Source organism: Kogia breviceps, chromosome 5 (genome assembly GCF_026419965.1).
Source record: "Kogia breviceps isolate mKogBre1 chromosome 5, mKogBre1 haplotype 1, whole genome shotgun sequence".
Lineage (NCBI taxonomy): Eukaryota > Metazoa > Chordata > Mammalia > Artiodactyla > Physeteridae > Kogia > Kogia breviceps.
The window spans coordinates 706165-778253 of NC_081314.1; positions in this window are offsets into that span (position 1 = coordinate 706165).

A 72089-nucleotide genomic window follows, 5' to 3' on the forward strand; every position below is an offset into this window, starting at 1 on the left:
TTCTGCCAAATATTAATACTTGCTACATTTGCTCTATTTTCATGCTCTCTCTCTCTCTCTGTCTCACTCTTGCTCTCCCTGCCTTTCTGTCGGTGTCTCTCTATATACACACATACATATATATATACACATAATATACATAATGTACATATATACATGTATATATGTATATGTACATTTATACATACACATTATTCTTTTTAAAAAAATCTCTATTGGAGTAAAATTGCTTTACACTGTTGTGCTAGTTGCTGCTGTATAACAAAGTGAATCAGCTACACATATACATCTATCCCCATATCCCCTCCCTCTTGCATCTCCCTCCCTCCCACCCTCCCTATCCCACCCCTCTAGGTGGTCACAAAGCACCCAGCTGATCTCCCTGTGCTGTGCGGCTGCTTCCCACTAGCTAGCTATTTTACATTTGGTAGTGTATACACGTCCATGCCACTCTCTCACTTCGTCCCAGCTTACCCTTCCCCCTCCACGTGTCCTCAAGTCCATTCTCTACGTCTGTGTCTTTATTCCTGTCCTGCCCTTAGGTTCTTCAGAACCATTTTTTTTTTTTAGATTCCATATATATGTGTTAGCATATGGTATTTGTTTTTCTCTTTCTGACTTACTTCACTCTGCAGGACAGACTCTAGGTCCATCCATCTCATTACAAATAAGTCAATTTCGTTTCTTTTAATGGCTGAATAATATTCCATTTACATACCCATTATTCTTTTTCTGAACCATTTAAGAGTAAGTTGAAGAGATAATGTCCCTTTCCCCACAAATATCATTGTGTATTTTCTAAAAAAAAAGCAATTCTCTTACAGAACCACAGTAAAATGATCAAAATCAGGAAGTTATCTTCATACAATAGTATAATTTAATCGGAAAATTATAGGGAGATTCCTTTGGTCAGGTTTTAAAAATTCAAAGATCTGGCTTCTTAACTTTTCTCAACAGTGTTACTGGAATGAAAGTGGCCATTTAAAAAATGAGAGCTACTTATTCAGTATCAGCTGACTGAACCTCATTTTGAATGTTTGATAATTACCCTCAAGCAAGTCCCTGGTGCTACCACCTGGCAATTCTACTATATTTCCCTGATCTATTTAATTCCCACTCTCATAATAGATACGTTTTCCATTTTAGTTCAGTTGCTGTAACTTTCTTGCCTCTCTTCATTCTCAGCCACCGGTCCAACTTCTTATTTCTCTGAGAAGATACAAGCTCCCAGAAGAGCACTTCCACACATTCCTCCCACAAAACCTGTCAAACCACCTTGTACCCACATCCTCTGCCTTCTTCTCCTGCTACTAGAAAGGGGTTATTTTTCCTCCTACCTACAGTTGACTCTCCCTCTTGGCGTTGGGTCTAACTCCCATCTTCAGTTGCCCCCTCCAGGATTTGGGTTCTGCAGTTTTCTCTCCTCACTTTTGCACCAGAGATATTTTCTTCTTCATTAGATCATCCGCATCATCATACAAACCTGACTTCATCTACCCCTACTACGATCACTCCCAGCTACCACCCATACCCCCCAAAACAAACGAAGCTAAAGAGGTGTGTATACTGCCTCCATTCTCTCTTCTCCCGTTTCCCCTTAAGCCCACTCTAATCAGGCTAATCCTCCCCTACAGTTTCACCACAGCTGTTCTTATCAAGATCATCAACAACCTATGCTGCCAAATCCAACGAGCATTTCCCAGTGCTCACCTCATTTGACCTACCAGCAGCATTTGACATAGTCGATCACTCCCTCCTTCTTGAAACACTTTCTCCCCCTGCTTTCTAGGACACTCCTTCCTGTGGTTTGCCTCTCTCATGCATCACTTCTTTTCAGTCTCCTTTGTTGGTGCTTCCTCATCTTTCTGAGCTCTAAATATTGGAGTTCTCCTGGCTCAGTCCTCTGACCTCGTCTCTTCCTATTTCCATTCAGCATATATTCACTCAGTTTCAAGGTTTGAATATCATCTGTATAATGATGTCTGCCAGCAGCAGAGAAGTGTGTTAGAGGCACAACCTCAGGAGCTGCACTACCTGGCTTTGAAACTTGCCTTTCACCACTTACTACCTCTTTAAGTATAGGCAAAATAGTTAACTTCTCTGTGCCTCAATTTCCTCGTCTGTAAAGTGGGGATAATTATAGTACTTACCCACCAATTTTGTGAGAATTTATGAGTCAAATTTAACCTGGAAAACCTAAACCACTTCAAGTATTTACAACAAAGGGAATTTAATGTATTTTTTAGTAACACAGCTAATTAGAAGAGTTGAGAAGCCAACCAAGGGCTGATGAGAAAAATCCAGATATTAGTAACAACAATAAGCTACTACACCACTACCTGGAAGGACAAAGCAAGACTTACTATAAAACTATTACTCAAGACAGTGTGAAACTGCCATGAGAGTACATAATCAGATCAATTCACCAAAACGGAGAATCCAAAAGTAGTCTCTCACATTTATGGTCAATTGAATTTTGAAAAAGGTGCCCACATAATTCAGTGGGGAGAGTAAATTATTTTCAACAAATGGTGCTAGAAAAACTGTATATCCATTTGAAAAAATAAACTGTACATCATATATAAAAACTAACTTGAAAGCTAAAGCTATAAAACTTCTAGAAGAAAACATGGAAGAAAGTTTTGCAACCTTGGAGTAAGCAAGCATCTTTTTGGACATTAAAAAACACAAACCACAGAAGAAATCTGATGAATCAGACTTCAACAAAATTAAAAGTTCTGCTCATCAACGTGCACGGTCCTTCAAAAAAAAGAGCAAACCACAGACTAGAGAAAATATCGCTATGTATGTATCTGACAAAGGAGTAATATTCAGAATATAGTAAGAACTCGTATAACTCAGTAATAAAAAGGCAAACAATACCCAGCAATAAAAGGAAATGAACTACTGATACACACAACATGGATGAAATCACAGAAGTATTGCTCTGGACTGAAAGGAGTCAGTCCAAAAATTATATACTATATGACCACATGCATACGAAACTCTAGAATAGACAAATCTAAACTATATGGATAGAAAGCAGATCAGTGGTTGCCTGCGGCCTATGGTGGCTGGGGAAAGGACTAGGACAAGTTCTGGAAGTGACAGAAAACATTATATATCTTGACTGCAGTGGTAGTTATACAAGTGTATACATTTGCCCAAACTCATCAAACTGAACCCTTTATTTATTTATTTTTATTTTCTTTAATTTCTTTTTTTAAAATTTATTTATTTATTTTTGGTGGCATTGGGTCTTCGTTGCCATGTGTGGGCTTTCTCTAGTTGCAGCGAGCAGGGGCTACTCTTCATTGTAGTGTGCGGGCTTCTCACTGTGGTGGCTTCTCTTGTTGCAGAGCACAGGCTCTAGGCACACGGGCTTCAGTAGTTGTGGCCTGTGGGCTCTAGAGCACAGGCTCAGCAGTTGTGGCACACGGGCTCAGGTGCTACACAGCATGTGGGATCTTCCCGGACCAGGGATCCAACCTGTGTCCCTTGCATTGGCAGGCGGATTCTCAAACACTGAGCCACCAGGGAAGTCCCAAACTGAACACTTTAAATTGGTGCATTTTATTGTGGATTATACCGCAATGAAGTTGATTTTAAAAACTAAAAAGAATTTAACATGTCCAAACATGAATTACTGATTTTTCCTGAAAAACTGCTGCTTTCACAATCTTCCCCATCTCAATACATGACAAATCTATTTCTCCAGCTGCTCAGGCCATAAATATTGGAGTCTTTCTTGATATTTTTTTCTCACATCTCACTTCCAATCCATTAACAAATTCCATCACTTTTACCTTCAAAATACATCCTCTTGGTGGGAATGTAAATTGGTGCAACCACTGTGGAAAAAAGTATAAGGGTTCCAAACGAAAACAATTTGAAAAAGATATATGTATCACCATGTTCCATGTAGCACATTTACAATAGCCTAGATATGGAGACAGCCCAAGTGTTCAACAATGGATGAATGAATGGAAAAGTTGTAAAGAATTCCCAGTCTCCTTGACCTGTGCCTTAACAAAACCTCAACTTAATGGAGTCATATACACAATGGAATATTATTCGGCCCTAAAAAGGAATGGAATCTTGACATTTGTGACAACATAGATGGACCTCAAGCACACTATGCTAAGTAAAATAAGTAAGACAGAGAAAGATACCATAAAATCTCCTTATATGTGGAATCTAAACAAACAAACGAATAAACCCAAACTCAAAGATACAGAGGAGAGATTGATGGTTGAAAGAGGTGGGGGTGGGGAGCAGGAGAAATGGGCAAGCTGAGTTTATTTTTCCAGTTTAAATAAATTGAATAAAATTTTTAAAATTTAAATATTATATGGAGATATGGAAATATGTATGTGTATATACATATATATATATATATATATATATATATATATATATATATATAGTGATATAATCACTTCTCCTCACCTTTGCCACAACTAAACTGGTTCAAGCTACCATCATTTTTGTCTGGATTATCGTAGCAGCCTCCTAAGTGTTCTATTCTTTTCTAGTTTTGTCCCCTTCCCTTCCCTACACAGCCAGGTCGTTCGTGGTACTGTTCCACTCAGAACTCTCTATTGGTAAATTGTTTCACTCAGAATAAGAGACAACTTGTTCAGCATGGCCGACTAGGCTTGGCCCTCATCATCTGCCCCTGTTCTCACCTCATCCCCCTCCACTCTCCTCAGTGGTCCTGACGCCAGCCCCACGGAAATCCCTGCTGTTCCTCAAACAGCAAGGACACTCTGGCATCAGCCTCTTTGCACTTGCTCCTCCCTGAACATCTGCACAGCGCTGCCCCTGACTTCTTTTGGGCCCTCCTCACAGGCCGCCTTCTCAGAAACCCCTTCACCAACCATTTCATATGCAACAGCACTCCCAATCATCTTTGCTCCCTTTCCTTGCTTTATTTTTATTCTCAGCCTTTATAATTCACAGGCATGTATTTATTTGTTTAACTGCTCTTATGTTTGTTTGTTTTTTTCCTCACAAGGAATATAGCAGAGTTGGAAATTTGTTTTGTTTCCTATTACATCTCTAGCACCTGGAAAATACACTCAGTATATATTTATTGTTTCATTATTCATATATAATGCATACTTTACATTATTCTTACATTTATATATTTAATATATTAGTATATTAAATAAAAATATATTTGTATTATATGTAATATATTTTATAATATTATTATTCAATAAACATGCAATAAGCTTTTTAAATGAATGAATAAATGGCTTTACTCTGGAATCACTATACACATACGTACTTTTTATGTCTTCTCCCTTTTTTTTTTTTTTTTTTTTTTTTTGTGGTACGCGGGCCTCTCACTGCCGCGGCCTCTCCCATTGCGGAGCGCAGGCTCCGGACGCACAGGCCCAGCGGCCACGGCCCACGGGCCCAGCTGCTCCGGACGCGCAGGCGCAGCGGCCACGGCTTACGGGCCCAGCCGCCCCGCGGCACGTGGGATCCTCCCAGACCGGGGCACGAACCCGCGTCCCCTGCATCGGCAGGCGGACCCCCAACCACTGCGCCACCAGGGAAGCCCTGTCTTCTCCCTTCTTGATATGGAAGTTTGATCTTTCCTCCATCATGATCCCTGAAACAATCGTCTGTCTTCATTGTTTCTTTGAATGTCTCCGTCTGAGTCAGCGAACACATGGCACAGGCCCTGTCACAGTTCCTCCCTGAGTCCATGGTAAACAAAAATAACCCACCCGGGTTTCCTTCCCAATGAGTCAGCCTACTGTACCGTTCTGCTCAACAGAGAATTCCAGGCAGCCACCTCTAACTGATGAGATCTGGCAGGAGATATGAAACCTGTTTGTTATCCCGGATGTAAATTTAAAGTTTCTTTGGTTGTTGTTTTAGGCTTGAGTTCCAAACTGACCAAGAGACATGGACCCATGGGGTAAAATGGAAATCACATGCTCTTTAAAGTTCTTCCAGCTTTGTTAGGAAGGACCAAAGAGTACGTTAAATAATGACTACTTCGTATTTTATTAAGACCCTAGGGGGTTGGTTTAAAAATAAAACTCTCAGTTCTCCTTCATCTGTGCCTTAACAAAATCTCAACTTAACTGAGTCACATGCCTCCTCAGCCTCCCGAAGCCTCATCAAGCACAGATCTCCAAGGCATGTACAGAAAACCTTACAAATTGTTTGTTTATTTGTTTATAAGGTGACACCTTTATGGACAAAGCTCTGTCCCTCTTCTGAAGTGAGGCGGACTGTATAAAGTCAGGGAAACATCACTTCCAGTCTCTTGCTCCTAAAATCAAATTGATAACTATGGTCCTTATTTCTAAGGAGGTTTTTGGATGTAAAGTAGGATAGTTATCGTTACCAGGAGATCACTGGGACAGGAAAAGCATACCTGGAGGGAAAAATAAATCTCACCGTCAGCCCTTGCCCATTCAGCCATGTGTCTAAGACTCAGGAATTTACAGAGTACATTTCTCTGATGGTTAAGGAACACACTGGCCCCAATCCTTTTTACTTCCTTTTTATGATTTATGGTAACTACACCCCTGGTAGTTGCCAGATAGGTAAAGTGTTCCTATACGAGTTCCTCTCCAAGACAGTTTCTCACAACTTGAATCTTACTGCTGAGAGGAGACATGTTTCTTAGACAAGACTTTGAAGGTCAACTTTTTCCTTGTGTACATTCTAGAAATCGGCAGCCTGATTCTTTAAGGCAGTTGGCCAAGTTTTCTATATCCATTAATTTAGATACCACTCTAATTTTGAATCTGTTGGTACCTTTGGTTTAAGAAATATCTCCCAGTGTTAGTATAATTAATTTCCACATCACCTCAAGTTTATTCTGGCCCAAGGGAATAAAGTTACATGGGATTTTAACATTTTAATTAGCCTTTTCATGATTACTGACCACTGACAGATTAATTTTTAAAGACAGAACAGAGGTATATCTGTTCATTGTGTTCACTATAAACTGAATGCTCTTTTTGAAGTGCCCACAATTGTTTCATGGTTGCATTTTCTTACTAGTTTAATGTGCTATGTCAGCCCTGAAGAATTGGTAGAATGTTTTAATATCAATAGGAAACAATGCTTAACAGAAAAATGTTGTGTTTTAACATTGAATTGCCTCTTATTTTATCCTTAAACTTTAAAAACACAATCTCTTCAATAAATGGTATTGGAGAAACTGGACAGCCATATGCAAAAGAATGAAACTTGACCACTTTCAGTACCATACACAAAAATCAACTCAAAATGGATTAAACACCTAAATGGAAGATCTGAAATCGTAAAACTCCTAGGAAAAAAACATAGGCAGTAGCTCTCTGACATTAGTTGTAGCATTATTTTTTTGGATCTGTCTCCTCAGGCAAGGGAAACAAAAGCAAAAATAAGCAAATGGGACTACATCAAACTAAAAAGCCTTTGCATAACAAAGGAAACCATCAATAAAACAAAAGGCCATCTACTGAATGGTAGATAATATTTGCAAACAATAAGAGGTTAATATCCAAAATTTATTTTTAAAACTCAGTAACAAAAAATGAAGAAGACAAAGAAGGAGAAGGAGAAGAAGGAGAAGAAGAGGAGGAGGAAGAACAAGAAGAAGAAGAACAAGCAAGAAAGAAACAAATTCAATTAAAAAATGTACAAGGGCTTCCCTGGCAGTCCGGTGGTTAAGACTCTGTGCTTCCAATGCAGGTGGCATGGGTTCAATTCCTGGTCGGGGAACTAAGATCCCAGCGCCGTGGGACCAAACAAACAATGTACAGAGGCCCCTGAATAGAAGGTTTTCCACTGAGGATGTACAGATGGCCACAGACACATGACAAGATGCTCAACATACCTAATCATCAGGAAAATGCAAATCAGAACCACTACAAGTTATGACCTCCTACATGTCAGAATGGCTATCATCAAAGAGTCAAAAACAAAAAGTGTTGAAGAGGATATGGAGAAAAGGGAACCTCTGTGCACTGCTGGTGGATACATAAATTGGTGTAGCTTCTATGGAAAATGGTATGTATGGAGGTTCCACTCAAAATGAAAAATAGAACTACCGTACGATTCAGCATTCCACTTCTGGGTATTTATCCAAAGACAATGAAAACACTGATTTGAAAAGATATATGCCACCTCAATGTTCATGGCAGCATTATTTACCTATGTTCATGGACAGAAGATGTAGTACACACACACACACACACACACACACACACACACACACACACACACAGAGGAATTATTATTTTTTTGGCTGTGCCATGAGGGAATGGGCAAAATAGCTGAAGGGGATTAAGAGGAACAAGCTTTCAGTTATAAAATAAGTCATGGGGAAGTAATATACAGCATAGAGAATATAGTCACTAATATTGTAATAACTTTGTATGGTAACAGATAGTAACCAGATTTGGGTGATCATTTTGTAATGTATAAAAATATTGAATCACTATGTAATATATCTGAAATCAATATAATAAGTGAATTATACTTCAGTAGAAAAAAACTGTTCAAATAGTCTATATTCTCATCAAACCATGAGTTTTCATTTTATTGGTATTTATACCAATTGGCATTTTAATCTGACCGATTAGAATTCCATTAAAATGAAATTTGTTGTTACATAGCTTCTACCATAGTTCTAAATGGATAAAAATTATTTTTGAAATATATAACTTGCAAACAAGGAAAAGCTTAAAGCAGTACATTTTCCCTTGAAGGAGGGCAATATCATCTCTTCTAATATCAGCAACATATTACGGGATTTCAGTGTATTTGCTTTTTTCACACTCACAGTAGTTTATCAAAAGACTGTAATGACGCAATGATATCTAAAATCATTTAACTGAAGCCTGACTTTGATCCTGAACTTTTGAGACAGTCACAATTTGTTTAGAATAATTGTTCCTTCCATTTCCAACATATGGGACTTTGAGAAAGTTATTTCACTGCTCTGACTCTCAGTTTCCTCTTCTATAAAGTGTGGATAGCCTTCTTCCAAGGGTGTGATGAGATGTGAAGGTGGAAACATGGAAAGCAGGTAGTGAGTATCCGGCACTATGTGGTCTTCCTCGCTGATGATGTGCCAGCCACACTCACCGCCTTTCTTCCCCAGTTCCTATCTTCACACTGCTCTGGCTGTCCTCTCCACCCCCAGATCCTACACGACTGGCTCCTTTTCAACATTCAGGTCTCACCTCATCAGAGAGGAACCACCCACTCTAACCCCACCCCTAATTAGTTACAATATACCATATCATCCAATTTTATGGTCCTTTTAGTCCTTATTGCTAGACACCATTACCTTGTTTTTCTGGTTACTTGATTATTTTCTGTCCTTATCGCTAGACACTATTACCTTGTTTATCTGGTTACTTGATTATTTTCTGTCTCTTCTTTATAGAATTAAAGATCTTGGAAAGTAAGGGCATTGCCTGTGTTTCTTTTCATTGAATCACCTGAGCCTAGAATAGGGCCTGACACATAATAAGCAATGAATGAATAAGTGGTGGTCATCACCCCTTTCCTGTAGCTGAGTCCACTGGCATTCCAAAAGAAAAGCAGAACCATCTCTCTAGTGTGGCATTTACCCATGCATAAATAGATAGCTAGAAATTAGTAAATAGATAACTTAAAACAAGGCAAAACAATCAAACTTTTATTTGATTGTGCTGATGAAAAGTGAAAATATACTGGAGGTGGAAGATTTCATTCATTCATTCATTCAATAAACCTACTTGATCAACAATTATGTGCTAAGGATTGAGCTAGTTACTGAGGTTAAGATGTAGAAGAAAGAATTCATATATTTAAAAAGCACCTAATCTAATCAACACAGTAAGCCTCTTATGCATTTAATCTGTTGCCTTTAAGCCATCTATGTCTTCAATGCTGTCAAAATGCTATATGAAAGCAATGCCAAGGGATTCTGTGCAAGGAAGCCGAAGGCAAAGAAACCTCTACAGAGGTGATGTTTGAGCTGGATCTTAAAGACTGAGTGGAGTTTTCAGGGTAGAGAAGGAAGAAAGGGCATTAAGGAAAATAACTGGCATGAGCAAAGGCCCAGGAGGGTCCTGGGTAATTTGTGTTTGTCTGGGACAGGGGAGGTAGTGGGGAAGAATCAGCCAATAGTCTTCAAGTCTGAATAGCACAGGAAGACATGGCAGGACTGGAAGGGTAAACTGGAACCATGAAGAACCATAAATACCTCACCCAGAGCTTTAGACTCTAAAATGTAGGCAGCGAGGAGTATAAACTTGATCAAATCTGCATTTTAGAAAGGTCTGGATGACTGCGTGGAAGAGGGAAGTGTTGTGCAGAAGAAAGGAGAGAGACAGGAGACAATAAAAGGTTAGAGCTGGAATCCTGTTTAGTAGTCCAAGCAATAAATCAAGAAGCCCTGAATCTGGGTTGGTCCGTAGTAAGATTTAAAGAGAAAAATGGATTTGAGGGAATTTAAAGAGAAAAATGGATTTGAGGGAAATTCGGTAAGGTAGCATTGTTAAACCAAAGATGATTCTGGAAAGGGCTCAGTATACTGTCAAATATTAGAAATGCAAAGAGAAGAACTAGACTTCAATGTCTGGAATGTTGGGAGGTATCTGCAAGATACCTAGACTTATAGATCTACTGAGGAGTTTAATATTTGAATGAGTGTTTATTAAAGTTAGAATTACTGAGTGGTCAGACGGACAGAATAAAGTCGTGAGTCTGTGGTAAACTCCTGTTTAGAGATACAAAGGAAGAAAGAGGTAGGAAACATCAACATGCCCCCGGGCATATGTCTTTCTACATCTTTATCAAGAATCATACCAAATACTTAGATAACTAGATTAGGCTTATTTTTCTTACAGGGAAGCAGGAGTCTGATTCTGTCTTTGACTTAAGCACAGTGATGATAAAAAGCAATTTGCTACTCAAATAAGAATCATTTATTAATTGCTTGCTATGTCCAGGCACTGAGAGAAACTCTTTCCATGAATTAACTCCTATAATCCTCATTTCGTGACGTAGTTACTATGATTGTTCTCTCCATTTTACAGAAGAGGAAGCAAAGGCACAGAGAAGCTAAGGAATTTGCCCAAGTCACACAGCCAATCACTTGCGGAAGTGGGGTGTAACCCCGGCACCCTGGACCACATTTTGCCTCTCAGACACATCCTATAGCGGCAGTTCCCAGTCCCCAGGCCACGGACAGGTTAGGAGCCGGGCCGCACAGCAGGAGGTGAGCAGCGCGCTAGCTAGTGACGCTTCACCTGCGGCCCCCCAGCACTCCCCATCTGTCGCATTACCGCCTGAACCTTCCCCCTGTGCACCCCACCCCCTCCCCACCCATGGAAAAACTGTCTTCCACGAAACCGGTCCCCCTGGCGCCAAAAAGGTTGGGGATCACTGTCCTACAGCAATTAGACCCTGTGGCGTCAGGCATGCTCCCATACCCCTGCGTGTAGTATACTTTGGGTAACATTTTTTTTTAACATCTTTATTGGAGTATAATTGCATCACAATGGTGTGTGAGTTTCTGCTGTGTAACAAAGCGAATCAGCTACACGTATACATATATCCCCATATCCCTTCCCTCTTGCGTCTCCCTCCCACCCTCCCTATCCCACCCCTCTAGGTGGTCACAAAGCACCGAGCTGATCTCGCTGTGCTATGCGGCTGCTTCCCACTAGCTCTCTATTTTACGTTTGGTAGTGTATATAGGGTAACATGTTCTTAACCCCTTCATTTCTTTTAACTACTCAAGTCGTCGACACGTGGGCTGCAAGGACCTCCAAGAACAGATACTAAGCTTTTTTTTTTTTTTTTTTGCGGTACGCGGGCCTCTCACCGTTGTGGCCTCTCCCGTTGCGGAGCACAGGCTCCGGACGCGCAGGCGCAGCGGCCACGGCTCACGGGCCCAGCCGCTCCGCGGCACGTGGGATCCTCCCGGACCGGGGCACGAACCCGCGTCCCCCGCATCGGCAGGCGGACTCTCGACCGCTGCGCCACCAGGGAGGCCCTGGTACTAAGCTTTTAAGGACAAAATCAAATATACACTCCCAAACTCTAAGCATTCAAATCCTTGCGGCAGCAGTTTTCCCAGAGACCAGCACGGGGCAAGCATACAGTAGACCAAATCAGTGTAGGTGCTGCTGGGATGTCCATGGCTGCACTGGCCAGATGGGAAGAATCTGTACTTGGTCTTCACATAGGTTTTTCTTTGGAATTGCCACTGTCTCTAAGGTTTGCAAAAACCTGATACCTGATTTCTGCTAATCTCTACAAAAATCTGACATCACCTGGTATCTACCTTGTCTGTACTTTGGCTTACACATCTCCCCCTTTACACCTGGGGCCAGATTTCAGGAGAACAAATCAGGAGCCGGTCACAGTCTATCTCTGGCCATCGTGCAGCAGCACAGTCAGCAGAGCAGACACTTTGTCAATATGTTCCCGTTTTATTTGTCTTCTCCACTGGCGGGCATGTGGCCACTGTGGCTGAGCTGCACACCCGGCTGCTATATTGCCTCTCAGAGCCAGAAGCAGAGACATGAATGTCACAGACGTTCTGCTCCATTTTTCCAGGAAACTGCATCCTTCATCGTCTGCTCCTCAGGCCATACCTAACAAGCCCAATCTTTTATTCTTCCAGAAGCCTCCAACTATTTGGAGACAGATTTTCTATTCAGTGGGTCTAGTTTCTTTAGGTTAAGAAATCCTAGCTTTTCAGCTGCTTGTCACGTGGCATGGTTTTCAGTGGCTTCATAGCTCTCTCTATGTTTCCAAAGATATTTGCTACAATTCCCCTCTACTTCTATATAGGTAGGACTACTTTTATTTATCATTAAATACAATATTCTATTATGGTTTCTATACATACCAATATGCATCTTTATAGGAAATTTATCCTCCCTGTTTCTATGTTACACTCAGATTCCTATATTCCTTAACCCAAATCACCAAATCAGGGCAATATCAGCGCACAAAGTATCAACAAAATAGTCACATGTTAATAATATCAATTCCAACAGAAAAAAGTGAAATAGTATTAATATGTAAGACTGAGACTGAATGACATTAATATTGCCCTTTCTTTACAACTTTATTTGTTCTTTCCTCAGGCTACCAGACTTACTATTTTTGTGCAAACAACATGAATCATCAGATATACCAAATTAAGCATGGGCAGGGAATATTTAGAACAGCATAAACTGAAATGCTAAGAGCATAGGATATATCAGTGTAGAGAAGATTTCAAAGCTCCAAGTAAATTTCAACAGTTACTAATAATTTTAAAAAATGGAACTGAACTACGCAAAGCCAAGAGCCTGGGTAGTATAAACTCCTCCAAATGCATGCACTATACATCCTTGTATATATACTTGTCACAAATCCCTCAGGGCAGGCACAAATTCCTGTTGCATAAGCAATCCCACTCCTCAGCTTCCAGCCGTGACAATCAAAACCCTTATTTGTACGCAGCGAGGCAGCCAACACCATTGTTCTCAGCACTAGAAACCCCACTGCTTTGATTCCCACCGCATTCCACAGAGCTCTAACTCATGTTTTCTGAGTAGTTTCCAAGAGTGTCTTTGTGTTCTTATCTTGGTGTCCTCTGAGGTTGTAAATGCCCTGCGAAGCACCCTTACTCCCTCAGATAAACTGCCGAACTGTCTTTGGAGCAGTTTTCCTTTCTTGGCCCTCTCCGTTCTTGCTGCATCGGACCACCTCAACTCCAGGCTCAGTTGTGCATTTCCCTGAAGACCCATGTGCTCCTTTTCTTTGCCTTAGAGCCGTTCTCTTTCCTGACCTTCAGAACTTGAAAGCTGGCTGCTGAGAGAGGGATTCTCTACAGACCACTCTCTGTGATTCTGACCTTTTCTACCAGCAGGCTTCCGTGAACATCTTTCAGAAGTTGCCCGGTATAACGCACTTTGTGGCAGTAGTTTCATTCTCCTGTTATCATTTTTAATCTGAAGTGTTTTTTTCCAAAACAAAATCTTATTGAGAAACTCAAAATATTAAAGATATAAAATTAAGGGGCAGATTTGGCTGTTGGGGGCTGAAGTCCTAGTTGCCTTCTCTCCTGACCAATGATGCTCCATGGAAGGGACCTTGGAAACACTCTTTGAAGAGGAACGTCTTAGACAGCAGCACCCCGTTAAGCCAACATAAAGTCACTTTCCTTTCCTTTCTTCTTTCCTCCCTCCTCTCCTCCCTCTTTTCTTTCTTTCTTTTGTCCATAAAGCTCCACTTTTCCTTCATAGTCCTAAAACTTCCCCTCCAGGTTACTCTGAAAATATTTTCTTGTCTTTCTCTTCTTTGTTAACAGATCCTTTAACTTTGCTTTTGACATCCCACAAAACCACTGATTTTACTGAATTCAGAATATTTCCCTGTACTATTTTTATTTTTTCAGTAAGTGTTTACTGAATACTTATTACGTTCCTGGCGCTAGAAAAACAGACCATGCCCTCATGGTACTCACATTCCACTTGGGATAAAATAGATGATAGGCACAATAAACAAGTAAATTATTGATTAGAAATTCATAAATAGTAGAGATAAGGGAATTAGGGAGGTGAATATGGACTTGGGGGGAGAATTGTTTCAGTTTTAAATTATGCACTGCAAAGGATGTGAGCAGCAGCAAAATCTAGGGTAGCAGCATTCCAGGTAGGGAGGTGCTGCCCCAGAGGGCAACATATTTGTCAAGTTGGAGGAACAGCAAAGAAGGCAGAGTGGATGGAGGGGTGCGAGCAGAGCTGAACGTAGGAGATGAGTTCAAAGAGACAGAGAGGCCAATCTTGCGGAGGAGCCTGATAAACTGTTACAAGGACCTTGGCTTTTGCTCACAGTAAGAATGGGAGTCACTGAAGAGTTCTGATTCCATGCTCTGGTTTATACTTTTCAAGGATCACTTGGCTGCTGGATGTGAAGAGACTGCAGTAGGGCAACAGGGGAAGCAGGGAGGCTATTACTTTAGAAAATCCTTGACTCTTTCATTTATTTCAGCTAACACATTTTTGGCCTCTTACTGTTTTCCAGGCACTGGGTCATTGCTAAGGAGAGGATGGTTAGCACGGGCCAGGAATTGTTTTGGATTAGTCTCTTTCCCCCACCAAGTTTCTATTAGTTTACAGACCTGTATACATGTAGCAACTCTAATTAATTTTTTTTTATCTTGTGTCCACTTCTAGGGAAAAATGGATATCAAATTTTCTATTCTGATTTAATTAAGAAATCTTTGAATATAGTCAACGGCTGTAAAAAGTCTGCCCAATTACGCTAAGTGAAATAAGTCAGACCAAGAAAAACAAATACTGTATGATATCACTTATATGTGGAATCTAAAAAATACAACAAACTAGTATATAAAATAAAAGAAGCAGACTCACAGATACAGAAAACAAACTAGTGTTTGCCTGTGGGGAGAGGGCAGAGAGGAGGGCAATAACAGAGGTGGGGGGAAAAAGGGTTATTATGGGATTATATGAAATCATGTGTATGAAACTTCTGAAAATTGTAAAGCATTATAGAATTTAAAGAATCTTTCATCCAATTAAAAAAAAAAAAACGTAAAATAATGAATTATTATTATTTTTTAAAGTCTGCCCATATCTCTTAGGTAACCTAATTTCCTGAAATCTGAGTCTGGTGGTTTAATGAGATTGTTCAAGATTATCTGCTCTAAGCAGAAACTAACACACCATTGTAAAACAGTTATAGTCCAATAAAGATGTTAAAAAAAAAAAAAAAGATTATCTGCTCTAGCCGTTTAGATAACGTCATTCCAGCAAAAAGAAAGAAATCTATGTGCCTAACACATGGTTACAACTTTGATAACCTTATGTAGTTAGCAAAACTTATCAAGTTCCTACTTTGGCACCCATGTAAGGAGATGGAACCACTGCAGGATAGAAGTCATTAAACTGGAGTCTGCGGCTTCATCAATTATTCATTTTATGACTTTGGATTTACCAGGCAAAATCCTTAGTCTCTTTCACCCTTAGCTTCATCCTCTATCAAATGGCCATGGGAATTGCTTAGGTTTTCTCTTCTTGCTAATGATGAGGTTAAATAGGTCCCTGCAGAGGTTGGCCAGCTTGTTCTGGGTAACATCCCAAGCTCTCTAAAAGGCCAGGAAAGGGCTTCCCTGGTGGCGCAGTGGTTGAGAATCCGCCTGCCAATGCAGGGGATACGGGTTCGTGCCCCGGTCCGGGAAGATCCCACATGCTGCGGAGCGGCTGGGCCCGTGGGCCATGGCCGCTGCGCCTGCGCGTCCGGAGCCTGTGCTCCGCAACGGGAGGGGCCACAGCGGTGAGAGGCCCGCGTACCACAAAAAAAAAAAAAAAAAAAAAAAAAAAAAAAAAAAAAAAAAAAAGGCCAGGAAAACCCTAAAACTGTTAACAGATTCTGTAGAGACCCTAAAAACTGCCTTCACAGTCCCAACCTCATAAGCACAGCTTACGCTAATGGGGACAGGGTGTAGGTGACAGGGCTGTGTCAGGAGAGTGACGTTGCCAGCTGTGCATCGACCAACAGGAAGCACGGGAACCAGAGAGCATCATCTTGTCATCCATTACCATCGATTTTAACAGTTGTCACTGTGTGTCATATAGCAAAGAGCTAGTTTGATTCCTAGATCCTCATCCCTGTTTTCATTGGCCTTTAGGTTGCCACAAGTAAAAACAAAACCAAAAATACCCCAAGCCTAACTAAATTAATCTAACAAGTGTTTACTGGGTACCCTTTGGGAACATATGACATGTAGTACCAGAGGTGACACTAGAATTTCTGTAATGCTGGTTTATGAGTGATTAGCTATTAATAAATTTCCTTGTAGGTATAAGAATGAAGGAAAAAGAAACTAGGAAATTATTGCACTGTACCATTTCATGAAAGAATGAATATGTTCGCTAGAAAGACTCATAAAGTCCTCTAAGCACTGATTCATGTAACTAAAATTACAATGCCTACTAAAAGTCTGTTCAGAGGAAGTTGTATGGTGATTATTAGGTTGAAAATATGTTAGTTTTACAATAATACTAAACAACATATCAATACAAGGAAGACTTAGAATATATGTCCAATGGGCTTAATTGTGCACCCCCCCCAAATTCATATAACCCCAGTACTTCTTCCTGTATCTGGAGATAGAGCCTTTAGAGAGATAATTAAGTTAAGTTAAAATGAGTCTGTTAGGGTGGGCCCTAATCCATTCTGACTAGTATTGAAGCTGAGCAGGACCCTGTGGGGCTCCTGGGCACAAAAACATTTCTGTGTCCCCTTCCCTGAGCTCCAAAGGGCAGGTTCAAACAGTTGTTAATCAGGGAAGAGAGCAGATACAGAGACAAGGGAGGAGCAGTCAAGAAACAATAGTGCAGCCTTGGGGCAGGGTCCTGGTTCCTCCTCAAGGGATACACATAATAATATTTTTGAGCTCTTCTGCAGAACTAAAACCCCTACCATATGCAAGATGTTCCGGAGAGAAGGTCACAGTTCAGTAACATCGAGAACTACAGATCACAAGATCACGTGATGCCAGCAACACCGCCCCCTTGACTATAAAACTCCTCACAAACCCCCCTGGGTTGGGACACACAGTTTTTGAGGGCATGAGCCTGCTGTGTGCCCCTTTGCTTGGCAAGCAATAAGGCTATTCTTTTCTACTTCACCCGGAACTCTGTCTCCGAGATTCAATTCGGCACCAGTATACAGAGGCCAAGTTTCAGCATCAGGATCCTTATAAAAAGAGGAAATTTCGACACACAGACACCACGGATGTGTGTGCACAGATGGATGGCCATGGGAAGAGGCAGCAGGGAAGTGGTGGTCTGCAAGCCAAGAAGAGAAACTTCAAGAGAAACCAAGCCTCCCGGCGACTTGAGCTTGGACTTCCATCCTCCAGAACTGTGAGAAAATAGATTTCTTTTGTTCAAGCCGTCCGCACTGTGGTATTTTGCTATGGCAGCCTTAGTAAACGAATACAAAATATTAAGGAAAAGTAACCACTTGGATGATAGAAAATTAAGAGGACTTTAAGAATATTGAGGATAACACATGGAATAAAATTGAAGGAAAAAAAAATCCCTAGGAAAAAAATACTCTGTACTCATTATACTTCTATTTGTTTCCTTAAAAATTCTCTTTAAATTTCTTATCAATTAAACTATGTTTAGATGAGTTTTTACAACATCTTGGAAACTGTAAGGATGGCTTCAAATTTTTATAGAATATTAATGTGAACTCTTTCAGAGTGACTAATGACATAAATAATACAATATACAAATGTGAATCTTCAGATTTCAAAATGAAACAAACCATCAAACCAAAGCATTTGGAAATTAAGAAAAAAGTATCAGGAGAATTTTTAGCAGAATGGCAGTAGTAAATAAAAGACAAAGGAAACACTGCTTCAAAATCTCATTATTGGGGTGTCCATTTCCAGAATGGCAGTGTAAGATCTGTGGACCCAATGCCCTAGAAAAGCAACCATAACTAGTAACTAGTAATAACTGAACAACACAATCAATATAGGATCTAACTGACATTACGCATTACGCAACACTCCACTCCATCAAAGATACGTACTTGTTCAAGCACGCATTTAAAAAACAAACAAACAAAAAACCCATAACGGCCCCCAACGCACCTAGACATACCTGTGCTTATTCAGATATATCTGTAAATCTATGTCAATACATATATATCTCCAGCACCCAAGAATATATTGTTATGTAAAGAGAAAATGTAATTAAAACAATGTCTTGATTACTAAATTTTTAAGATAGCTACATGAAAGAGTAAAGATTAAGAGTAACCCTCCAATTTCACAAACAAAATTTTCTCAGAAAAGTTAAGCAAATTGCCCAGTGTCACTCAGCAAGCAAATGGCAGAACAAGGGCCAGACTGCATAATCTCCAGACTTCGGGTTTAATGCTGCTTCTCTGCTAGTCTAAACTGCACTGCAGGTTTATTCCAATTAACATGACAGAGGGCACATTCCTATTTACTGTGGAGTTGTATTTAGTTTATGCCTATCATTTGGAATCTTCATTGAAACAACAAAAGAAGCAGTGAACCCTATCAAAGCAGTTTTACTCAGTGTGGGTGACTCTCTGAAGAGCTTTGTCTATTTACACTGTAAGGAAGTGTGACACAAAGGCCAGATGATAGGAATAACTTTCACCTACAGGAATTTGCTTAATTATTCATATTTAGGGACTTTTTTACTTGTTGCAGAAGCAAACACGGCTAAACCCACTCTACTTATACCCTCTGCTTTCCTTCCTTACCAAGCGATGATTGTGAACCTTGTTTGAAACAATTACTTAAATATATGTGTGTGGGGGTGGAGGATTTGTAAATCAAATCACATAGTCAGCTAAATATACCTTTTGTCAGAAGTAATTTGTGAGCAAATAAAAATTAAGAACTAGAATCCAGTGTGGACCATAACATGGAAATAACGTCTACTCTTCCCAGAGAATTTTCAGGCTGTGACCATTGTGCGTCTATCCAGACTGACCCAGTGATGTGTAACTCTTGAAAGGTATCACCAAGTACAGAGAGCAAACGGAGACATCGTTCTACGTTATAATGTGGTTCTTAAAAATGTAAAAACAATATAAACTAATCAAGCTTGAATGACTATGGGGTACAACTTAGAAACAAGAGAGTTTAGTGTTTTGTGAGTGACTCAACCACATTACCTACAAGTAAAAAGGGGCTGGCACTGTCTTTCTGACCAAGGATAACATTACTATGTTACTATCCGTGTGGATGAGTGTACATGAAATATCCAATCGGCATTGCACTTCCTCTTCTACTTAGCATTTCTGGGGAGTGGTGAATCCCATTTTGTAAATCATGTTACTCTTTGCAATCATGCTTTTTTCTTCGGAATCCCAGTATTTTGTCTGAAGTTGAATCTGTTGCTCAACATTTGGAATTTAATTCAAATATCATTTTTCCTCAATTTTATGTGGTGTCTCCGTGCACTTTTACATGCATGAATTAGCAATTTGTGGGATTTTGCTGTCTCTCCATGTGGATATTTGTGTTTAATTTGGCCCTTACTGGTCTTTGTGGACTTTTCAGTGATATCACATATACAAAATATTGGCAGAGAAATATGTAATCAAAATTCTGATAGTCAGTATTTTCTTGTTGGAAAATAAATGTGTTCCGTTTGAGCAGTACAGAGTAACCTAGGCCTCATGTCATACAGGGAACCCTGGGTGGATGTGCAGCAGTGGGAAAGGACAATATTTACCTCCTTCCAGGTAAAGTCAAAGGAAGGAGTCAGTGCCTGGAATCCTTCGGTGAACCGGCTAGGTTCCTCGGAGAATCTGCCTAAGCGGGTGCGGCACTGGTTAAGGTCAGACAAAGAAAAAGGAGTGTGGACTCTGGTAATCCCATGAAGCCCACCTACTACTTCCTGAAGGGGGCAAAGAGGCTCTGGTTGCATTTCTGGCATGGAAGGTTGAAGAGGCTTACAGGGCGGGGGAGAGGCTGAAGATGGTGCAAGAGTGTTGGGGCTTGGGGCTCCTGCTCTTCCGGGGGTGCCACTAGAGAGGGTTTTTGTGTAGCTCAAATGGGTCCCAGCTGGCAAGGTTCCCTAACATAGGACTCGCATAGCTCTGGGGCCATAAAATCCTGTACATAAGGAACTTCTGTCCATTCCCCCATCTTTGCCTTTTGCAAAGATGTCTAACTGTAGTTGAGGTGCTCATTTTCTGGCCAGGCCTCATCGTCCTCAAGTTTATACTGGGGCCAGGCTTCATTACAAAAGAAAATGAGCGTATTTTATTTTAAAGAGTCTAGAGAAAACTTGTCCCGGTGACTCACAATGCACGCGAGGGGTGAGTCCCTGGGGACGGAGGAGGTGTTCCCCCTCGTTCCTTCCGGGAGAGAGTGCTCCTGTGACGGAGGGGAGCACTAGTGTTAGGAGGTCCCCTGGGGGCTCTCGAAGACACGACTGGCTCCAGGCGTTCCCGTCCACCTAGTCGTGTCAACTTTATCCACTGCCACTACTCCCCCGTGTGGCAGCCCCATCGGCCCCGGGCTCCTGGGACCCGTGTCCTGTCCTGGCATCCACGGTACCCAGGATGAGTGAAGGCTCATCGATTGAGAAGCCTCATCAGTAGAGAAGCTGAAGGCTTCTCGATTGAGTCTACGGATTAATCTCTGTGTTCTGGGACAGGGTCCCCTGGAACAAACATCCTCATGGTTCTAGGACCTGTTTAAGTCCCACACACTTTTTCTCTCAAAGGGTGGTAAGTTTCAGCAAACAGGCACTGACCATTAAGGGAGATGGTTTTGTGAAAAAGAAAACAAAGACAAAAGAAACCTCTCTTTCCCCTTCCTTTCCGTGGGCAGCAGCCCTGGAGCCTTGGTGCCATCCTCGCCCTCCGCCCTTCCCGCACGTGCTCTGGCTAGCGGGCAGGGGGGCTGGGTGCAGGGGCGAATACGGCAGCTGACGCAGAGGCACCGTGACTGTAGTTAGGGGAATGGAGGGCCCTGTGACCCTGGAAGGACACTCCCGATCGTGCGACTGTGGGCCGTTGCCCGGGCATGTATGCCCGGGGAGCAGCCATGTGTGCAACGCACCCAGCTTGAGTCGCCTGCCCTGCCCGAACAGGGCAGAGTGGAGGTGGGGTCCCGGCAGACATAGGAGGGGGCCAGCCAAACACCAGAAGGCAGGTGGTGAACGAAGGCCGCACCACCATGAGTCCCGACCACGTGGCGGGACCATCCCCCTCCTAATACCTGGGGGTGCGTTCCCAGACCAGGAACTGTGCGGAAGGGATGGCAGCCGCCGCGATCATGGCACAAACTCGAAGTGAGGCTGCACTTCATATTTTTACACAATTGGACCTGTTAGCAGCTACTTAAATGGTGGATAAGGCAAACCCAGAGGGCAAAGATCCTATGGTTCAGGTCCCTAGCTGCCTGTGAGGATGGCTGGAAACTTTCCCTGACATGTCCTACACATATGTAACAGTAAGAAGTGGAAGACCTAGTGGCAACGTTGGAAAATGCCTGGCAGATTTCTTTTTCCCCATTTCCAGCAGAGTAAGGCACGAGATAAGAGTGGAAATTAAGAGTAAGGTAGGGATGTAGAGTTGAGAAAAGGATGGCTAGGCATAGGCGGACCAATAATAAGCCTATGAGGGTAGCCACGGGGAGAGGGTGGTGTTATTCTTTTAACTGTGTGCCTGAAATTGTGGTGTGGAAATTGCCTTGAGGTGGACAGACAGACCTAGCATCTCGAGATGTAGTCCGTTCCACAACCCACTTATTCTCTCACAGAAGACTCTTCCGTGGCAAGCCCCTGATGGCTTTTAATTGCTTGTCCTGAGCCCACATTTTTGTGGCAATAGGTCCGAAAATGAGACAGACTGTAAGAGAGGGAGAGAGAGAGGGAGAGAGAGAGGGAGAGAGAGAGGGAGACGGCTGGAAGTAGGCCACACCTCTCAAGCCCAAGGGAGGGGAGAGGTTAAAGTCCAAAAAGGTGACAGACAGTAAGAAAGCAAAAGAGAGAGAGAGAGTAGGAGAGAGTGAGAGAGTAATGGTGGGAAATAAGGTAGCGCCTCTCAAGCTCAAGGGAGGTGAGAGGCTGAGGCTTTCCGAATTCTCCTGGCTGGCTTGGCCAATATGTTCCTGGTGCATTTAAGGTGCGTGCCTCGTCGCAAAAGAATTCAGAGACTAAGTGATGGGTAAGAAGTGGATTTATTTAGAGAGAAACACACTCCACAGACAGAGTGTGGGCCATCTCAGAGGTGAGAGAACCTCAAAATATGGCACTGTTCATTTTTATGGGCTGGGTAATTTCATAGGCTAATGAGTGGGAGGCTTATTCTAATTATTTTGGGGAAGGGGCAGAGATTTCCAGGAATTGGGCCATTGCCCACTTTTTGACCTTTTATGGTCAGCCTCAGAACTGTCATGGCGCTGGTGGGTGTGTCATTTAGCATACGCTAATGTATTACAATGATCGTATAATGAGGCTCAAGGTCTCCTGGAAGTCAAATCTTCCGCCATCTGGGACCCAGTTGGTTCTAACCAGTCTTTTTCATGTCCCGTGACTATTTCATTCTTTTAAAGGTTGTGCCCTGCACCCTTCCCTCCTTCTTCTGATGAGTTCACACATACTTGCCTATCTTCTCATTTAATAACATTAACTGTGCAACCAGTAATTACAGTAGACCAATAAATACAGTGTGAACTTTTAAATTCAAATGTGTAAGAGATGCTTCCTGCTTAAATATAGTATTCTAAAACTGCATTATTCCATCAGGAAATATTTATTGAGCCCCCACTATGAAGAAATTGCAGGGTCATATTAAATATGCTTTTGAAACTCTAGAAACAATAAATGCTGGAGAGGGTGTGGAGAAAAGGGAACCCTCTTGCACTGCTGGTGGGAACATAAATTGATACAGCCACTATGGAGAACAGTATGGAGGTTCCTTAAAAAACTACAAATAGAACTACCATATGACCCAGCAATCCCACTACTGGGCATATACCCTGAGAAAACTATAATTCAAAAAGAGTCATGTACCAAAATGTTTATTGCAGCACTATTTACAGTAGCCAGGTCATGGAAGCAACCTAAATGTCCATCAACAGATGAATGGATAAAGAAGATGTGGCACATATATACAATGGAATATTACTCAGCCATAAAAAGAAATGAAACTGAGTTATTTGTAATGAGGTGGATAGACCTGGAGTCTGTCATACAGAGTGAAGTAAGTCAGAAGGAGAAAAACAAATACCGTATGCTAACACATATATATGGAATCTAAGAAAAAAAAATGTCATGAAGAGATTAGTGGTAGGATGGGAATAAAACACAGACCTACTAGAGCATGGACTTGAGGATATGGGGAGGGGGAAGGGTAAGCGGTGACGATGTGAGAGAGTGGCAGGGACACATACACACTACCAAAAGTAAATTAGCTAGCTAGTGGGAAGCTGCCGCATAGCACAGGGAGTTCACCTCTGTGCTTTGTGACCACCTAGAGGGTAGAGATATGGGAACATATGTATATGTATAACTGATTCACTTTGTTGTAAAGGAGAAACTAACACACTATTGTAAAACAGTTATACTCAAATAAAGATGTTAAAAAATATATGCTTTTGAGGTTTCAGATCATGAGTTTATTTATTTATTGGCCATGCTTCACAGCTTGTGGGGTCTTAGTTCTCTGACCAGGTATGGAACCAGGCCCCGGCAGTGAAAGAGCCAAGCCCTAACCACTGGACTGCCTAGGAGTTCCCCAGATCATGAGTTTAAAAGGAAACAAGACATGAAATACACCTTGCTTTATCTTTCTTGACCGTCACCCCCCCGAAACCAACTTCTATCCATAGTTAGTCATGTATCACTCTGAAAGAAATCAAGAGGAGACTAGGGGGAAGAATTTATCCCATAGGAAAAATAAAGCAAAGTAAAACAAACTTAAAAACAGAAAAGAAGGAAAAGCCCTTTTAAATTGTATATTTTGCTTTCATAGAACATGGTGTGCATACCACTTACCCATACCCTCCATGAGCATTAATTAAAAGGAACTTTGGTATTTAATCAGCAGCAGGCTTTGTTCTCTTTGGGTAACTTGGGGAACACTACCATATGCCTTGTGAAGATAATGACATTCTCCCTTTTTAAAAATGCACAAATAAAACTACGATATAGCTGTTGTTTCTTGGCATTCCAACAATGAGAACTCCTGATCAACTCATACATGCACTTATCAATAGTACAAAGATAGTGGAGACATTTAATAGCAACTGTGGAGCTTTGAGAGAGATTGCAGGGCTGTTAGAATCAGAGAAAGTACAAGGTACTTCAAGGTGGGTTTGTCCTCATTTTGTCACATATACATATGGAAAATGCTTATTAACTCTTGGATTAACCAGTGTATCTAGTTTCTACAGAATTCCATATATCAGAGAGTTTATAGTATTTTGCAGTTGTTTCCAAAAGAGATACAGGAGAATCATGTTGAGACGGGAGATGCTCAGAATATGGTGAGACTGTTTCTCCTGGCTGATAAGAGAAAGGACATTGATTGAACTCATAAATTAGCAACAATCAGGTCTTTGTATTATGTCACTAGATTCCATTAGATGTGTATCTTTGTTACTTCCTCACAGGCTCATTCCTCATTGCTGGCAAATTTATTAGACATATTACCCAGAGTTATAAAGGAAAGCACTTTGTTTTTCATTGTTATGCTTAAGGGATGAAAATTCTCTTTTTTCACCTTGAGCCACTAGGAGCAAATCCAAGTAAGACACATGAGTTACTCCAAAGGGAGGTTTGAGCATAGTTCAGAACTGAGGAACAAGAATGAAGATGGGAATAAGTGTATGTTTCACTTTTTGATTCAAGGCCTTTTCAGTTGCCTTCCTAAAAATCCTAAACACAACCCTACTATTGCCTTCAATGTCACGTTTTTTACACAGTGCCTGAAAATTTCTGTATTCTCACCTCAACTCTACAAGATGAAGTCAACATTAAGTTTAGAATTGTAAGAAAACTTGAACTAAGTATAATATGTATTCTGGTGCTTTGTTTTTAAGACTGGTATTCATTGGATGGACAGGGAGGATATAGTTCCTGGAGAGCTGGTATGGGCCCTGGGACAACAGAACCGGTATCAGACATCAAGCTAAGGCAGATCCTGGCCTTTGAAGGGTGTGGCTAGCTTATCTGTGAACACACAGTTCTGCTCCGGGGCTTTCCACGGGGAGGTTAGAGTCCAGTGGGGATGTTTTCAATACTTGGTTGTCAGATCTTTTGGACAGTCCTTGTGTGGGTGCACTGAATGATCACGGAAGGAGAAGTGGTAGTGTAGCTCACCTGTCACTGAGGGTGAGAGTGGGGGCTGACACCACGACCTGAGGTCAGAAGAATTTAAGAATAAAATCCAAAGCAGAAGACAAGATCTAGGGACTCCTCACAGTGGGCAGTGAGGAATATTGTAACTCAGGGGCCATGCGGATGCCGAAGGCTAGCTCTATCAGTCCTTGTCTGATTTAAGGAAACCTGAGGAGCAAAGCAGGAGCCTAGAAAGTTTCTAGATTAGTATACCGCTGTCATATCAAATCACAAAGATTGTAAGAGTGATAGCAAAATAATTCCCTTTCTAAGTTTTATCAGTGCATTTATTGCTATGGTTTACTTTTGTAGAGAGATACTACCATATATTAAGGACACATTATGTCCCAGAAACTTTAAGTAGCATGATTTCTCTAAATCCTATGTGTGTTACTTTTGTTTTATAGAAGAAACTGGGGTTCACAGAAGTTAAAGGAGTTGCCTAGGATGACACATTAAATCGTAGAGCCAGGATTCAGAGCCATGAATCAAATGGCTGTGATTTTTCTGCCATGCCATGTGCACTCTTTTATTTGCTAGTTTCTGCTGGTCTGATATTTTTTCATGCACCCAGGGTGCCTATTAGTCTAGTTCATTTAATTTCTAAGTTACTCTTCTACTGTTTTGATATTCTGTGGATTGCAATGACAATTAGGACATACTTGAGGCAGAAGTATCCTCTTGTGTGTTCAGCCTCATGGAAACCAGTACCCAACCCATGTGGCTAAGACCCAGGGGTTGACTCTGCCACACTTTAGAACAGTTGACAAACTGTTCACAGCTGTCTAGAGTTAAACAACTCATCTCTGAGAACTGACACTTTCTCATTCTCTTTTTAAAGAGACAAGTGTGCCTCCTTTTCTTCTGCACTTCTAATGATCCCTCTACTTTGAAAATGGCCCCTGTACTTGCTCTTTTGTCTCACTAATATCTCCACTCTTGCATTCTTCTCAGACTTAACTTCCATTTTTAACTGTGACAGAATATCTTCTCATTCCATCTAAACCTTTTCAGATGACACAAAAGGAGAGATATCATTACATCTCTCTTTAAACAAGACACTCGTCTTTTTTTTTTTTTTTTTTTAGAAATGCTTAGAAATGCTTCTCTATTATTGTGTTTAACTGGAATGGGTGGCCTATTAGCACTGACTGTGGAAGAAAATGACCTCTGCATTCAACATGAAAATGTATTGTGAACTGCTTGATGTAGATGACTTATCTAACGATTCAGGTTAACTGATGTCAGCAGTTTTCAGAGTGCTGATATCAGGAATCGAAAAGAAAGCAAAATTACATATGGAAATATATTTAGTAAATAGATAAGAGAAGAATTTTGAAGTCTGTCAGCTCTACTGAACAAATATACGAGAACTTAATTTTATTCTCACCCAAGTGCTTGCACCAACCTTGAAATGCCATTGATGTAATATCAGTTCACTAAAATAGTATTTAAAAGCTTACTAAATAAAAATTCCTTTTTGTGACATTATTTTTTTAAATTCCTCAAAACTGGTACTACCACAGGAGCCCCAATTACTTTTTTCTAGAGGTGGTTATTATAAAGTATCTAGTTTTTAATTTCCTCATGCTGCATAAAAGACACTAAACCACAACAATTTATAATTTATTTGGCTTACAGCTGAGTACTGTTTAAGAAACTAATTGTAGAGAAGCCACGTGACAATAATTAAACTATTCCATGTCACACTGTGAATTTCCAAAATATTCAACAGCTTGTTTTATATAAGTACTAAAAAATAAATACATTGTTTGGACCACATCAAGTATTTCCATATTGTTTTCCTCTAACAAGCTTTTAAGAGGTGAAGGATTTCTACAAAAATAGAGTTTAAAACATTTACTGTGCTAGCATAGTATAATTCTAGGTGAAATAACCTAACCTGCATGTGTGAAAAGGTCACACTAGCACTGTACATTGAAAATATAATGCCAATCACTTATGAGATCTAAAATTTTCCAGCAGTTCCATTAAAGAAGGGAAAAAATGAGAAATTAATTTTAATAATATTTTATTAATCCAGTACAACAAAAATGTTAACACTGCAACATGTAATCAATATTTAAAATTATTAAAAAATATCTTTAATTTGTACTAAATTTTTGAAGTTTGGTGAATATTTTACACTTACAGCACCTCTCAATATGAACTGGCCATATTTCAAGTATTAAATACCCACATATTGCTAGTGGCTCTTGTATTGAACAAAGTAGGGTTATGCTAATGGCGGAGGTAATCTGTGAAAAGGAACTGAAGAACAAGGAGGATGTGACCAAGAGGGCAGAGTAGTAAGACCCTGAGCTCACCTCCTGCCATGGACGCACCAAAGTTACAACAATTTACAGAGTGACTATCCATGAGAACGGCCTGAAGACTAGCAGAAAGATTTTCCACAACTAAAGACATAAAGAAGGTAGGAAGGGCAAAGATGTGGTATAGCCAAGACCTACACTCTCTGGTAGGCAACCCACAAAAGGGAGGATAATCACTAATGCAGATGTTCCCCCTAAGAATCAGGAGTCTGAGTGCTACATCAGGCTACTTAGCCTGGGGGCCCTGCACTGGGAAGATGAGCCCCCATGATGCCTGGCTTTAAAGGTCAGATGGCTTCCCTACAGGAGAGCTGGAGGGCTGTATGAAACAGAGACTGTTCTTAAAGGACAGATGTAAAATCTCACACTCTGAGTCCCAGCACAGAGGCAATAATTTGAAAGTACCTTAGGTCAGACCCATTTACTGATCTTGGAGAGACTCCGGGAGAGGCAAGAGGCACCTGGGACTCCCTCTGGGGACACAGATGCTGGTGACAGCCATTTGGGGGAGCTTGCTGTAGCATAAAGACACTGGTGTCGACAAAGTGCCACTTCGGAGTCTTCCTGTAGCCTACTAGTGCTAGGGGCTTACCTGCTCATCAGTGGACCAGCATCAGTCCCAGCACCCCTTGAACTCTGTTGCCAGCTGCTCAGGGAACTGGCCCTTCCCACCAGCAGGTTAGCACCCATTCCAGATTCCCACAGCCCCACCCACCAGTTGTCTGGCACTACAAAGGCAAGGACTGGCAGTCACGTGGCTGGGGGCCAGTCCTACCTGCCAGTGTGTTGATAGTAGAAGGGCCCATTCAGCCCACATAGGGGGTGCCATGGAGCATAGAGCTCTGGTGACCAGAGGGAAGTGTGCCGCTGGGTCCCATAGAATGTCTCCTACATAAGGCCACTTCTCAGATCAGGAAATGTAACTAACCTACCTAGTACATAGAAATAAACACAGAGAATTGGGAAAATGAGGAGACAGAGGAACATGTTCGAAATGAAAGAAAAATCAGAACCTCAGAAAAAGAAGTAAACAAAGTGGAGATAAGTAATTGACTTGATAAAGAGTTCAAAGTAGTGATCATAAAGACATTCAACAAACTTGGGAGAAGAATGGATGAACACAGTGATAATTTTAACAAAAAGTTAAAAGAAGAGCTAGACAGAGCTGAAGAATACAATAAATGAGATTATAAAATACACTAAAACACATCAACAGTAGGTTAGATGATACAGAGGAATGGATCAGCAAAATGGAAGATAAAGTAGTGGAACTCCCCCAAGCTGAAGAGAAATAAAAAAGAACTAAAACAAGGAGGAATAAGAGACTTCTAATACAACATCATGCATACTAACATTTGCATTATAGGGGGTCCCAGAAGGAGAAGAGAGAGAGAGAAAGGGACAGAGAACTTATTTGAAGAAATAATAGTTAAAACTTCTCTAACCTGGAAAAGGAGGCAGACATTCAGGTCCAGTAAGAACAGAGAATCCCAAATAAGATAAACCTGAAGAGGTCTACACCAAGACACATTATAATTAAAATGGCAAAAATTAAAGATAAAGAGAGAACCTTAAAAGCAGCAAGATAAAAACACCTAGTTATGTAAGATTGACTTTTCACAAAAAATGTGCAGGCCAGAGGGAAGGGTACAATATGTCCAAAATGATGAAAGATAAAACTTATACGCATTAAGGCTGTCATTCAGATTTGAACGTGAGATAAAGTGTTAAAGCAAACCTAAAAGATTTCAGCACCACCAAACTAGCTTTACAAGAAATGTTAAAGGGACTTCTCTAAACATAAAAGAAAAGACCACAAATGGAAATATGAAAATTGCAAAAGGAAGACTCTCATTGGTAAAGGCATACATGCAGAAAATGTAGCAAATCAACCAATTACAAAGCTATGAAGAAGGTTAGAAGATAAAAGTAGTAAAGTTAGCTATACCCACAATTAGTAGTTAAGGTATACAGAAAACTAAAAGATGTAAAATATGACATCAAAAACATTAAACATGGAAGGGAGAGTAAAAAGTGAAGAGTGGTTAGAATGCATTTGAATTTAAGGCATCACCCACTTAAAATTATATATACTTAAAATTGTTTATATATATATGTTGCTATATATGAACCTCATGGGAACCACAAACCAAAAAACTATAATAAATACACACACATAAAAAGAGAAAGGAATCCAAACTTAACACTAAAGATAGGCATCGAAGACAAGGAACAGAGCAAAAGACGAAACAAAAAAGAACTACAAAAAACAGCCAGAAAATAACTAAGTGGCAATAAGTACATACCTATCAATAATTAAATGTATATGGATTAAATGCTCCATTCAAAAGACAGAGTGGCTGAATACAAAAATAACACCCACATATGCTGCCTATAAGAGACTCACTTGTGACTTAAAGACACACACAGACTGAAAGTGAGGAGACGGAAAAGGTATTTCATGCAAATGGAAATTAAAGAGAGCTGGGGTAGTGATAATTAATTCAGACAAAATGGATTTTAAAACAAAGACTGAAACAACATTACATAATAATTGAGGGATCAATCCAATAAGAAGATATAACAATTGTAAATATATATGCACCCAACATAGGAGCATCTGAATGCATAAAGCAAATACTAACAAACAAAAAAGGGAAAACCAACAGTAACACAATATTAGTAGGGAACTTTAACACCCAGCTTACATCAAAAGACAGATCTTCCAGGCAGAAAATCAGTAAGGAAATAGATAGCTATAGAACACTGAATCCAAAAGCAGCACAATATACATTCTTTTAAAGTGCACATGGAACTTTCCCCAGGATAGATCACATGCTAGGTCACAAAACAAATCTCAATAAATTTAAGATGGTTGAAACCATATGCAGCATCTTTTCTAAGCATAAGGGTAAGAGATTAGAAATCAACTATGAGAATAAAACTGCAAAGAACACAGATATATGCAGGCTAAACAATATGTTACTAAACAACCAGTGGGTCCCTAAAGAAATCAGACAAAATTCAAAAACACCTGGACACAAATGAAAATGGAGACACCATGATCCAAAATCTATGGGATGCAGCAAAAGCACTTCTAAGAGGGAAGTTTAAAACAAGACAAGCCTATCTCAGGAAATACAAAAAATCTTAAATAAACAATCTAACCTTACACCTAGAGGAACTAAAAAAAGAACAACAAACAAAACCCAAAGTTAGGGGAAGGAAAAATAATAAAGACTAGGATGGAAAAAATAGAGACTAAAAAGCAATAGAAAACAGAATGAAACTAAAAACTGGTTCTTTGAAAAGATAAATAGAATTGAAGAACTTTTAGCCAGAGCCATGAAGAAAAATAAAAAGAGGGCCCAAATCAATAAAATCAGAAATGAATGTGGCTGGAGGGGACCTTCAAGATGGTGGAGGAGTAAGACATGGAGAGCATCTTCCTCCCCACAAATACATCAAAAATACATCTACATGTGGAACGACTCCTACAGAAAACCTACTGAAGGCTGGAAGAAGACCTCAGACTTCCGAAAAGGCAAGAAATTCCCCACGTACCTGGGTAGGGCAAAAGAAAAAAGAAAAAATAGAGACAAAAGAATAGGGATGGGACCTGCACTTCTGGGAGGGAGCTGTGAAGGAGGAAAGGTTTCCACACACTAGAAGCCCCTTTCCGGGCAGAGACTGTGGGTGGCAGAGGGGGGAGCTTTGGAGCCGCGGAGGAGAGCGTAGTAACAGGGGTGTGGAGGGCAAAGCGGAGAGATTCCCGCACAGAGGATCAGTGCCGACTGGCACTCACCAGCCCGAGAGGCTTGTCTGCTCACCCACCGGGGTGGGTGGGGGCTGAGAGCTAAGGCTTGGGCTTCAGAGGTCAGACCCCAGGGAGAGGACTGGGGTTGGCTGCATGAAGCTAGTGCACCACAGCTAGCTGGGAGGGAGTCTGGGAAAAAGTCTGGAGCTGCCTAAGAGGTAAGAGACCATTGTTCCAGGGTACATGAGGAGAGGGGATTCAGGGCACCACCTAAACGAGCTCCAGAGATGGGTGCAAGCCGTAGCTATCAATGTGGACACCAGAGACGGGCATGAAACGTTAAGGCTGCTACTGCAGGCACCAGGAAGCCTGTGTGCAAGCACAGGTCACTATCCACATCTCCCCTCCTGGAAGCCTGTGCAGCCCCCCACTGCCAGGGTCCCACAATACAGGGACAACTTCCTTGGGAGAACACAAGGAACCTCAGGCTGGTGCAACATCATGATGGCTTCTGCTGCCGCAGGGTCTCCCTGCATTCCGTACCCCTCCCTCCCCCGGGCCTGAGTGAGCCAGAGCCACCTAATCAGCTGCTCCTTTAACCCCCTCCTGTCTGGGCAAAGAACAGATGCCAGAGGATGACCTACATGCAGAGGTGGGGCCAAATGAAAAGCTGAACCCCAGGAGCTGTGTGAACAAAGAAGAGGAAGGGAAATTTCTCCATGCAGACTCAGGAGCAGCAGATTAAATCTCCACAATCAACTTGATGTACTGTGCATCTGTGGAAAACCTGAATAGATAACGAATCATCCCAAAATTGATGTGGTGGACTTTGGGAGCAATGGTAGATTTCAGGTTTGCTTTCAGCATCTAATTTGTTTCTGGTTTTATGTTTATCTTAGTTTAGTATTTAGAGATTATTATCATTGGTAGATTTGTTTATTGATTTGGTTGCTCTCTTCCTTTATATATATATATATATATATATTTTTTTTTTTTTTTTTTTTTTTTTTTTTTTTTCCTTTTTCTCATTTTGTGACTGTGTATGTGTATGCTTCTTTGTGTGATTTTTGTCTGTATCGGTTTGCTTTTACCATTTGTCCTAAGGTTCTGTGTGCCCTTTTTCTTTTTCTTAGTATAGTTTTTAGTCCTTGTTATCATTGGTGGATTTCTTTATTGGTTCGGTTGCCCTCTTTTTTTTTTTAATTAAAAAATATTTTAATAATTAAAAAAAATTTTAAATTATTTTATTTATGTATTTTTCTTTCTTTCTTTCCTTTTTATCCCCTTTCTTCTGAGCCGTGTGGCTTACAGGGTCTTGGTGCTGCGGCTGGGGGTCAGGCCTGAGCCTCTGAGGTGGGAGAGCTGAGTTCAGGACATTAGTCCACCAGAGACCTCCCAGCCCCATGTAATTTCAATCAGTGAGAGCTCTCCCAGAGATCTCTGCTTCAATGATAAGACCCAGCTCCACTCAACGACCAGCAAGCTCCAGTGCTGAACACCCAATGCCTAACAACTACCAAGACAGGAACACAACTCCACCCATTAGCAGAGAGGCTGCCTAAAATCATAATAAGTTCACAGACACCCCAACAAACACCACCGGATGTGGTCCTGCTGACCAGAAAGACAAGATCCAGCCTCATCCACCAGAACAGAGGCACCAGTCCCCTCCACCAGGAAACCTACACAACCCACTGAACCAACCTTACCCACAGGGGGCAGACACTGAAAACAATGGGAACTACTAAACTGCAGCCTGCAAAAAAGAGACCCCAAAGACATTAAGTTAAGCAAAATAAGACAGAGAAATACACAGCAGAAGAAGGAGCAAGGTAAAAAACCCACCAGACCAAACAAATGAAGAGGAAATAGACAAGCTACGTGAAAAAGAGTTCACAATAATGAAAGTAAACATGATCCAAAATCTTGGAAACAGAGTGGAGAAAAAACAAGAAAGGTTTAACAAGGACCTAGAAGAACCAAAGAGCAAACAATGATGAACAACACAATATATGAAATTAAAAATTCTCTAGAAGGAATCAAAGCAGGATAACTGAGGCAGAAGAACAGATAAGTGACCAGGGAGATAAAATAGTGGAAATAACTACTGTAGAGCTGAATAAAGAGAAAAGAATGAAAAGAATTGAGGACAGTCTCAGAGACCTCTGGGACAATATTAAACACACCAACATACGAATTATAGGGGTGCCAAAAAAAGAAGAGCAAAAGAAAGGGACTGAGAAAATATTTGAAGAGATTATAGTTGAAAATTTCCATAAAATGGGAAAGGAAATAGTCAATCAACTCCAGGCAGCACAGAGAGTGGCATACAGGATAAATCCAAGGAGAAACACACCGAGACACATATCAATCATACTATCAAAAATTAAATAAAAAGAAAAAATATTAAAAGCAGCAAGGGAAAACCAACAAATAATATACAAGGGAATCCCCATAAAGTTAACAGCTGACCATTCAGAAGAAACTCTGAAAGCCAGAAGGGTGTGGCAGGACATATTTAAAGTGATGAAAGGGAAAAAACCTACAACCAAGATTACCCTACCCAGCAAGGATCTCATTCAGATTGGATGGAGAAATTAAAATCTTTACAGAGAAGCAAAAGCTAAGAGAATTCATCACCACCAAACCAGCTACACAACAAATACTAAATGAACTTCTCTAGGCAGCAAATACAAGAGAAGGAAAAGACCTACAAAACCAAACCCAAAACAATTAAGAAAATGGTAATAGGAACATACCTATCGACAATTACTATAAATGCAAATGGATTAAATGTTCCAACCAAAACACAGACTGGCTGAATGGATACAAAAACAAGACCCAGGGCTTCCCTGGTGGCGCAGTGGTTGAGAGTCTGCCTGCCGATGCATGGGACTTGGGTTCTTGCCCTGGTCTGGGAAGAACTCACATGCCGTGGAGCAGCTAGGCCTGTGAGCCATGGCCGCTGAGGCTGCATGTCCGGAGCATGTGCTCCGCAATGGGAGAGGCCCCAACAGTGAGAGGCCCATGTACTACAAAAAAAAAAAAAAAAAAGACCCATATAGATGCTGTCTACAAGAGACCTACTTCAGACCTAGGGACACAAATAGACTGAAGGTGAGGGGATGGAAAAAGATATTCCATGCAAATGGATATCAAAAGAAAGCTGGAGTAGCAATTCTCATATCAGACAAAATAAACTTTAAAATAAAGACTATTACAAGAGACAAAGAAGGACACTACAAAATGATAAAGGGATCAATCCAAGAAGAAGATATAACAACTGTAAATATTTATGCACCCAACATAGGAGCACCTCAATACATAAAGCAAATGCTAACAGCCATAAAAGGGGAAATTGATAGTAACACAGTAAGAGTAGGAGACTTTAACACTCCACTTTCACCAATGGACAGATCATCCAAAATGAAAATAAAGAAGGAAACACAGGCTTTAAATGATACATTAAACAAGATGGACTTAACTGATACTTATAGGACATTCCATCACAAAACAACAGAATACACTTTCTTCTCAAGTGCTCATGGAACATTCTCCAGGATAGATCATATCTTGGGTCACAAATCAAGCCTTGGTAAATTTAAGAAAATTGAAATCGTATCAAGTATCTTTTCCAACCACAATGCTACAAGACTAGATATCAATTACAGGAAAAAATCTGGAAAAAATACAAACACATGGAGGCTAAACAACACACTACTAAATAACCAAGAGATCCCTGAAGAAATCAAAGAGGAAATCAGGAAATACCTAGAAACAAATGACAATGAAAACACGATGTCCCAAAACCTATGGGATACAGCAAAAGCAGTACTAAGAGGGAAGTTTATAGCAATACAATTCTGCCTCATGAAACAAGAAAAATCTCAAATAAACAACCTAAACTTACACGTAAAGCAATTAGAGAAAGAAGAACACCAAATCCCCAAAGTTAGCAAAAGGAAAGAAATCATAAAGATCAGATCAGAAATAAATGAAAAAGAAATGACAGAAACAATAGCAAAGATCAATAAAACTAAAAGCTGGTTCTTTGAGAAGATAAGCAAAATTGATAAACCATTAGCCAGACTCATCAAGAAAAAAAGGGAGAAGACTCAAATCAATAGAATTAGAAATGAAAAAGGAGGGCTTCCCTGGTGGCGCAGTGGTTGAGAATCTGCCTGCCGATGCAGGGGACACGGGTTCCCACCCTGGTCTGGGAAGATCCCACATGCCGCAGAGCAGCTGGGCCTGTGAGCCATGGCCGCTGAGCCTGCACTCCGCAACGGGAGAGGCCACAGCGGTGATAGGCCCGCGTAACGCAAAAAAAAAAAAAAAAAAAGAAGAAGTAACAACTGACACTGCAGAAATACAAAGGATCATGAGAGATTACTACAAGCAACGATATGCCAATAAAATGGATAAGCTGGAAGAAATGGACAAATTCTTAGAAAACCACAACCTTCGGAGACTGAATCAGGAAGAAATAGAAAATATAAACAGACCAATCACAAGCACTGAAATTGAAACTGTGATTAAAAATCTTGCAAAAAAAGAAAGCCCAGGACCAGATGGCTTCACAGGCAAATTCTACCAAACATTTAGAGAAGAGCTAACACCTATCCTTCTCAAACTCTTCCAAAAGATAGCAGAGGAAGGAACACTCCCAAACTCATTCTACGAGGCCACCATCACCCTGATACCAAAACCAGACAAAGATGTCACAGAGAAATAAAACTACAGGCCAATATCACTGATGAATATAGATGCAAAAATTCTCAACAAAATACTAGCAAACAGAATCCAACAGCACATTTAAAGGATCATACACCATGATCAAATGGGGTTTATCCCAGGAATGCAATGATTTGTCAATATATGCAGATCAAACAGTGTGCTACATGATATTAACAAATTGAAGGAAAAAAATCATATGATCACCTCAATAGATGCAGAAAAAGCTTTCGACAAAAGTCAACACCCATTTATGACAAAAACTCTCCAGAAAGTAGGCATAGAGCGAACCTACCTCAACATAATAAAGGCCATATATGAGAAACCCACAGCCAAAATCACTCTGAATGGTGAAAAACAAACCATTTTACCTGAGATCAGGAGTAAGACAACGTTGCTCACTCTCACCATTATTATTCAACATAGTTCTGGAATATTTAGCCACAGCAATCAGAGAAGAAAAGGAAATAAAAGGAATCCAAATTGGAAAAGAAGAAGTAAAATTGTTACTGCTTGCAGATGACATGATACTCTACGTACAGACTCCTAAAGATGCTACCAGAAAACTACTAGGACTAATCAATGAATGTGGTAAAACAGCAGGATACAAAATTAATGCACAGAAATCTCTTGCATTCCTATACATTAATGATGAAAAATATGAAAGAGAAATTAAGGAAAGACTCCCATTTACCACTGCAAAAAAAGAATAAAATACCTAGGAATAAACCTACCTAAGGAGAGAAAAGTTCTGTATGCAGAAAACTATAAGACAGTGATGAAAGAAATTAGAGATGATACAAACAGTTGGAGAGATATACCATGTTCTTTGACTGGAAGAATCAACATTGTGAAAATGACTCTACAACCCAAAGCAATCTACAGATTCAATGCAATCCCTATCAAACTACCAATGGCATTTTTCACAGCACTAGAACAAAAAATTTCACAATTTGTATGGAAACACAAAAGACCCCGAATAGCCAAATCAATCCTGAGAATGAAAAACGGAGCTGGAGGAATCAGGCTCCCTCACTTCAAACTCTATCACAAAGCTACAGTAATCAAGACAATATGGTACTGGCGCAAAAACAGAAATGTAGATCAATGGAACAGGATAGAAAACCCAGAGATAAACTCAGACACATATGGTCACCATACCTTTGATAAAGGAGGCAAGAATATACAAGGGAGAAAAGACAGCCTCTTCAATAAGTGGTGCTGGGAAAATTGAATAGCTACATGTAAAGGAATGAAATTAGAACACTCCTTAACACCATAAACAAAAATAAACACAAAATGGATTAAAGACCTAAATGTAAGGCCAGACACTATAAAACACTTAGAGCAAAACATAGGCAGAACACTCTGACATAAATCACAGCAAGATCCTTTTTCACCCACCTCCTAGAGGAATGGAAATAAAAACAAACAAACAAAAAACCAAATGGGACCTAATGAAACTTAATCCTTTTGCACAGCAACGGAAACCATAAAGAAGATTAAAGAACAAACCCTCAGAATAGGAGAAAATATGTGCAAACGAAGCAACTGACAAAGGATTAATCTCCAAAATATACAAGCAGCTCATGCAGCTCAATATCATAAAAACAAACAACCCAGTCCAAAAAAGGGCAGAAGACCTAAATGGACATTTCTCCAAAGATATACAGACTGCCAACAAACACATGAAACAATGCTCAACATCATTAATCATTAGAGAAATGCAAATCAAAACTACAGTGAGATATCATCTCACACTGGTCAGAATGGCCATCATCAAAAAATCTACAAACCATAAATGCTGGAGTGGGTGTGGAGAAAAGGGAAACCTCTTGCATTGTTGGTGGGAATGTAAATTGATACAGCCACTATGGAGAACAATATGGAAGCTCCTTCAAAAACTAAAAATAGAACTACCATACGATGCAGTAATCCCACTACTGGGCATATACCCTGAGAAAACCATAATTCAAAAAAGAGTCGCGGAGCGGCTGAGCCCGTGAGCCATGGCCGCTGAGCCTGTGCGTCCGGAGCCTGTGCTCCGCAACGGGAGAGGCCACAACAGTGAGAGGCCCGCATACCGCAAAAAAAAAAAAAAAAAAAAAAAAAAAAAAAAAAAGAGTCATGTACCACAATGTTCACTGCAGCATTACTTACAATAGCCAGGATATGGATGCAACCTAAGTGTCCATCAACAGACGAATGGATAAAGAAGATGTGGCACATATATACAATGGAATATTACTCAGCCATAAAAAGAAATGAAATTGAGTTATTTGTAGTGAGGTGGATGCACCTAGAGACTGTCATACATAAGTCAGAGAGAGAAAAACAAATACCGTATGCTAACAAATATATATGGAATCTAAAAAAAAAAGGTTCTGAAGAACCTAGGGGCAGGACAAGAATAAAGACAGAGATGTAGAGAATGGACTTGAGGACATGTGGAGGGGGAAGGGTAAGCTGGGCCAAAGTGAAAGAGTGGCATGGACATATATACACTACTAAATGTAAAATAGATAGCTAGGGGGAAGCAGCTGCATAGCACAGGGAGATCAGCTTGGTGCTTTGTGACCACCTAGAGGGGTGGGATAGGAAGGGTGGGAGGGAGGTGCAAGAGGGAGGGATATGGGGTTATATGTATACATATAGCTGACTCACTTTGTTATACAGCAGAAACTAACACACCACTCTAAAGCAATTATACGTGAATAAAGATGTTTAAAAAAAAGAAATGAATCTGCAGAAGTTAGAATTTATATCATAGAAATACAAACAACCATAAGAGACTACCACAAATAATTATATGCCAGTAAAATGGACAACCTAGCAGAAGTGGATAAATACCTAGAAATGTACAATCTTCCAAGACTGAACCAGGAAGAAATAGAAAATATTAGTGGACCAATTACAAGTAATGAAATTCATTATTTGATTAAAAAAAAACCCAACAAGCAAAACTCCAGGCCCAGACATTTTTACAGCTGAATTCTACCAAACATTTAGAGAAGAGTTAACATCTCTCCTTCTCAAACTATTCCAAAAAATTGAAGAGGAAGCAACATTTTTGAACTTATTATTTGAGGCTAGAATCACTTGGATATCAAAACTAGACAAAGACACCACAAAAAAAGAAAATTACTGGCCAATATCCCCAATGAACACAGATGCAAAAATCCTTAACAATATACTAGCAAACTTAATTTAATAATACCTTAAAAGAATAATATACTGTGATCAAGTGGATTTGTTCCAGGGATGCAAGCATGGTTCAGCATCCACAAATTAAACAATATGATAAGCCACATTAACAAACTGAGCAATAAAAACTATATGATCCTCTCAATAGATGCAGAAAAGTTTTTGACAAAATTCAACATCAATTTATGATAAAAGTGTCAACAAAGTGGGTATCAAGGGAACATGCCTCAATAAAATAAACGTCATGTATATCAAATCTATAGCCAACATCATATTCAATGGTGAAAAGTTGAAAGCATTTCCAAGGAAGAAAACAAGGATGCCCACTCTCACCACTTTTATTCTATACAGTATTAAAAGTCCTAGCCACAGCAATCAGACAAAAAGAAAAAATACAAATTGGAAAGGGAGAAGTAAAATTGTCACTGTTTGCAGATGATATGATACTATATAAAAGTATCAGAAGTAATAAATGGATTCAGTAAAGTTGCAGGATCTAAAATTAATATACACAAATTTGTTGCATTTCTATACACTAATAATGGAGTATTAGAAAGAGAAATTATGAAGACAGTACCATTTCACAATTGTACCAAAAAGAGTGAAATACTTAGGAACAGATCTAACCAAGGAGAAGATCTGTACTCAGAAAACTAAAAGACAGTGATGAAATAAGTTGAAGATGATATAAATGGAAAGTTATATCACGCAGATGGATTGGAATAATTAATATTGTTAAAATGACCATATTATCCAGGTTATCCCCAGATTAAATACAATCACTATGAAAATACCAAAGGCATTTTTCACAGAACTAGAACAAACAATTTTAAAATTTGTATGGAAACACGTTAGATGCTGAATAAGCAAAGTAATATTAAGAAAGAAGAACAAAGCTGAAGTATCATGTGCCTCGATTTCAAACTATACTACAAAGCTACGGTAATAAAAAACAGTACAGTACAGGTAAAAAAATCAGATGCCAAGATCAATTCAACAGAATAGACATCCCAGAAATAACTCCACTTATATGGTCAATTAATCTATGACAAAGGAGGCAAGAATATACACTGGGGAAAAGACAGGCTTTTCAATAAATTGTGTTGGGAAAACTGGATGGGTACATGCAAAAGAATCAACTGGACTACTTTCTCACACCATATACAAAAATAAACTCAAAATGGATTAAAGAAACATTTAACTTAAGTTTTAGACCTTAAACTGTAAAACTTCTAGAAGGAAACATAGGTGATATGCCCCTTGACATTGGTCTTAGCAATATTTTTTAGATATGTCTCCTTACACAAGGGAAATAAAAGAAAAAATAAACAAAAGAGACTCCTTTAAACTAGAAAGCTTTTGCATTGTGAAGGAAACTGTAAACAAAACAAAAATGTAGCCTCTTGAATGGGAGAATATATTTGCAAGCAATATATCTGATGAGGGATTAAAATCCAAAAGTAACTCATACAACTCAACATCAAAACCCCCTAAACAACTCAATTAAAAAATGGGCAGAGGAACTAAATAGGTATTTTTCTGAAGAAGATACACAGATAGCCACGACACGTGAAAAGATGTACAACATCCATAATCATCAGGGAAATGCAAGTCAAAACCACAGTGAGAACTACAGTAATCAAGACAGTATGGTACTTGAACAAAAACAGAAATATAGATCAATGGAACAGGATAGAAAGCCCAGAGATAAACTCACACACATATGGTCACTTTATCTTTGATAGAGGCAAGAATATACAATGGAGAAAAGACAGTCTCTACAATAAGTGGTGCTGGGAAAACTGGACAGCTACATGTAAAGGAATGAAATTAGAACACTCCCTAACACCATACACAAAAATAAACTCAAAATGGATTAAAGACCTACATGGAAGGCCAGACACTATAAAACTCTTAGAGGAAAACATAGGCAGAACACTCTATGACATAAATCACAGCAAGATCCTTTTTGACACACCTCCTAGAGAAATGGAAATAAAAACAAAAATAAACAGATGGGACCTAATGAAACTTAAAAGCTTTTGCAGAGCAAAGGAAACCATAAACAAGACCAAAAGACAACCCTCAGAATGGGAGAAAATATTTGCAAATGAAGCAAGTGACAAAGGATTAATCTCCAAAATATACAAGAAGCTTATGCAGCTCAATATCATAAAAACAAACAACCCAGTCCAAAAAAGGGCAGAAGACCTAAACAGACATTTCTCCAAAGAAGATATACAGATTGCCAACAAACACATGAAAGGATGCTCAACATCATTAATCATTAAAGAAATGCAAATCAAACCTACAATGAGATATCATCTCACACCGGTCAGAACAGCCATCATCAAAAACTCTAGAAACAATAAATGCTGGAGAGGGTGTGGAGAAAAGGGAACCCTCTTGCACTGCTGGTGGGAATGTAAATTGATACAGCCACTATGCAGAACAGTATGGAGGTTCCTTAAAAAACTACAAATAGAATTACCATATGACCCAGCAATCCCACTACTGGGCATATACCCTGAGAAAACCACAATTCAAAAAGAGTCATGTACCAAAATGCTCATTGCAGCTCTATTTACAATAGCCAGGATATGGAAGCAACCTAAGTGTCCATCATTGGATGAATGGATAAAGAAGATGTGGCACATATATACAATGGAATATTACTCAGCCATAAAATGAAATGAAACTGAGTTATTTGTAGTGAGGTGGATGGACCTAGAGTCTGTCATACAGAGTGAAGTAAGTCAGAAAGAGAAAAACAAATACTGTATGCTAACACATATATATGGAATCTAAGAAAAAAAAAAAGGTCATGAAGAACCTGGGGTAAAATGGGAATAAAGACACAGACCTACTAGAGAATGGACTTGAGGATATGGGGAGGGGGAAGGGTAAGCTGTGACAAAGTGAGAGAGTGGCATGGACAAATATACACTACCAAACATAAAATAGATAGCTAGTGGGAAGCAGCCGCATAGCACAGGGAGATCAGCTCGGTGGTTCGTGACCACCAAGAGTGGTGGGATAGAGAGGGTGGGAGTGAGGGAGACACAGGAGGGAAGAGATATGAGAACATATGTATATGTATAACTGATTCACTTTGTTATAAAAGCAGAAACTAACATACCATTGTAAAGCTATTATACTCCAATAAAGATGTTAAAAAAAAAAAGAAGACATGGTGTGTGTATGTATGTGTATGTGTGTGTATACACACACACATACACACACACACACACACACACACACACACACAGAATGGAATACTACTCAGTCATAAAAAATGAAAAATGAAATCTTGTCATTTGAGATAACATGGATGGATGTAGATGATATTATACTAAGTGAATTGTTTCACAGGCAAATACCACATGATCTCACTTAAATATGGAATCTAACAAACAAATTAAAACAAAAACAGATATAGATACAGGTGATTGCCAGAAGGGAGGGGGGTGTTGGGGTGGGCAAAATAAGTGAAGGGGATTAAGAGGTGTAAACCTCCTGTTTTATAATTTTAAAAAAGTCATGGGGATGTACTATATGGCATAAGGAATATGGTCAATAATATTGTAATAACTTTGTGTAGGAACAGATTGTTACTAGACATCGTGGTGATCATTTCATACGTGAATGTCAAATTCTTCTGTAGTACACTTGAAATTAACAATATCATTATACGTCATCTAAATTTTAATTTAAAAAAGGAAAGCAAAAGGAAGTAAGAACAGTTATTCAGAGCTCATCTTAAACAACAATTCCAATACATGTAGTTCTGTTTTATTCTATGCTATAAATATTTCTAGAACAACTGCTAAATTCAAGACAACATTCTGGGGCTATGATAACTAAATACATTAAGAAAATGAAACCAGTTCCTGTCCTTAAGGAATCTGCTATCTGGTAATATGTAGAATTTCTATAAACTGTACTAACATTTTCTATGCAATGAACATGTGTCAGGAATAGTGCTGAACAATTTAAATTGTATTCTTCCCTCATTGTGAAACATATCATTCAGGATATTAGCTTGTTAAATTCTCTACAAGCAGAACCAAAAGAAAAATATTTCAGAGCCATATGTCTGCTCATATGTATGACAGGAATGATGGTAGGTTTTAAAAGTTGGGTTAAGGACTTCCCTGGTGGCTCAGTGCTTAAGAATCTGCCTGCCAATGCAGAGAACACAGGTTCGAGCCCTGGTCTGGGAAGATCCCACATGCTGCAGAGCAAAAAAGCCCGTGCGCCACAATTACTGAGCCTGTGCTCTAGAGCCTGTGAGCAACAACGACTGAACCCACATGCCACAACTACTGACGCCCGTGCTCCTAGAGCCCTTGCTCCACAACAAGAGAAGCCCCCGCAATGAGAAGCCCGCACACCACCATGAAGAGTAGCCCCTGCTCGTAGCAACCAGAGAAAGCCCGCGTGCAGCAACATAGACCCAATGCAGCCAAATATAAATAAATAAATAAGTAAACTTACTAAAAAAAACCAAAAGTTGGCTTAAAATATTATTACATTCAGTTTTCAACTATTCTTATTTCACATTTTTATGAATTTATTTATAAATTTATTGCATAATTTTTATTTATAAGTTTATTAATGTATTTAATAGGAAATTCTAATCAAGCAGTAGTGGCCTAGCCTTTACAGGCACTGAATTAAAAATTACTGAATAAATGAAAAATTGCTTTCTGAAAGACACTGTGTTCAATATTATCAGGAATAAAATAACTGGACACAGATCCCACTCTCAAGACACTTCCACTTTTAATTAAAAAAATGGAACATGTAAGCAACTAAGTATTGCCAGGAAGGAGGTGATAGGTGTTATGAGAGAGCCAGGAAGGTGCTATACATGTTCACTAGAAGGAAAGAAAGCAGATGAGAAATTAGTGTCGTACTCTGAATTTCCAAAAAATATCCTGATTTTTTTATCTGAAAAGGTTCAAAGAATAAATATATTATTTGAAACCACCTCAGCCATCTACCATTTTTCCTTCTTCCCTGGATGAGCCTTTTCCTCCCCTTCTTTTCCTTTCAAGATGTCTAAATATAGGAGAAGGGAAGGGGCTTGCACGTCCTCATGGTAATGGGAAAAAGCAGGACTGTTATGGACTGAATTGTGTAAACTCCTTCAGTTCATATGTTGAAGCCCTAATCTCCAATGTGACTGTATTTGGAGATAAGGCCTTAAGGAGGTAACTAAGTGTTAAGTGAGGTCATAAGTGTGGGTCCTACCCCGATAAGACTGGTGTCCTTATAAGAAGATGAAGAGACACCCCAGAGAGCTCTCTCTATATGTACATGACCACAGAGGAAAGACCGTGTGAGGACACAGCGAGAAGGCAGTCGTCTTCAAACCCTGAAGAGAGCTCTCACCAGAAACCAACCCTGATGGCACCTTGATCTTCGATTTCAGCCTCAGGAACTGTGAGAAAATAAATTTCTCTCCTTTAAGTCACTAGTCTGTGGTACTTTGTTATGCCAGCCTTAGTCAATTAATACATGGTCCCGTGGAACTAGGTGCTGATATTGACTGGTTGTAACAATTTACATAGGTTTATTTTTCTGGAGTGATGTTAGGGTATGGTGGTGGTGAGGGCAACAGTTTTTGATTCCGGGAAACACTGACAAGCAGACTCTAACACTTGCTTTATTTAGACTTCTTTTCTCTGTAGATTTTCTTTCAACGGCAACTGTTGAAAATTCAACAGTTTTGAATTTTCAAAACTGCTACCCGAGGAAGGAGAAGAATGGAAAGTATTAAGCTAGTGAATAAAGAGGTGAGGAGAAAGATAGGGAAAGCTAGTAAAAGCTTGATTCTTGGTATATAGTGACAGACAGAAGATGTATGATAACACAGATGCATTTCTATTATGAACAGTAGACATGCTAAATGCTAAATGACTGGAAAGCTAGGATCTTGGTACATACCATGCCAACTAAAACTCCCCTTAATGGAAAGCATTTATATGTCCTAAATCTGTTTAATAGTGATATTTATTTAGTGTTTATTATATGCCAGAACTTGAGCCAAATATTTCTGTTTAGTAAATCCTTACAAGAAACTCATAACTGAGTCATTTCATTTAGCAGATGAGGTGTAGAGATGTGTAGAATGTTACAGTATTCAGTGATAGAGCTAGGATTTAAATCCAGATATATCTGACTTGAAGTCTGAAATCTTGGCCACTACAATATGCATTCTCTTAGAAACAAATAAGGAAATGAATATACTTTTAGTATAAGGCTTCTCCAAATAAGGTGGCAAAATCTTACCCACATAAAGCTGAGTATTTTTGATATGTTATGTGGATGAGTGTGATATTTAGTGGCCAATGTGTGTGTTTGGAAGTACATTCTAAAAGAATTGTAATTAAAGATTAATTGTAGTAAAAATGCTTCGTAAGTTTTGGGGCCACAAAACAAAGGAAAATAAATAAACCTGGCAATAATAAGTCTTTTTCTGGGGTCCTTTTCAGGTTTATCAGATGACATATGGTATATTACTTTAAAATTCCAAGGCAGAGTGAAATAACTTACCCACTTATCAAAAGAGTTCCATGTTTAAATATGTCTTTTTCAGAAATCATACTCTGAGAGACAATGTTTCCAAATTTTCATTAAAAAAAATTGTCTTCTATGGCTGGTCCTCAAACTTTTATTGCATTTAAACATTTTTTTTCTCTTTTTTCTCAAAAGGATATGCAGTTACTAAGTTTACATGTACTTTATCTGAGTTTTGTTTGAGGATTTATCCCAATAACTGCAAAGATTTATTTTTCACATCCTGATAGTCTTATCAAACTAAGAGAAGGCATGGCCTGTCTCCTGATTACCAAGAAAGGAAACATCCAGGTTGGTTTCAGTCCATTTACAATGTGTTGTTAAAGAGGAAGCTGGTTAATAGAAAGAGTTTGAAGGGAATGCTATAAATTCTTTAGACCTTCAGAGGCAGTTTATGGAATTGGAGAGACTCCTACCCACAACACACTGTATCAATGATGTTTGTATCCTACAAGTCTCATTGCTACATTTACATATCTGCTCAAACCTACTCATAACAATACCAAGGTACAGAAGTAAACTGGCAAAAGGGAAATAATTACCCGCAACTCAGCCTAAACTACTACTTCAGGGTTATAAATAAGTATTAAAACATTATCTGTGGAAACAGACAAACTAACAAAAGCCTTAGCCCCTTAAGTGCAGATAAATTATAATTGTTTTCTTGACCAAAATTTCTCAGAAAGTGTTCCGTGGAACAGTAAATGGGGAGAACTACAGCATAGTTCACTGCTCGCTTGGAGATTCACAAGTAGTGGTTTTAAAAAGGCCTGCAGTTAGGAAACCACTTTAAAGTCAATTTAACCTGAGTTTTTCAATCTCCTTGGGGCCCAGAACTTTTTGGGAATCCTATTAATAATATTTCTATAACATGCCCAGGGGAATGCTACTTTAACCTTATCGTTCCAACTCTGTTTTAGCAATATTAGATCACAAATACTAAATTAATTTAACCAAATATTTTCATTTTCAACTCAGGTGACTTGACCAAAAAGTGAACCATTGTGAAGTAGTTGTCAGAATTTGATTTTCCAAAGAAGAACTTTGCTCAATTCCAAAACTATTAAATCAGCAAAGAAATGTGTCCAAACAAAGAGGATTAAAAAAAAAACCACAGCAGGGCTTCCCTGGTGGCGCAGTGGTTGGGAGTCCGCCTGCCGATGCAGGGGACGCGGGTTCGAGCCCCGGTCCGGGAAGATCCCACGTGCCGCGGAGCGGCTGGGCCCGTGAGCCGTGGCCGCTGAGCCTGCGCGCCCGGAGCCTGTGCTCCGCAACGGGAGAGGCCACGGCAGTGAGAGGCCCGCGTACCGAAAACAACAACAAAACCCCACAACAACATAGAAATAAAGCTGGGCACCTAGTCAGAGACCAGATCACCCAGGGCCTTATAAAGAATATGACCCGCGTACCGCAAAAAAAAAAAAAAAAGAGTTAACCTAAAATGTTGGGGCCTCAAATGAAAATCTGGAGGAAAGTTGTAGTGAATGTTGTTAGATTAATTCCACTGTCAAAACAATGAATAGCTAAATGATATTGAAGAGAATGAAGCAGAAGTTTAGATAAATTAAGAAGTTTTGTTAAAGAGCTAACAAATAAGGGGTGGGGGAAGGATTTGAAGCCAAGACTCTGTATGTTTGTCAGTACAGTTTAAAACATGTCCATATAAACACAAAGTTTATGAACAAATGAACCCTCATTTATATGTATGAACTTGTATAAAAAAGTAAACGATTTAGTTTTTCCCTTCTGACTCCCAAGACTCAACATTGATTCAGGCAGTCTGGAGATTGGAATGATCCAAACGTGTCACAGAGTCTTTGCTCTTGGAAGTTCCAGATTCCAGGGTCTTGGTTACCAAAGGAGGTTCATGAGATGATTCTTTGCCAAAAGTGACCATCACCCATGTGTTAGGTTCCTTGAGCTTTTTATTTTTTATTTTTTTTTTTTTTGCGGTATGCGGGCCTCTCACTGCTGTGGCCTCTCCTGTTGCGGAGCACAGGCTCCGGACGCGCAGGCCTAGCGGCCATGGCTCACGGGCTTAGTTGCTCCGCGGCATGTGGGATCTTCCCGGACCAGGGCACGAACCCGTGACCCCTGCATCGGCAGGCGGATTCTCAACCACTGCGCCACCAGGGAAGCCCCCTTGAGCTTTTTAGAAGGTCATTCCATCCCTAGTCCAACCTTTTACCTTCCTAAAACATCAAGCTCTTCTCTAGAAGACCTCAACCTTGCCTTTTGGTTTAATTAAAACTTCATCAATGGTAAATAAACATTAGAAGAACTCTCACACTTTGTTTATGTTCGCTTATTATATACCATGTTCAGAGAGGGTCATAAAAATGTCTAGGGCTCTGGTAGTTTTCCAAAATTAAATGTGTGGAAGGTTTCCTGTGGGCATGCTGTACTTTCTTTTCAGCCCATGTTATAGGCCAATCAGGAGGCTTATTTAGTATCAGAAAATCATGTATGATGAAGTCCATGACTTTAGCCCTTCAAATAAATACAGAATGACCTTGGAGATGACACAGATGTTCCAGAGCTTTTCCTAGTATCTTTGGGGCAGGGGTTATCTCTTGGGAAATTTGAGCTGACAGCTCATCCGATTGTCTAGATGGGTGGTTTTATGTGTCAGATTCTCAGTATTAACTACAGGTCACCCTCAAGGTCATGAAGACTATGTGGATGGACCAAAATGACATCTCTTATAAGTTGGAGGTTTAAGAAGTCTGCTCACAAAGCCAAAGGGAGAAGGATATTTGGTTTTCTTTTTTTGGCCGCATGGTTATTTACAAGATTATGTCCCTACATCAGAACTTTGATTTCATTGATTAAGAAATGCAGACAACAGTAAAAAACAAAAAGCAAAAATGCAACAAAAATTTAGAAGGAGTTACTTCTCACTCCTTCTCCCTCATCAGACCACATCCAGATGGATACTAATTCTCATTAAGTGTACCTTTAAAATGAATCTTGGCTCTCTCGCATCCTTACTGCCACTGGCACAGTTCATATCCCATCTTTTCTTGTCTATACTGTTAGAATAGCCTCCAGCTTTGTCACTGGACTCCATTCCACCCCTCCCCGATACATTCTTTAGCATTTCATCAGAGATATTCCTTAAGAACAATTCTGATTACACCACTTCCCTATTTAAGCACTTAATATTGTGACCCATATATATTAAAAGCAAACTACCTCATAGGTATTTTATATATCACCAAATTTAAATAGTGCTATGAAATAATTCTTTCTTATCACTTAGACTTTTTCTGTCTTTAGACAGTTTTAAATTTATTTTGCCAGATTTTTATTATATATCACCCCTGTAAATGCATAAGGAGGAAAATATAAGCTATAGGTATGGGCAATGCAATTATGTCATAAACCCTGCTGTAAGACTCTATCCATTGAAAGATACATTGTGATGCCAGAATTGTCAAAAATGTACATCCTAGAATCAGCAAAATATAGTGAATGCTTACCATGTGATGCAGCAATTGCACTCCTTGGTATTTACTCAAAAGAGTTGAAAACCTATGTCCACACCAAAACTTATGCACAGATGTTTATAGCAGCTTTCATAATTGCCAAAATTGGGAGTAACCAAGTTATCTTTTAGTAGGTGAATGGATACAAAAAATTGTGGTACATCCAGACAACAGGCTACTATTCAGCACTAAAAAGAAATGAGCTATCAAGCTCTGGAAAGGACACAGAGGAAACTTAAATGCATATTTCTAAGTGAAAGAAGCCAATCTGAAAAGACTACCATACGATTCCAACTATGAATTTGGCATTTTGGAAAAGGCAAAACTATGGAGACAGTAATAAAGGATAAGTGGTTGTAGGGGCAAGGGGAGGCTGGAGAGTGCCGGATAGGTGGAGCATGGAGGAATTTAGGGCAGTGAAAATACTCTGTTCGATACCATAATGATGGATACATTTGTCCAAACTCACAGAATATACAACACCGATAGTAAACCCTAATGTAAACTAACAACTTTGGGCCTTTATGATTATCAAGGTAGGTTCATCAATTGTAACAAATGTTCCACACTGTGGCAGGTGTTGACATGGGGAGGCTATGCATGTGTGGGGGCAGGAGGTATATGGGAAATCTCTGTGCCTTCCCCTTAATTTTATTGTGAACCTTACTTAAACTGCTCTCTAAAAAAATGAAATTTAAATTTAAAAAATATGGTGGATATTAGTTTCACTCCTCACACCCCTCCTCCCCGGCCCTCCCACCTTTTACTATAGGAAAAATAAAGTCTGAATCCCTCAGCTTGACATTCATGGATTTTCATTCCATAGCATGGAGCACAGCTATGTTCTTAACCTAACTTCTTTCCATTTACTAGTGTGTCAACACACCTATGCTTTCACGCTCCTCTGCTTTTTGCCCCTTTCTCTCTCTCCCTAAAGTTCTAGATTTAATGCCTTTTGTTTCCCTCTCCATCCTAACAGCACTAGCTCCTCTCTAATGTCCCCACAGCATTATCTGCATCCTGACAGTGTGGGGTTTGATCTCCTTGCTCTGCAGTTAGTAGGACATATGCCACTGTCCATGTCTTTGTACAGTGCCTGGAGGAAAGGAGATGCTTCATAAATATATTCTGGCTGAATTGTACTAAAATAAAAGAGTAAGAAATTAATTCAAGAATAAAGTAGTAAAATATACACAAAGCATTCTGCTACCATTATCATCATCAGCATCATCAACCAAACAAGGCCATCTGTCTGTATTTAAAATGATAAAAGACGATTAAAAATAGACCTTGCAGCTGTAGGTGATAAGGTTAGTGTTTAATGTTTTTTCCTTTTTCCTCTGGAGAAAACCTGCTGGGAGACTAGGAGTGATAATAAAAGTTTTAGACAAGGAGCAGTGGCCGAGGGTCCTTGGGCTGCCTCAAGCTTATGGCGTTGGTTGGGTGGAGGCCTTTGCCAGGAGATGAGGAACTGGGCCTTCCGTGAGGCTGAAGTCAACTGTAGGTGAAAGCCTGAGCAAGGGGACCAGTACTCCCTCCATTCCTTATTCCTCTAGGTTTATTTGCCCTAGAATATTTAGAACTGTCATGTAAAAGTGCTTATTCCAATGATTGCTTCTTCTGCTTATTTAATACTTTTGAATATTTTCATGAATAATGCGCTCTAATGGACAGAAATATTTCCCATAACAGATCACCTCCCTTCTCTCTTTGTGTGTAAAGAGTATTATATGTAGTTTGTAACCCTTGCCTTGTTTTAACCCTTGAAAAATGTTGTCCTCTCCAGTATATAAACCAATGTCATATAACTGAGGTTAGACACAAGTATTATTTTACTAAAGTGACCATGACATTTTAAATAAAAATATGTTTTTTAATGAAGCAAGTTAAAATATACATGTCATGAATTCAATTACATGTCCTTTTGATTTATAGAGACTCATTTGAGGTGTTTCCTGGCAATTTGTACTCATTTGTTCATTATTTATAGTACTAGTTATTGTCTTTTCCAGATAAAATTTCATTCCCAGTGGCACTGAAAACATGTTTTGAGTAAATCTTGGCAAGAATAAAGGCATAAATTCTTGAACTCTGTTCAGTCAAAACAGAGCTGTATGCTTCATTCGGAAACTAGTGCACTAGAGCAGTATCATTTTTCATACTATTCTATGGTTTTATAGTAGTGATTCTTTAAAACAATGGATCTACTTAGGTTTCAAGACTTAGCTGGCAGGTGTCTGGATAGGTTCAAGATACAGAAGTAAACTGATAAAGCCAGCTACTCTTCCATATTCACAGTATTGATTCTTGATCCATCTAGGTGTTAAGCCTCTCTATTGTGATACATTCGTATTTGTATATTCAAAGTGAGAAGATCTAAGAATTAAATGTTCATATTGTTTCCAAATATAATTCTTTGGGAATTTTTTTCAAAATAATATTTGTATTTATTTGAGGTATATATACTGAGTTAAAACTTGTCAGGATAAACAAACAACAACAACTAAAAATGTACTGGAGAATCTACTCTGATTATGTTGAGGGTAATTAGTGACATAGCTAAGTTTTAGAACTCAAGCATCTGGAACTACAGCCTATCTGATCCTGTGTTATATTGTGCTAAAGTCAGAAAACCTCCGAGAAATTGCAATCACCACGAAATTGTCCATGTGATGTAGGCCCTGCTGCCAGGTCGTGAAATGGTCCTCTGTGGGTGGTAGACCTGGGCCCAATCCTATTAGTCACAGGTAACAGCCATCATCCAATCCCGGGCAAAGAAAAGACCAAGATCGCTTCTTTAAGAAAAAAAAAAAAAAACTTTTAATAATTGTTTAAATAAGCAGGATGGTTTTTAAGTCCACTTCTGATTTATTTCTCATTTAGGTAATCTTAGATTTATTTCCAGGTGATGTGGCATAGTGAAATGGCTGCTCTCTCCTAGCTTAACACATTATTTTTTGAATTTGTTGAATGGATGTATTTCATCTATCTCTGTAGCCTCCCAAGTATCTCACACGGGTTCTTGCATATGACAGGGGCTATACCAACAGTGGTGGAATTCATTTGGTCTGGAGTCCATTCCCTCTCCCTCCCTTTTCTCCTTTCTCATTTTCCTTCCTTGTCTGTCCCCTCCTTGTCTTCCTGCACCTCTTTCTTCATCTCCTTACTCCTCTTTTTAAAAAAACATTATTTTTCCAAAGCCATACTGTTAATTACCCTAAAATTTAGTTTCTTGTGATTTTCCCAACAGTTTCACAAGGTCAGTACATGTCATGCTGGGCAACTTTAAGAAAATGTTAGCTCTTATAAAGTTCAGCTTTATGTAAATCTTTATATAAATCTTCATATAAATTTTAAAGTTATATAATACATTTATATAATCTTTATATAAATCCTTAGAGTTGAGCTTTTGTTCCAGGAATCTTATTAGCGTTATTGACAGAAATCAGCTGTCATGGCCAATTTTCAGCTCATTTGGCTACTTCATGCTATGAGCTAAGTAAACAGTTTTGCTGTCCAGGTCAGTTACACCTGCTCTCCATCTACATATACAGAGGTCCAGTGAGGAGAATGTAGAAAACCATTTCCTGCTTAGCCAGTAGAGAGATTGGGGTAGGCATTATTCCATATCACATAGCACTGACTGATGACAACATGAGCTGCTAGATGTGCTCTACTTATATTCCTAGATAGGTTTACAGCCAGATGGCTTCTGGAAATCTCTCAAAAGTGAAGCAGGGATTTGCATCTGTACAGACTCATGGTCAAGACACAAATGAATTCAGTAAATAGTTGTGTGTTGAATGACTGAACAGGATTTAAAAGACATGTTCGCTAGATAGTTAAGACGAGATATACGTTTTTTTGGACTACACTTTCAATGTTTATTATTTGCAGAGGTTTTTTTAAAATCAGCTCTGTCCTTGAGGGCTTGGCAGACAATAGTATTTTACATGTTCACAGTGCTTTATAGTTTATATATCCTGGCCCTACTTATTTTCTTCTCTAATTTTGACTAAAACTATATGAGGAGAGGTGTGATTTTAACATAAAGAGAATATAGATATGAGGTTTATGTGCTGTACTAAAAGTCCTATGGGGATTTTGACCATTTGGGATCACAAGAGCTTAAGAATTTTGGAGTCATGGTGGTATATATATATTTACAGGTGAAAAAGTTCTCATTCATCTGTCATTAAAAAAGTGCATTTAAGGATTTCTCTCACCAACCAGGCAGGGTGTTAAAGTGGGCAAGGTATAAATTTGGAGTTTTCAATCCTGGTTCTGTCACATATTAACAGTGTGAACTTGGGTTACTTATTAATTTCACCGAGTCTCATTTTTCTCATCTAATCATCATAACCATCATTCTGTAGAGTTACTGTTATGACTTCATGAAATAATGTAGATAAGGTGCCTGAGATACAACATGCATCAGTAGAATCAGCCTCCTGTCAGGATTACTCTGTAGTAATACATCTAGACTATCTTTCCCAATCTCTTCATTCATGAATGAAGGACGCCCTCTGAGAGGTACCCAGTTAACAGTGCGGTCTGTGGCTTTTGGGAAATAGAAAAGTAGCTGTCTGTGCCACAATCAAACCTGGAGCCCTGACCTCATGAGCAGACAGCAATGAAGGCTAACCAGTGGCAGACTCGGGTGGTTCATCGTTTGAACCACTGAAGGAAGTCTTGGGATTCATCTGTCTTCCTCATTCATGTCTCTGAGAGAAACTAGGGTGCACCGAGACCTCCCGAAACACTCCGATCTACCCCTATTCTGGCATAATCGTGCCTCAGTCCACTCACCTAGTGCACATGGAACAAACTTAAGCCATTAAACAAGCTGAACGACTATGGAACACGCCAGATTCTATCTTGAGTATTGTCTAGCTGACTAAAAACTTTCACACCGAGGGAGAGGTCTGATTGAAGGAGGAATTAACATACATCTTTTGGGAGAAAGTTTAGTAGAAAATCCTTTCCTACAATTTACTGATAGCCATGAAAAGTTACTGGTGAAGTTTCAACCATCAGTGGAAATTTAACAGTGGCATTACTGAGTAATGTGATTATGAGTTATTTTTCATCTTTGCGCTTCTCTGTATTTTCTTTTCTTTTCTTTGTTTTTTTTTTCAGTACGCGGGCCTCTCACTGCTGTGGCCTCTCCCGTTGCGGAGCACAGGCTCCGGACGCGCAGGTGCAGCGGCCACGGCTCACGGGCCCAGCCGCTCCGCGGCACGTGGGATCCTCCCGGACCGGGGCGCGAACCCGCGTCCCCCGCATCGGCAGGCGGACTCTCAACCACTGCGCCACCAGGGAAGCCCTGTCTGTATTTTCTTAAAAAAAATAGAATGAGATGGGGGCAGTCAATCAATCAGTCTATCAAATCAATCAATCCATATGGAAAAGAAATACTGTTTTGAGCATTCTTTGGGGATGGAATGAAAATACCTTCACTTAATTCCTAGGAATTGCCTTTGATAGAGAGTAAGTACTTTTGTCCATCTATGTTCTGAGGCTTTTCTGCTCAGAAGTTAGATTTTCTTTTCCTGAAGCAGCTCTTTCTGCCCATCCATGGAGCTCATCAGCACAATCTGTAGGATTTGTATGCAGCTGGCTTTCCCTGTTTTCACTTTTGAATGGGTAGCTTATTTCTTTCCAGCAGTTCTTTTTTTTAAATTGACCCAAAATGGGTGCAGATGTGGTAAGCATATGCTGAAAGTTTTTGAATATTATTTTCACCCTGAAGAAAGGCCTGACATAAGCAGTTTCAGATTGTGTGAATTCTTGATTTCACAGTGGCCTTCCAACACTGGCTCTGCTGCCAGTGATAGCAGGAACCAGGGAGAGACGTTGGGAGGTAAACCACTGATTTACTTCATTTCCAAGAACTGATGACCTCATGTGTTCCTTGGTGTGTGATTTTGTGAAATGAAGAGGTGTAAAGTGAAGTTTTCATCTTCAAAATTGGTACTAGGGTCTAAATCATAATTAAGCTATTTTTCCTATATTTTTTCCTGTATTTTTCAGTGCATACTTGTAGAAGCCAACTTCTGTTATTTGCTTATTTACACCAAAGATAGTTTCTCTGTGCCAATTCTAAATTCTGAATTTTTGTTTGATTTTTTTCTATTGCCTTTCTGTTAGCTGCATAGTGTATTGAAGGACAATTAATCTGGGAGCCAAAACACTGCATTTTTCCTCTTATTCTGTGAAATGAATATATACTGCAAACATATAATTGCTATTCACAACTGCTAATCACATTGCTCATAAACTCTTTTCCAATACTTATAGAAACATGTCATTAAATAGAGTTAACTTGACTATCTATATTTTTTTGTCTGAATATTAAAACTATTTATTCCAGAGGTTCTCGAGAGAAAGTTTTCATGTTCCCAAAGAAGAATTTTTTTACCTGGAGAAATAATGACTTCTTCGGTAATAGAGGATAGTCAAAGAATTGATTTAATTAGTATATTTCTTTATATTGCTAAATGTCCACGAGCAAGTTTAATGTACTCATACACCTGAAACTAGCACAACATCGTAAATCAACTATACCCCAATATAAAATAAAAATTAATTTAAAAAGATTAAACAGGCAGCAGAGTAAAAAAAAAAAAAAAGATTAATGTATTCATTCAATCACTTATTTAACAAAAGTGTAGCGCGCCAACCACATACCAAGTACTTTGCCAGGGATCGGGGTTACAGTGACCAATTAGAGAAACAGAGATTTTGCTGTCATACTGTCTGCAGGTTAGTATGGAGATGGACAAATAAGCAATTGCAGTAAGAGCACATCGGAGAACACCTGAACCTAGGTTTAGTGGTCAGGAAAAAGATTTCGAGGGGAAGAGAGATTTGAAAATGAGCAGAAAATGAAAAGTGAGTTAGGAGTCACCCAAGTCTTTGTATTGTTGAGAAGGGGATAGTGACAGTGTGCATGTGTTTGACTGTGAAGGAAAAGAAAGAGAAAAAGCTAGAGAGCTAATGGTTTAAGTCTACATTTGGAATGAATTAAAATGACAATAAAAGCTGGTGGAAACTCATTCTGAAGTCATTATTAGTAAGCTTACTGGCAAGTTTCAAGGTTGGCTTTCTGGGAACACATAAAGAGAATTTAATAAATTTCCCCTTGGGGGAGGAGAAAGTTAATAGAGCACTAAAAGGGCCTAATTTACCTCCGAGGATTAGATTACTCAGCGTTAATATAGGGCAATTAAGATGTAGATGCCATGTTTAAATGTTAGAAAGTATACCCAGTGTAATTCTAAAAGACCAAAGTCCTGCAGAAAGCACTAGAGTTTGTTCAATGCACTGAAGCTTTAATTTCTCAGGAACCTCACACCTTGGTCTTAGGTAAAAAGAAAAAAGAGCAAGTCATGCTGTTCTGTCTCTCATTGTTAGGCACGATCTCCAGCGTATCATATTCTTTGGTTTGGCTGGTGTGACAATCAAATTCATGTAGTAAGAGGAAAACTAGACGATCTTTTTGAAATATGTCTAAAATTTCTCTTGCCAGCTCCAAATAAATGAATCATATTGACTTCATACTAGGGAGCCATGTTCCAAGCTAAATTCCCAATCCTTAGATGGTTCTTCCTGATTCTTTAGACTATCTCCCTAATTTTTCATTTGGACAGTTATTATTACAATGTCTGTTCTCACACACCTCAGAGCCCAAGTGGACCTTCTGGACCTGGTTTTAGATTGCATCATGCCCCCCTAGCATTTTGTAGAAAGAATAAATCCAGTTTCACAACACCTGGTTGGGAGGGTTCTGATGTTCTGTAAGAACTTTAAGACACTTAAATTTCCATTCAAGGACTGGGGCATGGATTAATTTAAGTTATTCAAAAGCTAGAGGATGCCTCCAAGGCATCCTTTGAACTTGGAATTTATTCATCCATTCAAGATATATTTACTGAACATCTATTGTGCACCAAGCAGTGTTTTAGGTATCCTGTAGTGTGGCTGAAAGCCTAGATAGCCGATTCTGAGTCAGAATTTCAATATCATGAGATAAAGTCTACTGATCTTTCAAACATGGCAGAGACAACCAACATCCTGGCTCTGCTACTCAGTGTCTGTGTGACCTTGAACACACCTCTCCTCTCTGAGCCTCAGTTCCCACATTCCTCAACCGTGCCCAACAACTTCTACTTTCACCAGTGTATCTCAAGAGACAAGATGTGACAAGTTAAGCAGAAGGCGGAGATGTTTGTGAGCTCTGGTCACTCACTGTTCACCTGCTAGATATTCTCTTCCAGAGCCAGCCAAGCTAGTGGGCAGCCTAGAATAGTCCCCTCAGGAGTCACTTCATCAACTCCTACTCTTACGTCAGACTTCCTCCCGAAGCCTGACTTGACACCTTTTGTGATAAGACGCCCCTGATAGGAGTTTCTATGGTGCCCTCCCCTATTTCTACTATGGACCTTACCATACTTTATCATGATAGATGTTTAATCTACCATCTGTCTCCCTGCTAGAATCTAAGTTTCAAGAGGGCAAGTGACATGTCTGTTCTGCCTTCTGGTATGTCTCCAATGTTGAACAGAGTCCACGTACCATTATTGAATAAATGAATGCATGTATGTCTGTGTCCGTCCTTACAGGCCTGCTCAAGAGGAGTCTGTGAAGAAGAGAAGGAAGCATACTTTATGTTGGCTGCTGTGCATGTGTACACACACAGTTTCACTTAGGTCTCACGATCATGCTAAGTGGCAGAAATTGCAGGTATTTTGATTCCTGTCTGCTGATGAAAATGAGGTTCAGAGGGTAAAGCATTTGTGTTTGCGTGGCTAGGAAGTAAGAGGACTAGAATCGGAACTCAGCTCAGTTTGATGCCAGATCCTTCGTTCTTTCCATTAAATCACAGCATTCCTTAGCACTGAGAAACTATTTTAGAACTTACACCGATGGCAACCAGGAAAAGAGTCACCTGGAATTTGATCTCTGTGGCTGCCTTTTCATATAGCTTATTTTTCATTTCTATCTGCTGCTTTGCTTTATTAAATAAAGATAAACAGAAGCTGCTACTGGTGCTGTTGATTGGGATTTCTGTTTGAAAATGAAATCTTGGGCATCTGTTCTCCCATGTTATATTTTACTTTGAAAAGAACGTCCATTTTGTTTTTGAAGAATTATTTTTCTCAAAAGGTAGTGCATGCAGATGGCAAAAATGTAAACAATGCAAAAAGGTATTTTTTAACACATGGTAGCATACTGTGTATATCTCTATGTACCTTGCATTTGTCACTGAAATAATATATCTTCAAAAGTATTCTATATAGGGCTTCCCTGGTGGCGCAGTGGTTGGGAGTCCGCCTGCCGATGCAGGAGACACGGGTTCGTGCCCTGGTCCGGGAGGATCCCGCATGCCGCGGAGCGGCTGGGCCCGTGAGCCATGGCTGCTGGGCCTGTGCGTCCGGAGCCTGTGCTCCGCGGCGGGAGAGGCCACAGCAGTGAGAGGCCCGCATACCGAAAAAAAAAAAAAAAAAAAAAAAAAAAAGTATTCTATATAAAAATACATATTTCATTATTTTAATGATTACATATAATTTCCTTTTATTTGTAACACATAATTGGTAGGTTTAATAATATGATAACCACAGAAGAAAGTAATCTAACATCAGAATTACAATGTTTACCTGGTGAACACAAATATATTTTAACAAATATAAGTTAAATTAAGCAATGTGAGTTAGAATTCCCATAGAGTAGGAAAGTACAATTTATTTTTATACTGAAAGCAATAAAAGTATTTAAAAGTTCCATTCCTTGGGACTTCCCTGGTGGTGCAGTGGTTAAGAATCTGCTTGCCAATGCAGGGGGCACAGGTTCGATCCCTGGTCCAGGAAGATCCCACATGCCGCAGAGCAACTCAGCCTGTGCACCACAATTACTGAGCCTGTGCTCTAGATCCTGCAAACCACAACCACTGAGCCCATGTGCCACAACTGCTGAGCCTGCGAGCTGCAGCTACTGAAGCCCATGCGCCTAGAGCCCATGCTCTGCAACAAGAGAAGCCACCGCAATGAGAAGTCCACGGACTGCAACAAAGAGAGGCCCCTGCTCCCCGCAACTAGAGAAAGCCCGTTTACAGCAACGAAGACCCAATGCAGCCAAAAATAAAAAAATAAATAATAAAATTTCCATTCCTTTTATTGTGAATCATTGCAGCCAACTATCACTTAGAGTCACAGAGTTTTAGAGCAAAGAGTGACTTTAGAGGTGATTTAGTGCGGTGCTTTTAAAGAACATTTTGGGGTGTGTGTGTGTGTGTGTGTGTGTGTATGTGTGTGTGTGTGTGTGTGTATGTATGAGTTTTTCTTCAAAAGCAAGCTTATGCAGAGACATAATAATTTCTTGTTTATTGAACACCTACTTTGGACCTGGAAAATTATGAGCGTTTTAAATCGTTATCTTATTGCTTACATTTTAGAGATAGGTACCATTATCATATTGATTTTACAGGTGAGAAATATAAATGCAAACTCTGCCTGGTTCTAAACACCATTGTACAGTATTTTGTCTACTAGATGTAAAATGACTAAATTTCAGAAATCCTACCCACTCAGCCTCAATCTTCAACCTTGAAGGTCCTTAGAAGGGGCTCCTCCAATCCTTTAGGATTTTTCAGAACATGTTTTTAAAATCCTCATAGAGTCCATGTACAAGGTTAATAATCCACCACTACTCTACCGGTATAGCTGCACCAGTATTGAAAATATTAAAATACTTCTGAAGTTTCAGTAAATAATTCTGTGGGACCCAGCCACTCTCTGAGACATACTGGTCATTATAGGCTGAATTGTGTCCTTCTGAAAATTTATATGTTGAAGTTCCAAACCCTCCTGGACCTCAGAATGTAACTGTATTTGGACATAAGGTCTTTGAAGAGGTGACTAAGTTAAATGAAGGCCATTAGAGTGAGACCCTGATCTCATCTGACTGAAGTTGTTAAGAGGAAGAGACACCAGTGCTCGCTCTTTCTTTCAACACATGCACTTAGGAAAGGCCATGTGAGGACACAGTGAGAAGACTTGCCATCTGCAAGCCAAGGGGAGAGCCTCAGAAGAAACCAAACATGCTGACACCTGATCTTGACTTCTAGCCTCCTGTGAGAACTGTGAGAAAATAATCTTCTAATGTTTTAACCACCTAAGTCTGTGGTATTTTGCTAATGGCAGCCTGAGCAGTTCAATATACTGGTCCTCCTCATAATCTGGAAACGAAGAGTTAAAGCCTGGCACACACAGGGGGCCTCCCTGAGGGAACGTGCCCTGGTTGGTACCCAAGAAACTGTGTCCTACTAACGGACATTTTGCTTGTTTCCAAAAAACTATGAAGCAATGGATTTTCTTGTACATATATCTATATGTTCATTTGGGGATAATATTTTAGTATGTATTTCTAGAAATGAAAATGCTGAATTGGTTAATTTAGAAAATTGCTACGTGTATATTAACATTCTTCATAAAATACATTAAAAAACTCATCTGGGCGAAGTCACATTTGTGGAAGACACTAGTGTATTGGTTGAACTCATTCTGGCTTCTGGACATTAACATCTACCTTGCTTTTGAAGGAAAAAAAGTTTCAAAGTAGAAAATATTTTAAATTCGTTAGGGAGAAGGAGTTTGAAATATTCCATCACCTGATAAATGAAGCCCAAAGCCACAAAGGGAAGAAATGACTAAGCAGCTCTGACAATGTCTTTAGGTGTGAGCAAGGCCAGAGAGCACCATTGCTGAGAACAGAGGTTTAAAATGATGTCTTTTCCCTCGGGCATCATTTGCCCACCAAACTATCCATGATGACAGTTTATATTATGTTCATTCCTTCAGGACTAACTACTGTGCCTCCATGTGGAAGTTTTCTCATTCCAAAAAAGCAGGATCGTCCATCATATCAACATGATATGGTCTTGCCAGAGAACAGATGAATTAGCAAATGGTATTCAATATACACACTCATCAATTCTGACTAGTGCTTCAATAAAATCATAAGGGTATATTTTTGGAAAATACTAGTGGGCTTTGAACATGTTTTAAAAATTGTCCAGACAGATATATGGTTCTTTTAGTCACTTAAAAAATTTAGAATTAAAATAGCTTTTGCTAAAAGCTAGCTCTTCTTGAATATAAATTGAAAAAAGCCAGAGGCAGAAATTCTCAAACTTGAGTAAACATCAGGATCACCTGGAGGATTTGTTAAAACACAGTTTCCTGGGCTGTACTCCAACACTTTAGCCTCCGTAAGTCTAGAGTGGGACCATGGTTCTGTATTTCTAACAAGTTTCCAGGAGATGCTGGCGCTCCTGGTCTGGAGAGCACACTCTGAGGATGGCTGCTCTTGGCAAGCCTTTTACAAAATTTAAGTCACATATGAATCACCCAAGGGATCTTTTTAAAATACAGATTCAAATCCAGTAGGAACTCAAGATTCTGCATTTTGACAATCTCCCAGGTGATGCTTCAGGTCTGTGAAATTTTGAGCATCAAGATCCTATACAAAGTAGAGCACTTTTTAGCTGGTTGACAATTTGGGGGTTCCTGATTAAAAGATAAAGGTACATGTGTGGACTTGCCCCACTCCCTCCCCGTTTCTCTGTCACACGTTAATGAACACTCTAAAATGGACTGCCAGGTCTTTTAACATAACTTGGCCTATGGTCCTCTCACCCAGGAAATTTAATCAATTTGGTCCATTCTTTCCACCTCCCAATTTTGCTGAGGCCTAGTTTGATAGATTTTCAACAAAGAGAAACTGGGCATGGAACATTTTTGGTCATTGAGACCATATAGAAACAGAAATTGAAGTTTAGAGTAGATGAGTAATTTACCTAAGACATGGAGCCCAAGACAAGCAGGCTACTTACCATCCCATTGCTTAGGACAGGCAACATGGTGAGGGTGGATTCTAAACACTGTGAAAAAGAGAGAAGATACTTTGATAATCTGGTGATGGTGACAGTGTTCTAGGAATAGGGCATTGCCTTGCTAGAAGCTGGTGGTCAAGAGTGGGGCAATTACCCATATACCTAAATTTTCAAGCTCAGAGCTTTGGATTAAGAAAGGGGAAGTCTCTGTTTCCAAGTCTTAAGACAAAGTAGAAGGATTTCAGACTTCACTTAGTAGATTCCAGGATCAATTCCTCTGTCCTATACTTCACACGCTGGTTTACATCAGTTCATATTGGGGTTATTATGTTCTGGAGAACAGAACCACGAACTCTCAAGAGTCGAGAAGAACCTTAGGAATTATCCAAGGCTTTTTCTCCACTGAGACTGATTCAGCACTAACAAAACTCACGAGAAATAGGTTTATAACCCATCACTAAGATTACATTTGCTGGAGATCAAAACGCTTACATCCCAACCACGGGGATCTTCTGACAGTATTAAGAAAACTTAGAAACTGAATGAGAAGTTTGATGAGCCTGGAATCAGTTAGAGCCAGGGGAGATGAGAAGTTTTGTGAGGCATTTTACCCAAGTAGAGAAGAGAACTAACTTGTTCCCCTATTAATATTGCAACCATTACCTCTAGATTTTTTGAACTGGCTCTAGATCCAAGCATTCTATCTGTTGTGCCCAGGTCTCCTTCTCAGACTGCATGTCACACATTTTGGTTTGAAAAATACAACTAACGTAACTAGAGAGTTCACTCTCCCTGGGGGTGGCACCTTTTTGTCCCCAGAGAGTCTCTCTCTGTCTCCTGGAAAGGGCCGACGGCCCATGATAGATTCTGCCCAGATCTCCCGGCTCTGGTCTCTGTGCCGACAGCCCCACCCTCCTGGAGATCCTCAAGCTTTTGCGTCAAACACTGGGTAAGATTCCTGAGCCTCATGCCCTATATTTTTGTGAACTCTGGAAGAGTAAGGTTAGCCCATAGTGTTGCAAAGAATGAAATATGGACTTTGTTTTTAAATTTTTAAAATTACTTATAGCACTATGGGTAAATCACTTAACCTCTTGTGACTTAAATCAGACTATTAAGGCTTAAAAAGTCCATTGCTGTTCCCCAAATCTCAGAGTTCTTACAGCTTCTCTGCCTTTGTTATCCTTTCTAAAACTGTGTAACCAACTTTAGACAGATATTAATATGTTTAAGGATAATATTTTCCTATGTGTATAATAAAAATATAATTATTCATTGTTTATTCATTCTTTAATGGGTTATTTATTCAGTGCACACTTACTGAACCCCTACCATGTTATTCTGTACTGACAATGTTATATGCAAGGAACACAGAAACCAATGAGCCATGACCTCTGCCTTGAAGAAACTCACTGTTGGTGGCAGAAACAGGCATCTATTTTTTTCATTCATTCATTCTAAGAATATTTATTGAATTTCTATCATGCTCCAGCCATTGTTCTAAGCTCTCAGGAGTTTACATTTTAACGATAGTGGGGCAAGGTGAGGAGGAAGGAGACAGACAATAAACAAGTAAACAAACAAATGAGATCACATCAGAAGAAAAAAAATGGTAAACAACAACAATGAACAAACAAAACCCCCCAGACCATTAAAGCAAGGTAGTAATAGGACAGGGTGATTGGAGAAGGCATTTCTTATTGGGTGATAATAAAGATAAAGCTTGAATGGTGAGAAAGACCAGGAGCAAGAACATTCCAGGCGGAAAGAATCAGTGGTAAATAAAAAGGGCCTGAGTCCAGAAGAAACACCGTATATTCCAGGAAAATAAAGAAGTCCAGGGAGTCTGAGAGTAATGATGCATAATGACAATGGGGTAAAAGATAATATAAACTGTTTTGGAGAGACGGGCATGTGTGTCACTACGAAGGCAGGGGTATGTGGGACTCTACCATGGGAGTTTTCTAAGAGGAGGTGGCTTTTGCGTAGTCTTTAAGAGCAGAAGCCCGTAATCGTTCATCTAGGGTGCTTCTAAGACTCTCGCCTAAGGAGATTGGAGCAAGTGAGTGAGAAGGGAGCTGCGGGGGAGAGTAGAGGTGGTGGTTCCGACAATGCTGCCTAAAGGCTTTGTATAGTTTTATGCATTTGCATAAATAAAAATGTCCGAAAATAATTTGCATGCCTAGAAATACAACTTTCTAACACTTTCACACAATCAGATATACTTGGCTTAGTCTTTTTCTGAGTGATCACAAATTCCAACTCAGTAAAGTCTGCATTAATGCGATTTTCATATAGTCATACCCTTTTGTCAAGGAAGTTGAGATCTGTGCCAAGAAAGCGTCTTCCTTATCAAGTCTATCTATTTTTTTATATGTCTTTAAAGAAAATTTATGTGTGTATTTTTTTCTTTTTTTAATGGAAGTGTTTAGAGATAAGGAAAAATAGTGAATTTAGTCATCCTGATTTATCCTTCCTGATAAAGGCTGAGGGTTCTCTAGAGATGTTGTGTGTTAACTTTATCCTTCCTCATAAGGGCTGACGGTTCTCTAGAAATGTTATCTACTCTGTGGCTGAAAATAATTTAATAATATTAACACTTAAAAATAAAATGGGATCCAATACAATATGGGCTTAAAAATCACACGTATTCTTATGGAAGTGTGTGTGTGTGAGAGAGAGACAGAGAAAGACAGAGAGAGAGAGAGGGCGATTCTCATCTTTTAAGACAACAAATGATCCAGATGTGCCTGTGGGTTTGAGCACCACTATCATCCCAGGGTTTACTGCTCCTCTTTTTTAGATCCTCAGCACCTCTGGGGGCTTACTGGTAAAAAAAAAGAAAAAAAAAAGAAAGGTAATGAAATTCATGTAATATCACCCTAAACTATCTGATATATTCAAGCTTCTCTTTCATTTTGAAAAAAACATGATTCTAGATTTTAAAATCCTGCTCAAGGGACTTCCCTGGTGGCGCAGTGGTTAAGAATCTGCCTCGGGCTTCCCTGGTGGCGCAGTGGTTGGGAGTCCGCCTGCCGATGCGGGGGACGCGGGTTCGTGCCCCGGTCCGGGAGGATCCCGCGTGCCGCTGAGCGGCTGGGCCCGTGAGCCGTGGCCGCTGGGCCTGGGCGTCCGGAGCCTGTGCTCCGCAATGGGAGAGGCCACAGCAGTGAGAGGCCCGCAAAAAAAAAAAAAAAAAAAAAAAAAAAAAAAGAATCTGCCTTATGCAGGGGACACGGGTTTGATCCCTGGTCCGGGAAGATCCCACATGCCGCGGAGCAAATAAGCCCGTGTGACACATCTACTGAGCCTGCGCTCTAGAGCCCGTGAGCCACAACTACTGAGCCCACGTGCCACAACTACTGAAGCCTGCGTGCCTAGAGCCCGTGCTCCGCAACAACAGAAGCCACGACCATGAGAAGCGTGAGCACGGCAACAAAGAGGAGCCCCCGCTCGCTGCAACTAGAGAAAGGCCGCGCACAGCAGCGAAGACCCAATACAGTCAAAAATTTAAAAACTAACAAATTTATAAAAAGAAATAAATAAAAAAATAAAAATAAAACTGTGTTTGTAAAACAAGCAAAAAATAAAATCCTGCTCGAGTCTGTCCTCGCCTTCGTAAGTGAAACTAACAGCAAAGCTAGCACTGTCTGCTGCTAGCTCTGACAAACACAGGTGAGGGCATTATGAAATAGGTTTTATAATTACCTAAAAAATGCATTTATCTACCCTTCCTTTTATCTCTAGCCAGTTTCCTCAAAAACTTTATTTTTAACTAAGAGGATTTCAAAGCTTGGTATTTTCGAGAATTATAGTAGAGTTTGTTCTTTAAAAAATAAATTACATTCTTATGCATAAACTAAGGTTAGGAAAGCATATAATATTTTCTCTCATGTTTTATCTTTTAACAGAAAGCTTAGAATAATAGCACTTTAAATTGAACTCAGGATTTTTTAACCAATTTTTAAGAAACCATATTTCTTGTTCTATCGTTTCTGTACATATTTGAATTACTTTTAAAATTCCAAATTCACCACATTCCCTAGAGGTTCCCTTCATGGTGGATGGTGCATTTTCCAGTTAGCTCTGCTTAGTGGCTGAAATTGTTCAAAGCAATTTGTCCAAGACTGAACCTGAATTAATGTGGTGCATGGATTATACATTGTATTACTTTTAAAAATTCAAGACACAATGCAACCTTTTCAGTTATCCAGGGCCAGCATTAAAGTATAAGTGGAGTAAATGATGTGACAATATGATCTGAGGAGAGATACCGAGAGACGGTCCTCTCCATTCTGCTTCCCTTTGTTCTCTCCTCAGGTCTCTATTAGAAAGACTTTGTGTCTAGAGGTATGAGAATAGAATGCAGATTCTTTTATAAGGAGTTAAATGCAAAGTAATGATGAATCTATGACTCCTCAGTGGAAATGTGTTCATCAGATTATATAGCAAGAACTTGGGGGTGAGGGATAATATTGGCAAGTATTTTATTCGTGAGAAGAGCGGAGCGGGGACAAGCCCTGATTTTCCCACCCCCATTTTTTAGTATCTAGGATGCATGTGAGAGGTTGGGGAGCTTCAAAGGGAAAAGGTGATAAAGTAACTGGCCGAGGGATGAGGGCTTCGGACCTGCCTGTTTGCCTGGATTCCTCCTGAGACTCTCTTTCCAGCTCTGTACACTCACTGCATTTCGCAGGCTGCTCTTTCTGATCCCTCACCTCAGCCTCTTAATGAACTTCTTCAACCCTCGTTTTAAGTGTTGCTTGCTTCCAGAATTCTTCTTCAACCTTGAGTCCCCTCCTCCCTTCTTGATAAACCAAGCACATCTCCCTCCACTTCCAGAACACCACGTGTGTCTCTACTGCGGTTAGTGTCTCTTACAATGATTTGTTTGATTCTCCCCCTTGACAGATTCCAAGCTCTTTAATGGCTGGGGTGGAGGGTCCCTTATTCTTTGGAGGACCTGGCATGGTTATTTAATCAATGTAGAATAAATCCATTTCAGTACTGCTCTTGCATGTTTCCTGACTTATCCCCTATATTTGAAGATAAACATTGCTACATCCTCTTTCATTTCAATGTCTATTTTTTGTAGATATTTTAGTCGTCACTATTTTTTTTTTTACTCTGAGTTCCTCACAATCTTTATAAAATGGAAACTGCCTGTTTAGGGTCTAATAATATATTCATCACTGTCCTCTGGCCCTCCAATTAACACTACCCCATTCCCCTTCCCCATCTCATTCAGAACAGGTGACAGAGGAACAGCTACCAGCTTGAAAACGTACAACCCCAAACCACTTTTGCTTACTTGATTCTACTCCCCCTTTCCTTTAAAAGACACTCCTTCTTCAACCTGCTCTTCATCTCATTTATTCTATATCTTTAGAGATGTTTCTATCATGTTTCTCTTCTTTTCTATATCTTCAACCACTCTAGTGAATCCTTCCCCTCAGCATGTAAATGTACCCAAATCTCTTTAAATAAAAAAACTCTCTCTTAATCACAAGTGTTCCTATATCTCTGTTCTTCCTCCGTATCTATACAATAAAATAATAATCATTACTTGCAACCTTAATCTTACTCTTCATTGACTCCTAAACTACTGGGTCACCACTGCCAAAGCCAAGGTTCATCTCACTCTTTATCCTTACCTTTACCCCCTGCTGCATTTGACTATGTTGACCACAGCCACACTTTCTGATTTTTTTAAAAAATACTGCCCTGCTTCTCCCTGATTTCTACTTACATCTCCAGCCAGGCTACTGAGCCTACTCTAGAGCCTCTCTTTTTCAACTTGCTGCTTAAAAGCTGATACTTTCCAAGGTTCTGTCGTTGGCTCGCTTCTCTTCTCATTTTATATACTCTGAAAGGGTCATGTCTTCATACACAATATAGACAGCATCCACTACCAGCTACGCTGAGGAATTTTCAAACGTCTATGTTTTTTTTTTTTTGTTTGTTTGTTTTTTTGTTTTGTTTTGTTTTGTGCCGTACGCGGGCCTCTCACTGTTGTGGCCTTTCCCATTGCGGAGCACAGGCTCCGGACGCGCAGGCTCAGTGGCCATGGCTCACGGGCCCAGCCGCTCCGCGGCATGTGGGATCTTCCCGGACCGGGGCACGAACCCGTGTCTCCTGCATCGGCAGGCGGATTCTCAACCACTGCGCCACCAGGGAAGCCCCAAACGTCTATGTTTAAGTGACACGAAACACTGCCTTCTCTGGCGCCCAGTCTAAAACTTGGGAGTCATCTGGAGGTTTTCTTTCTCTCAGTCCTGTATCTAACAGGTTACAACCAATTAGGGCGTAGACACTGAAGCTGAATAGCTTACTTCTCCTTGTTTTCTCCAAAAGGGTGGAGCAGGTTGAAGAGCAGTGCTCTAGATATCCTTGAGGGAGAAACAGTACAAGAGGTTGATCAGATTCAGAGCATTTTGTTTGACTGTGCCCTCATTAGGACAGTGCGCATGGGTGAAGTCTTTTTAGGATGTGTTCTTCCCCTCAAGGGCCGGGTGAAGGCTCCCAGGGCATCCTACCATATCAGCCATGTGTCTCCTCTCCTGCCCTCTCCCTCCCACCTCCATGCATTTCCCCATCCTGTCTTTCTTCCTTTGCCACCTTCCCTCTTCATAGGTGTGTCCTTTCTCCGTACTGGAGAAAACATTACATTTTTCAATGGACTAGACAGAGAAGATCTTTCCTTCTGATTTTAGTGCAGATTTAAAAAAAAATTGAACTTACTTACTTTTGAGTCAAAGTCCTCAGATACAAATAAAGGGGCTCATTTTTACTTTGCTTGGTTCTCTGTGAATATATTTTTCTCTGGGAAACATGAGAAGAGGTAGGTGGCCAAAAATAAAATTCATTTATTTATGATCTCTGGTCAATATAATTTCAATGGCAATATCTCTTCTTTTTCACTAGCAGCCACCAGCTGTTTTGATTCTACCTCCTAGCTATTCCAAGTCTGTCTCTATGGTGGAATGCAAAAATGACCACATTCTTTATAGCCCTCACATCAAAAAGGCACAGAGTATTTCTTTATTCCTTGAATCTGGGCTGACTTTGTGACTTGCTTTGGATCACAGAATGAGGCTGAGGCCACAGAGACTGGGCCTCAGGAGGCCGTGCACATTTCTTCTTCATCTCTTGGAGCCCTGCCTCCATCACATGAACAATCCCTGGCCAACTTGCTGGAGGATAAGAAATGACAGGCATCTGAAAGGAGATGTCACAGCAGAGGCACCTTAGATCAGCCAGCTCTCAGCTGACCATTTAGCTGACCACAAGTGCATGAACCAGCCAACTGAAGTCTGTTGAGACTGGTCCATATCAGTGGAATCCCAGCTAAGCTCAGACCAAACTGGACCTGCAGAATCATAACCTAATTAGGGTTTCTCAACCTCAAAACATTGACATTTCGGACTGGATGATTTTTGGGGGACCGTCCTGTGTACTGTTGGATGTTTAGTGGCAACCCTGGCCTCTACTTATTGATGCCAGTAATGCTGTTCTTCACTGTAATAACCCCAAACATCTCAAGACAGCGACAAATGTCCCCTGATGGTGGTGATGGGGGACAACCCCCCTCTCCCATATATGAGGACCAATGAGCAAAGTAAATGGTTGTTGCTTCACACCTCTAAGTTGGTTTTCTTTCTTTGCTTTCGGTGGCGGGGCACGGTTGTTGCAGAGAAAAATACTAGCTAATACAGTTCCCTTCCTTCTAGCTCCACTGTCATTGTCGTAGGTCAAGTCCCTATAACTTTGTTGTGCCTAAATCATTGCCAGTTGCCTAACCAGGCTTCCTACTACCTGTGATTTGTTCCTTTAATCCAACCCATCCATTTCCATCAGTGGTCAAACAAATAAACATACAAACACAGATTTGATCATATCATGTCATACTTAAATAAATAAATCTTACTGGTATCTCATTTCCTACATGGTAAAATTCCAAACTCCTGGCGTACAAAGTCCTTTATCAGCTAGTCTCTCTACCACAAATCTGATTCTCCCTCTCTCTCCCATATATAACTTAATTTTCAGTGCCATCACACTTGCTTTGGAATCTGTGTTATCTTTTCATGCTTTTGTACCTGAGAGTTAAATTTAAGTAATTCAGATCCTGCTTTCTACCACCAATATTCTGAAGGATTTTATAGAATAGAGCTAATTGCTTCCTGCTAGCCTCTTATTTATTTTTTAAAAAAATCTTGGGTTATGCATCAAGTATACACATATGCATGTATAATTGCATACATGTATGTACGTACATAGAGTGAAAGTCTAATAAGATTAGAACTCAAATTTCAGTGTTTTAAAGGGACTTTTGAGGAAATATGTAGGCCCCCCCTCCCAAAAGTATTTTATTAACTTTAAAGCTCTTAAGCATATATCCTTGTATAGCAGATAACTGTTTTAATAGGCATTCTGTTAATAGGCAAATGACCCAAATTCATTTTAGAAAATTACCTTTCCTCCACTGTGTGCAAGATTAATACAGAGTCAATCAGGGTATTTTGCCCCACCCTAGCTAAGGGGTGGAATTTAAACTAGGCCAATCAGCATCTCCTCTGGGATGCTGTCTGTTGAGCAGAATGATGTAAGACCCTAAAATTTGATTGGGGATTCCTCATCCTGTGGTGGCTGATTAATTCCTTTACCCTGGTCTACTTCCTGATGCCCTATTTCCAGTTATTTTTTAAGCCTAGTACGAGCTTCTCTTTGGTTCTATAAGCTACCTCTGATCTTCTCAATATATTACTTTTCTGCTTTTGTTATTTAGAGTAGTTTTATGTTACTTGCAACCAAACAACCCTAAATGATATCTCATGCTACCTAATTTATTACTCTCATGATAAAAAAAACAACACTTAAAACTTAAGTAAAGCAAGGATGAATAACTATAGCCAATATGTCCTCTATGACCTTAGATGTATTAACAAATCTTTCATTGCTTTTCAAAGAAAAGTTAGTTTTTATCTCTTTGAAGTATATTACAAACACAAATTTATCATAAAACTTTGTGCCAAGCTGAGTCCTTTCCTGGTCCAAGGAAAAGCTGGATTGCCATGAAACCAGTAACTTGATAATATAGACGTATCAATGGGTCTAGAAGTCCCTGACTATGAATGATATGCCAGGAGTTTGGTATGTATTACATTTCTGATTATTTAAGTCTACATATATGAACTCAAT